The sequence below is a fragment of the Capricornis sumatraensis genome, chromosome 6 (genome assembly GCF_032405125.1).
Source record: "Capricornis sumatraensis isolate serow.1 chromosome 6, serow.2, whole genome shotgun sequence".
NCBI lineage: Eukaryota > Metazoa > Chordata > Mammalia > Artiodactyla > Bovidae > Capricornis > Capricornis sumatraensis.
Window position 1 is genome coordinate 65,238,453 of NC_091074.1, and position 72,089 is coordinate 65,310,541.

Below are 72,089 nucleotides of genomic sequence, written 5' to 3' on the forward strand. Positions count from 1 at the left end.
CGCTAATTTTGAAGTTTATCGCCTTAAATTACTTACAGCTTAGGAAACTAGGCTGTCTTTATCATTTTATGACAAGTTATGATGATTCAAGGAAATGATATTTGTTAGAATTCTTCATGGTGGAGAACCCTCTTTACATGCAGAATTCTAATTTTTAAAATCATTTTGAAAGCACTAAAAATAAGCTGATTGTTTGTTAACAAGATTATACATTGATGTAATTGAGGGTTGTTTTTTTTTTTTACTTTTTATTTGATATTGGGCTATAGCCAATTAACAATGTTGTAACAGTTTCAGGTGAACAGCAAAGGGACTCAGCCGTACATATACATGTGTCCATTCTCCCCCAAACTTCCCTCCCATCCAGACTGCCACACAACATTGAGCAGAGTTCCATGTGCAATAGAATAGGTTCTTGTTGGTTTTCCATTTTAAATTCTACATCATACACTGAAAATATCAACACCTTCCTTTTTTTTTAAATACCTAAGTCCAGTTGTGCTTCTTGAAGACATCGATAACCAACCCTATTCTTTAAACCATCCAAAAGCCCAATTTCTCAGGTCCTCAGCTGCTTCACACACTGGTCTTTTCTTGTACCACACTTCAGCCACCAACTCACACGGTCACATCCTTTTCCTTCTCATCAAATAAGCACACTACCTTCAAGACTTCCACTACCACTGCTTATCCTTCCAGTGCTTTTATGATAGATATACATATACTTATTACATTTCATTATAATTACATATACTCTCGTTTCAGAGAAGGCAATGGCAACCCACTCCAGTACTCTTGCCTGGAAAATCCATGGATGGAGGAGCCTGGTAGGCTGCAGTCCATGGGGTCTGAGCGACTTCACTTTCATGCATAGGAGAAGGAAATGGCAACCCACTCCAGTGTTCTTGCCTGGAGAATCCCAGGGATGGGGGAGCCTGGTGGGCTGCCGTCTATGGGGTCACACAGAGTCGGACACAACTGAAGTGATTTAGCAGCAGCAGCAGCAGCAGCAGCCTTATTAATACATCCAATCCAATCCATCACTTCTTATGTTGGTATCCCATTGAGAGCCTGTGATTTATCATTATAATCACTCACTTGCTACTTACTCAGCTCTGTTGTCCAGTTCCCCTCTAGTATTTCATCTGGCTAAATCCCAATCTTGGTTAAACCCAACTATCTCCCTAATCTATGCTTCTCTCCATAAAGCTGAATGGTATTGGGGAAAAATACAGAACTGCACTGTCAGGTCTAAATTTGAAAATCATAACCAGAGTTACATGGAAATCATAACCAGAGAATCAAAAAAGGTCTCTAAACAACCCAAACATACTTTCAGGTTATATTCACTCACCTACTTACCAAAATGGAGTTTTAATATCTTCTCTCTCCTTAAACCTCCAGCATTACTATTTCTCTAAGACACATATACTCTCGGCTAATGATGTTGCCACATATTTGACTGAGAAAATGAAGCAGCTAAAGAGAACTACTTCCTCTTACCTCACCAATCCATCACCTCCCTGCATCTCCTCTCATGGCTCTGGCTATCCCTCCATTATAATGGATGAAATGTGTCTTTCCTACCACTTACACTCCAGGACCCAGCCTTTGTCTACTTCTCAAGATATGCATTCATTTCCTGGTAATATACTTCTTCCTCTACAAAGTCATTCCCATCAACCTGTGCACCTTCTTAATTACATCCCAATGACATCTACTCCTATGGACCCTGTACAACCCCCATCTAGCCCGTGATCCACTTCCAGTTTCTGGAGTACCTTTCTGTTCATTTGCATGACAAAAAGTATTGAGTGGCTTACTTACAGGCTATGCCATCTCTTCTGGACTCGTTACCTTTTCCACACAATTGATTCTTCTTGTCAAGGTCATTGGGAATCATCAAAGGCCACCATGTTTCCAAATTTATATGGTATTTCTATATTTGTTCATCTTACTCAAGTTCTTGGCAAGATTAGACACCAGTGGCCATTCAGCCCTCTTTAAAATGCACCCTTAATTTTTGTGATTCCACATCTTTCTATATTTCTCCCTTATACACACTAATCACTCCCTCTTGTCTCTTTCTGTCCCCTCCCTTAAGTTCAAACTTGAGAAGCTAGAGTGTGCCAGGGTTTCTCCAAGGCTCCACTGTTCTCCAGCTCCAGTGTTTTCTTTGGCCAGTTTTTACATCTTCCTTAATTTTAAATACCACCTGTGGGAGACTATCAAATTTGTATCTCCATCACACCTCTCCATTGAGCTCTGAACTCTAAACTAATTAACTGTAATCCTATGAATGACATTTCCACTTGAATATCTAATCATCTTATTAAACCTAAAGTGGCCAAAGAGAATCTTGATTTCCTTGATTTTGTCTCCAGCATTGGCAACTTTGGCACTCTCCCACCACCAATATCTTTACCAAGCACCTGGTGCTCATATACAACATTTAGCATCATTTTGAGTCCTCTCTTCCCCTCATCCCTCCTCACTCACATGCAATCCTTTAAAATATTATGTAAGATTCATCTCCAAAATAGAGTTTAAATCCACCCACTCCTTTTAATCTCTCCTGCACCAAAACTTTCAATCACCATCACCTGCATAATTGTTTTGGTCTCCCTCAAGAGAGATAATTTCCATGACTATCAAAGCTTTGCTTTCACACACACCCAAATCTAAACTATCTTTCAAAAATACAAATCCTCTCATGTAACACAACACACACCCAACACACACACACTCTTAAAGCCCCATCACTTATTTCCCTTTGCACTTAGAACAAAATCTAAAGTCCTTATCATCACCTACAAAAAAACAATATGACATGACCCAGTTCCACCTTTCCAGCCTTAGGACCTACCACTCTCTCCCTAGCTCATTATACCCCAGCCCAAATAGCTCTGCTTTTCTTCCTCAAACTCACAAAGCTTCTCTACCTCAAAGTTCTGTATTTGCTATTAACCTCGGCAGGGGGGACTCTGCTCCTACATCTATACGCTTGGCTCCTTCTCATTGCAGCTCAAGTTCCATCTTCACCGAGGCCCCACTGGTCTGCACTGTATCACCCTGCTTTCATTTCTTCATAGCACTGATCACTCTCAAGACGGAAATTTCTGTCTTGCTCATTTTCTTGTAGTTCACTTGCTTTCTTTCATCTCTCAGCTCTCTCTGGCCCAGAGACTTTGTACATATTTTTCGTCATGATATTTAGAGCCTAGACTATCTAGAGCATGCACGCATGGATGCTAAGTCACTTCGGTCATATCTGACTCTTTACAAGTTTATGGACCATAGCCCGCCATGTTCCTCTGTCCATTCTTCTCCAGGCAAGAATACTGGAGCGGGTTTCTATGCCTTCCTCTAGGAAATCTTCCTGACCCAGGGATTGAACCTACATCTCTTATGTCTCCTGAACTGTCAGGTGGGTTCTTTACCACTAGCACCACCTGGGAAGCCCATCTAAAGCATAATGGACACTAAATAAAATCTGTGCAGAAAGTAGGAAGTTCCGAGGGAGAGATGGACAAAGGAAAGAAGGAAGGAAGAAAATAGGGTTTAATGATTTTTTTCATAAAAGTAATGATAAAACTACTTGTACAGTTTCTCTAACATCTCTTTCCAACTCCTTCAGCCAAATTTTATCTCTGCAAGTTGATGTGTAAAAACACCAATACAGTATACTAACACATATATATGGAATTTAGAAAGATGGCAATGACGACCCTGTATGCAAGACAGGAAAAAAGACACAGCTGTGTATAACGGACTTTTGGACTCAGAGAGAGAGGGAGAGGGCGGGATGATTTGGGAGAATGGCATTCTATCATGTATACTATCATGTAAGAATTGAATCGCCAGTCTATGTCTGACGCAGGATACAGCATGATTGGGGCTGGTGCATGGGGATCACCCACAGAGATGTTATGGGGAGGGAGGTGGGAGGGGGTTTCATGTTTGGGTACACATGTAAGAATTAAAGATTTTAAAATTTAATAAAAAAAAAAAATTAAAAAAAAAAAAAAAAAAAAGTACAGGGTACAGCTTAGCTCAGGCATAGCTATATTAAGTAAAACTAATCTGACAGGATCAGACCACTGGGGTTTGGTCATTCATATTCTGGATGGCTGGAACGATAATGTGCCAAACCTCCTTGGGTACTCAGTGAACCACACTCTCCACCATCTCCCTACACACTCCAGTCAATTACCCATCTGGTTTGCCTGGCTCACCCGGTTGTATTTGAATGAGGGTTTTCAGCTCAAACTGAATGGTGTGTGTCCGACCTGAAAGGCAGCCTCCAGCAGCTGTTGCATCCTGAGCCTCCCATCATCTGCAGACCCCCTCTCCAGACAGGAGTCAGAGCCTCCCCCAAAGCAGCAGGATAGTCAAAGACAGAGGAGGAAAAGGGGGCCCATGGCGGGAGGCGGGAGACCTGGGTTCTGCCTCCCGCTCACTGTGTGACTTGATACAATCCCTGCACCACTCCAGGTTTCTGTTTCTCCAGCTGCAACTGTGGGGTTCACACTAGGTAATCTCTAGGAATTCCTTCCAGTGCTAACATTCCAGACTTAAAAGCCTCCAAGTGGTAACCATTTGCTGGGTGGCAAATTCTCCAACTCATAAGCCAATCTCCAACCTGGGAAGAGTGGTGATATATTACTGCTATTTAGTTTTTTTTTAAATATTTTCCCAGAACCCCATAATTACAAGGTTACCATCACCACACCCTTTTGACATAGAATCGGTGACAAGCTCTAATTACCCTGGCTTTGCTGGAGGTGGAAGGAAGGCACAGAACAATTCCATGACTCACCCTCTGTTCACCAGAAGCAGTGGTCTGGCAGAGACTAGAAATGCATGAACATCCCAGTTGTAGACCTGAGCTCAGGACAGCAAGCCACAGGGCTCTGCCGGAGCATACAGATGCTTTGCTTTGTTGTTTTTTTTTAAATTCTGGGATAGATGAAAAACACTCATGATTGCATTCTTTCTGAACGATTCACTGCTGCTAGTGCTAACACAACTGGATTTTAAAAAGAGTTCTATTTACTTCAACAAACCATGTAAGAACATTCTGTGTGGGCAGGCAATGAGGTATGGTGCATGGGGAAAGTGTGGACTTTAACAGATACTCACCTTTGTTTTGTGAGCAAACATTTTTCTAGGTATTAAGAAAGCATAAAAAGGATAAAGGTGTGTAAGAATCAATTCCACTCGTAGCTCTGCAAGATATTTAATTCTTTGAATCTCGGTTTTCTTATGTGTAAAATGCCATTGGTAGACTTGCCCACAATACTCTTGCAAGGACGATATGTTATGAGAAATGGCAGTTATTCCCTTTTATGGTTCCTCAATTAATTAGCACCTTTCTTTTCACCCTCTAGAGGAAGCAAAGAGGCATTCCCTTTCTACATACCGTCCCATCTACGACCAAGGCCCCCTGCTACCATCATCCACAGGCTACTAACACAAGTGGTCAATTGTCTGTGGGGTTACAGGACCCCCTGGGATCTCTAGTTCCATCCTCACTAATGATATGCTGGATCGTAAGAAATGAACAACTGACCCTGCGTCTCCATCCATAATATTAAGGCTTATTAATTTGTCCCAGGGAATATTCTGGAAGAGTCTTCCAATTTATAATTAAGAAAGGGTCTGTGAAAGGTTTATACATTGTTGGACATAAAATGTAGACGAAGTGCTATGATTTTTAACGAGCAGTCTTTCATGTCACACTTAAATGTCTCTAGTTCTCTTGTTCGTCAGCTGGTCCCTGTCATGCCAGCAGCAGAGTCAACCATAGAAACCAGAGGATAAGAACAAAGAGACCAAAAATAGGGAAAGAAGGCAGTTTACCAACATGGCAAATATCTTATCTCAGTTTCTTTCCTTTTCTTCCCCTTCAGAGATTTGGAGAATAACATTTTCCAACATCAGGCTTCTGTTGTTAGCCAACATTGTTAAAAACAAGGGACCCCAAATCACAAGCAAGAAATAAGCTTACACATGGGTGGTCTGTGTCATTCTGTGATGCAGAAGGAGCTTGGGATGCTGAGATGGGAGAGGTGCTTTCAGGTCTGCCTCCACAGCCAGCGGCCTGCCTGATAATCTGCAGGAGATGGCACTCCTCAGTGAGCTGAGACTCAGTTTCCCCAGCTCTGCATAAGCCAGATAAGAATGAATTGTCCCCTATATGCTTACAGAACTAACCTCCTATGAATCCTGGAGTAATGTACATAGAGGCTAACACAGAGTATCCACACATGCTTTATATTCACAGCATTGAGGGCCCATAAGCCCAGAGATTTATTACTATCTTCACAGCTTCTGAGATGGCATTGTTCACTTCTTAGAGGTAGGAATGAGTTTTATCTCTCTGAGAAAAATATAAACTTGTATAAGAACAATGCATTTCAACACATCTGCATCGTAACAATTTTCCCAGGTACTTCAGATTAGAAAAAGATCCAAGGACCACAATTTGAGAACCTCTGGTCTATACATACATATTCTCAAACTATTAAACAGGAAGAAAGCAAAGGGCAAGAAAAGACATCTTCACTATTTGAAAGAAACCAGTAGTAAAAATGCCACTTAAACATGATTATTCTCAAAATGTAGAGGGAAATTTTTGAAAACACAGATTCCTGAACCCTGTTCCTTATCTATGAAATCAGACCTCTACAAAGCGGGTATTAATGGCCTATATACAGGTATATTTGCAAAGCCCCTAAGACGATGCTGCTGATGGCCCAGGTTTGGGAAACCACTGTTAGAAAGTAAAGCCTTGGCAGCCAAGTCTGGCAAGTATGTCAGTCCATCTCCTCAACACCCAGTGGAAGTCATCTCTCCCCTCACTTGTGAACATCTGTGATCACCATCGCAGAGAGCGGGCTTGTTTGTTAATGGGGGTGAGGGGGGGTAGTGAAGTGGGGGGAAGAAAAGCTATTTACCTAGTTTGCAAGCCAAGGGAGAGTTTAATTAACATCAGAGCAGATACCATTTCCTCCTCTCTCCTTGCCCTAGGAACTCACAGGGATGATGAGAGGATTTTTAATTAATGTTTGAAAAGCATTCTGAGATCCCTGGACAAGAGGCTGTGGAGAAGAGCACAACATGATTATTGTTGTTATTAATAGTAGTTGTATTAATAGAAATAATGAAGGTCTCCAAAGTGATTTTTTAGAAAACCTATGACAGTCATCGCCAGTGTGTTTTTGTGCCAATAGTTTTTTGAGAGAATAAAAGAAAAACGAGAAAAAAAATTTAAAATGCTTTTTCCCCAATTCTTTTCTTACCTATTGAAAGAAAGAAAGTGTTAGTCACTCAGTCATGTCCGACTCTTTGTGATCCCATGGACTGTAGCACAGCAGGCTCCTCTGTCCATGGAATTCTCCAGGCAAGAATGCTGGAGTGGGTTGCCATTTCTCCAGGGGATCTTTCCAACCCAGGGATTGAACCTGGGTCTCCCTCATTCCAGGCAGACTCTTTACCGATTGAGCCACCAGAGAAGAAATGGATAAAATTTTGAGGTTCTAGTACATGAACTCTATGTAAAGTTCTTATATATTTCCAAGTAAGTTAAAATACAAATATTAATCTCTATATTACCAGTAAAGGACTGTGGGGAGACATAGTTATGATGTAAAGGAGTCATTCTGAAACATTCTGAATTTAAGGATTATCACTTGTTAGTTACTGACTTATCACTTACTAATTTTTCAACTTTCAGCAAGTCTCATTGTCTAAATTTCTTTATGGTAAAACTGGGGGATATAGAAACATGTTCTAATGAACTCACAGACTAATGAAGATGGATGGAAATGGAAATGATAAATGTGGGAAAATTTTATGCCTGTAAGTTATACAGATGTTACTGATAGTGATGAAAATGATGATAATGGTGACAATGATTCCACTAAGAATCAAACTGTAAGAGGTAGAAATGAATCTACATTACTTAAGATGGGCTTTTTAAATATATATATTTTATGTTATGAAGTGAAATTATTCTATAAGGCTCACAATGAAAAGCAGCTCCCAGTCCTTATTCCAAGAGAAGCTCTTTTTCAAATCTTCAGCTGTTTCTTTTGATGTTTCTCTTCATACAGCCAATTAATACAGTCAAACTGTTATAACTTGCTTTACACAAATAGGAAATAATCCATTTCCTATTATAATAGATATATTAACTTTTTTTACTACCACTCTCATTTACCTTCCTTTCTATAATATAGTTAATTTACCTTTGCTGAAATTAATATTTATGACTTACATCATCACTATTGCATAAATATTGTTTATTGCTAACCAACTAGTATACTATTATGCATTTCTTCCCATGCAATTCCTTTTTTTCTTAGGGTTATTAATTGCTTAACATTTTAAAAAACTACTTAGATTTCTACCTACTTTATGTTAGTTCCTTCCATATGTTCTTAGAAGAAGTAAGCAGAAACAAATGAAATAAAGAGTAGAAAACCAACATAACAAAAATCAATGAAACTGAGCTGATTTTTTGATAAACAAAATTATTATTACAATTTTCTAGCTAAAACTTCAGCTAGACTTAATCAAGAAAAAAGAAAACAGAAGCAAATAAAATTATAAATGAAAGAGGAGACATAACAATTGACACCACAGGAATAGGATTAAAAGAGGTTACTACAAACAATTATACACAAAACTGGTGTATAACCAGTTTGGATTATAGGTGGATAACTAGGTAGATAACCTAGAAGAAAATCAATAAATGTCTAGAAATATACAACTTACTAAAAGTGGATTGGGAAGAAATAGAAAATCTGAACATATCAATAATGACTAAGGAGAATGAATCAGTAATCAAAAATATCCAACAAAGAAAAACCTGGACTAGGTGGCCCCACTTGCAAATTCTACCAGACATTTTTTTTTTCTTTTTTTTTCTACCAGACATTTAAATCAGAATTAATGCTAGTCCTTCTCAAACTCTCCCAGAAATTGAAAAGGAGGGAATAATTCCAAACCCATTTTGCAAAGCCATAATTACTCTGATACTAAAAGCCAGGTAAGGACACTACAAGAGAAGAAAACTATAGTCAACACCCACAATGAATATAGATGGAAAAGTTCTCAGCAGAATACAAACAAATCAAATTCAATATTGTATAAAAAGTATACACCATGAACAAGTAGGATTCAATACATGCAAATAAACAAGCATACACATTATAGAATGAAGGATAAAATTCATAAGATGTTCTCAGTAGATGAAGAAAACAAATAATTCCATGATTAAAACTCTCAACAAATTGGATATAACATACCTCAACATAATAAAGGCCATATATGACAAACATATATATATCATATTCAATGTGAAAAGCTAAAAGCTTTTCCTATGAGACCAGAAACAAGACAACATGTCCTCTCTCATCACTCTATTCAACATAGTAACAGAAATGTTAGCCAGAGCAGAGTAATTGGTAATTAGCAAGAAAAAGACAGGAAAATTGGGGGAAAAAAAGTAAAATTATATCTGTTTGCTAATGACATAATCCTATATATAGAAAATCCTAAAGATTTCATCTATTGTTAAAACTAATACACAAATTTAGTAAAGTTGCAGGATACAAAATCAACATACAAACAATGTTGAATTTGTAACACTAACAACAAAATACCTGAAAGAGTAATAAAGAAAATGATCTTATTTACAATAGTTTTAAAAACAATAGAATACTTAGGAATAAATTTAACCAAGGAGATGAAAGACATACATGCTGAAAACTATAATACACTGATAAAAGAAACAAAAGACTGGAATGATGATATTCCTTGTTCATAGATCAGAAGAATTAATATTGCTAAAATGTGCATATAACTCAAAGCCATCCATAGATTCAATGAAATCCCTATCAAACAATGGTTTGGCTTTTTTTTTTTTGTCACAGAAATAGTAGACAATCCTAAAATTTGTACAGAATAATTAGCCAAATGACTATTTGTACAGACCTCAAATAGCCAAAGCAATCTTGAGAAGGAAGAATAAATCTGAGAATACAACATTTCCTGAATTTAAACGATACATCAAAACTATCATAATGAAAACAATGTGGTAATGGCAAGAAAACAAACACATAGACCAATGGAACCAGACGAAAGCCCAGAAACAAATCCATGTTTATAAGGTCAGATAATAAAGGAGCCAAAAATACTCAACAGAGAAAAGTCTTTTCAATAAATGAGGTTGAGAAAACTGAATATCCACATGCAAAAGAATAAAATTGAACTTTTGTCATGCACAGCTCACAAAAATTAACTGAAATGAATTACACACTTAAGATCTGATGTAAAATGCCTAGAAGAAAACACAGAGAAAACATTCCTTGATATTAGTCTTGGGAACAGCTTTTTGAATAAGACAACAGTTTTTTTGTATATGACACAAAAAGCACAAGCAACAAAAGCAAAAACAAACAGATGGGTCTATATCAAATTAAAAAAAAAAAACTTCTGCACAGCAATACAAATCAACAAAATGAATAAGCAACCTACAGAATGGGAGAAAATATTAACAAACCATATAGCTGACAAGGGATTAATATTCAAAATGCATAGTGAACTTATAGAACAGCATACATACATACAAATACAATGCAATTTAAAGTGAGCAGAGGACCTGAAGACATACAAATGGGCAATAAGTACTTGGAAAGAGGTTCTACATCATTAATTATATGGGAATCAAAGCCATAATGATATATTACTTCACATATGTTAGAATGGGTATTATCAAAATGACAAGAGATAACAGATGATGATGTTAAGGATATGGAGAAAAGGGAAACCTGGAGCTCTGAAAGTGAGAATGTTAATTGATGTAGCCATTATAGAAAACAGTATGGAGGTCCCTCACAAAACTAGAACTGCCATATGACCCAACAATCCATATGGGGATATATTTCTGAAATGAATGGAATTACAGTCTCAAGGAGATATCTTCACTCCCCTGTTTATCACAACATTATTCACAACAGCCAAGACATGGTAACAACTTAAGTGTTTATAACAGATGAATGGATAAAGAAAATGTGATGTATATACATATACCTATAAAGGAATATTAGGAGAAGGCAATGGCACCCTACTCCAGTACTCCTGCCTGGAGAATCCCATGGATGGAGGAGCCTGGTAGGCTGCAGTCCATGGGGTTGCTAAGAGTTCGACACGACTGAGCATCTTCACTTTCACTTTTCACTTTCTTGCATTGGAGAAGGAAATGGCAACCCATTCCAGTGTTCTTGCCTGGAGAATCCCAGGGATGTGGAAGCCTGGTGGGCTACCATCTAAGGGGTCGCACAGAGTCGGACACGACTGAAGCGACTTAGCAGCAGCAGCAGCATAAAGGAATATTATTCATTCATAAGAAGGAAGGAAATCCTGGCACATGTGTCAACATGCATGGACCTTGAGTGGATTATGGTAGGTGACATAAGTCAGACAGAGAAAGGCAAATACTATATGGTTTCCCTGGTAGTTCATCTGGTAAAGAATCTGCTAAAGAAAAAGTATTTATTTATAAGAAGGAAGAAAGTCCTTCAACATGTGGCCACATGGATGAACCTTGAGTGCATTATGGTATGAGACATAAGTCAGACAGAGAGACAAATACTATACTAAATATTAAAAGCCAGATTCATAGAAACAGAGTAGAATAGTGGTTGCCAGGGACAGGCAGTTGGGGAAAGTAGGGAGATGTTGGTCAAAAGGTATAAATTTCCATTTATTAGACAAATAAGTTGTGAGGGATCTAATACAAAGCATGATGGCTATAATTAACAATACTGTATTATATACTTAAAAACTGCTAAGAGAGTAAATATTAAATGTTCTCACAACAAAAGTCAACTATAATTACATTAGGTAATAGATGTGCTAACTAACATTACTGTGGTAATTATTTTACAACATATATATGTATCATGTTATATTGTACACCTCAAACTCACATGATGTTATACATCTATTATCTCAAAAAAGCTGGGATATTTTATCATGAAGCTACAGTAGTCAAGATAAACATATCAATAGAGTTGAGAGAACACAAATAATTTCTTACATTTTTTGCAAGGGCCAATTCAATGAAGGGGAAGAGGGTGAGAATGGCACAGAAATAACTGAATATATATGCAAAGAATAAAATTGTGACCTAACTATACAGTCAGCAAAAACAAGACCAAGAGCTGACTATGGCTCAGATCATGAACTCCTTATTGCCATATTCAGGCTGAAATAGAAGAAAGTAGAGAAAACCTCTAGACCATTCAGGTATGACCTAAATCAAATCCCTTATAACTGTGCAGTGGAAGTGAGAAATAGATTTAAATGACTAAATCTATTAGACAGAGTGCCTGATCAACTATGGATGGAGGTTAGTGACATTGTACAGGAGACAGGAATCAAGACCATCCCCAAGAAAAAGAAGTGCAAAAAAAACAAAATGGCTGTCTGAAGAGGCCTTACAAATAGCTGCTACAAATAGCTGTGAAAGGAAGGGAAGCGAAAAGCAAAGGAGAGAAGGAAAAATATACCCATTTGAACTCAGAGTTCCAAAGAATAGCAAGGAGAAATATGAAAGCCTTCCCCAGTGATCAGCACAAAGAAATAGAGGAAAACAATAGAACAGGAAAGACTAGATCTCTTCACGAAAATCAGAGATACCAAGGGAACATTTTATGCAAAGATGGGCTCAATAGAGGACAGAAATGGTAGGGACCTAACAGAAGCAGAAGATATTAAGAAGACGTAGCAAAAATATACAGAAGAACTACACAAAAAAGATCTTCAAGACCCAGATAATCACGATGGTGTGATCACTCACCTAGAGCCAGATATCCTGGAACGGGAAGTCAAGTGGGCCTTAGGAAGCATCACTAGGAACAAAACTAGGGGAGGTGATGGAACTCCAGTTAAGCTATTTCAAATCCTGAAAGATGATGCTGTGAAAGTGCTGCACTCAATATGCCAGCAAATTTGGAAAACACAGCAGTGGCCACAGGACTGGAGAAGGTCAGTTTTCATTCCAACCCCAAAGAAAGGCAATGCCAAAGAATATTCAAACTACCGCACAATTGCACTCATCTCACATGCTAGTAAAGTAATGCTTAAAATTCTCCAAACCAGGCTTCAGCAGTACATGAACCGTGAACTTCCAGATGTTCAAGCTGATTTTAGAAAGGCAGAGGAGCCAGAGATCAAATTGCCAACATCTGCTGGATCATAGAAAAAGCAAGAGAATTCCAGAAAAACATCTATTTCTGCTGTATTGACTATGCCAACGCCTTTGACTGTGTGGATCACAATAAACTGTGGAAAATTCTGAGATATGGGAATACCAGACCACCTGACCTGCCTCTTGAGGAACCTGTATGCAGGTCAGGAAGCAACAGTTAGAACTGGACATGGAACAACAGACTGGGTCCAAATAGGAAAAGGAATATGTCAAGGCTGTATATTGTCACCCTGCTTATTTAACTTCTATGCATAGTGCATCATGAGAAACGCTGGACTGGAAGAAACACAAGCTGGAATCAAGATTGCTGGGAGAAATATCAATAACCTCTATGCAGATGACACCACCTTTATGTCAGAAAGTGAAGAGGAACTAAAAAGCCTCTTGATGAAAGTGAAAGAGGAGAGTGAAAAGTTGGCTTAAAGCTCAACATTCAGAAAATGAAGATCATGGCATCCGGTCCCATCACTTCATGGAAATAGATGGGGAAACAGTGGCTGACTTTATTTTTCTGGGCTCCAAAATCACTGCAGATGATGATTGCAGCCATGAAATTAAAAGACACTTACTCCTTGGAAGGAAAGTTGTGACCAACCTAGATAGCATATTGAAAAGCAGAGACATTACTTTGCCAACAAAGGTCTGTCTAGTCAAGGCTATGGTTTTTCCAGTGGTCATGTATGGGTGTGAGAGTTGGACTATAAAGAAAGCTGAGTGTCGAAGAATTGATGCTTTTGAAGTGTGGTGTTAGAGAAACTCTTGCGATTCCCTTGGACTGCAAGGAGATCCAACTAGTCCATCCTAATGGAAATCAGTCCTGAGTGTTCATTGGAAGGACTGATGTTGAAGCTGAAACTGCAATACTTTGGCCACCTGATGTGAAGAACTGACTCACTGGAGAAGACCCTGGTCCTGGGAAAGATTGATGGCAGGAGAAGGGGATGACAGAGGATGAAATGGTTGGATGGCATCACCGACTTGATGGACATGGGTTTGGGTGGACTCCAGGATTTGGTGATGGACAGGGAGGCCTGGCATGCTGTGGGTTCATGGGGTTGCAAAGAGTTGGACACGACTGAGTGACTGAACTGAACTGAACCTCACAAAATATACAAATATTAACTTAAAATGAATCATAGACCAAAATGGAAGAATCTCTCTAAAGCCATAAAACTCTTAATCAATTCTTCAGAGTAAATCTCTTTTATCTGTGATTTGGCAATGATTTCTTGGAAATGAAAACCAAAAACACAAGCAAAAAAAGAAAAATTAGACAAATCAGAGATTATCAAAATTAAAATATTTTGTTCAAAGCACTCTATCAATAGACTTACTGTGGTGATCATTTCTCAATATGTAAAAATATTATTAAATCATTATGTTGTATACCTGAAGTCAATATAATGTTATATCAGTTACATCACAATTATTTTTTAAATCACACTTTCAAGAGAGTGAAAAGACAATCCATAGAAAATGATAAAATATGTACAAATTTTATATCTGATAAATGTCTTGCATGAAGACTATATAAAGGACTTGGAAATCCACCATTAAAAGATAAATAACCCAAGCAAAGGATCTGAATAACCATTTCTCCAAGGAAGATATCCTCCCAAGGAATGTTCAACATCACTAGTTATCATGGTCCTACAAATCAAAACCATAGACAGTACTTCACATTGACTAAGATTGCTAAAAGGAAAAAAAATAATAAGTGCTGGCAAGGATTTCATAAATTGTTCATGGAATTATAAAATGACACCTCCACTTAGAAAACAGTTCGGCAGTTTCACTAAAAGTTAAACATAGTGTTTTCATATAACTCAGAATTCTATGCCTAGATACACATGCAGGAGAATTGGAAACATATATCCACACAAAAACCTGTACACTAATGCTCATAGTAACATTAGTTATAATAGCCAAGAAAATGAAAATCAACATTGGAAAAATAAATCATCCTTATACAACAGACTATTATTCAGCCATACAAAGGAATGAAATGTTGATGTTATTATTCAGTCATTAAAAAGGAATAAAGTGATGACATAAGCTATCAGTAAGTCAATTATGAACACTAAATACATTATGCTAAGTGCAAGGCTAAATACATTACGCTAAGTGCAGGGAGTCAATCACAAAGGCAAAATATTGTATGATCTCTTTTTTATAAAATGGCCAGAATAGGTAAATCCATAGGGTGAAAAAGGTTAGTAGTTGTCAGGAGCTGAGAGAAGGAGAGAATGGGGAGTTAGTGCTAATGGGAGTTTTGTTTCAAGGTGATGGAAATGTTTTAGAATCAGACAACTGTTAACAGTTATAAAACCTGTTAACACAATAATAGACCACTAAATTGTACACTTAAAAGACTCAGTTTTTCATATGCTATGACATATGTCAAAACTGCTCAGAAATTATGGAGAGATTGCAATATTGTGTTAGTAAATATAAAGAAAAAAATACTCTGTAATAAAAATTAGTTTTTTAACAGGTAAATTTGGATTATTAAAATTATTATAATAAACAATTTTTTACCCTAAAAAATACTATTGGTGCTGAGTAAATTTGCCTTATTTAATGATAGTGTGTCATTTTTGCCATCCAGACCCCTTCAGAGAACATCTTTAGAAAAAAGAATTTTCACCTTTAGCTTAACCTTCTCAATTGTCTAAAAATTACACATATGTTTGTAAGTGTGTGTACTGGCAAGAACAAAATAAGAGAAACACATTATTAGTGTCATTATTTCCATACTTTTTCAGGTGTTTACTGAACTAGCTCATTTGTTTGGAAGTTGTATGGATATACCACCGAGTTATAAAACAAAATGCAATTCTAATACATAGGAATCCATGATTTCTCTTCTCTCAAACAGTTCTACATCATAGAAGAGTACTGCTGAGGGCACAGTCTACATCTAAAGTTTGCTGCAGATATAATATATTCTAACTAAGACTTCTGGCAGTAACTTTTTTACTCTTGATTACCATCTAAATTCCAGAAACAAATCTAATCATATCAGCTTCACTCAAAACCTTTGGGAATGAATTTAAACTTATACTACCAGAAAGAAGAAAAGGAGGAAAGAAGAGAATAGGAAATTTGAGGCACTCTCAGCACTGTAATCAGCATTCTTATAAAGCTGAAACAAACTTCACCAATGAAAGTTATAAGGAGAAAGACACTAGTTATGGTTACCAAGTGGTTATCATTATCAAATGCTGGCCCACCAAATGGTATCCAGTATACACTGAGAATCTGGAGGGCTATGGGTCCTAGAGGTCTTCAAAACAATGACATCATCTCTCAAAGGACAGAAAGGAAATGCCACCCGTGGAATTACAGTCTTTATCTAATATCCTAAAGCTAACTCAATATTACTGTGGTCATTTTGTTGTGGCTACTGGTAATAACTTGCATTTTTACCATGCTGTGTTCAAAGCACTTATACATTGATTTAATTTGATTATCACAGTCATCATCTAAAGTCAAAAGAGATTAAGTATTATTAGTACCATTTTCCAGATAAATCAACTGAAATACAGATTTAACTTCTTGGCTTGACAACCTTATTTTCACAGGCCCGTATACCTTTCTCTTCTTGAGACACTTCTTTGTCAAAATACCACAAAAATATTTGGAACAAAAGCCAGTAACTAAAGCATGCAGGTACAGGAGTCATTGACTAAGACCATCCCCAAGAAAAAGAAATGCAAAAAGGCAAGATGGTTGTCTGAGGAGGCCTTACAAATAGCTGAGAAAAGAAGAGAAGCTAAAGGCAAAGCAGAAAAGGAAAGATATACCCATCTGAATGTAGAGTTCCAAACAATAGCAAGAGGAGATAAGAAAGCCTTCCTCAGTGATCAGTGCAAAGAAATAAAGGAAAGCAATAGAATGGGAAAGACTAAAGATCTCTTCAAGAAAATTAGAGATACCAAGGGAACATTTCATGCAAAGATAGGCACAATAAATGACAGAAATGGTATTGACCTAACAGAAACAGAAGATATTAAGAAAAGGTGGCAAGAATATGCAGAAGAACTGAACAAAAAAGATCTTCATGACCCAGATAACCACCATAGTGTGATCACTCAACTAGAGGCAGACACTCTGGAATGCAAAGTCAAGTGGGCCTTAGGAAGCATCACTACAAACAAAGCTAGTTGAGGTGATGGAATCCCAGTTGAGCTATTTCAAATCCTAAAAGATGATGCTGTGAAAGTGCTGCACTCAACATGTCAGCAAATTTGGAAAACTCAGCAGTGACCACAGGACTGGAAAAGTCCGTTTTCATTCCAATCCCAAAGAAAAGCAATGCCAAAGAATGTTCAAACTACTGCACAACTGTAGTCATCTCACATACTAGCAAAGTAATGCTCAAAATTTTCCAAGCCAGGCTTCAACAGTACGTGAACTGAAAACTTTCAGATGTTCAAGCTGGATTTAGAAAAGGCAGAGGAACTAGAGATCAAATTGCCAACATCCTTTGGATCATGGAAAAAGCAAGAAAGTTCCAGTAAAACATCTGTTCTTGCTTTATTGACTATGCCAAAGCCTTTGACTGTGTGGATCACAATAAACTGTGGAACATTCTTAAAGAGATGGGAATATCAGACCACTTGACCTGTCTCCTGAGAAACCTGTATGCAGGTCAGAAAGCAACAGTTAGAACGATACATGGAACAACAGACTGGCTCCAAATTGGGAAAGGAATAGGTTAAGGCTGCATATTGTTACCCTGTTTATTTAACTTATATGCAGAGTACATCATGCAAAATGCCGGGCTGGATGAATCACAAGCTAGAATCAAGATTTCCTGGAGAAATATCAATAACCTCCGATATGCAAATGACACCACCCTTCTGGAAGAAAGCAAAGAGGATCTAAAGAGCCTATTGATGAAAGTGAAAAAGGAGACTGAAAAAGCTGGCTTAAAACTCAACATTCAAAAACGAACATCATTTTCTGGTCCCATCACTTCATGGCAAATAGATGGGGAAACAATGGAAACAGTGAGAGACTTTACTTTCTTGGACTCCAAAATCACTGCAGATCGTGACTGTAGCCATGAAACTGAAAGACACTTGCTCCTTGGAAAAAAAACTAGTCAGCATATTAAAAAGCAGAGACATTATTTTGCTGACAAAGGTCCATCTATAAAAAAGCTATGGTTTTTTCAGTAGTTGTATATGAATGTGAGAGTTGGACTATAAAGAAAGCAAAGCACCGAAGAATTGATGCTTTTGAACTGTGGTGTTGGAGAAGATTCTTGAGTCCCATGGACTACAAGGAGATCCAACCAGTCCATCCTAAAGGAAATTGGTCCTGAATATTCACTGGAAGGACTGATGCTGAAGCTGAAACTCCAATACTTTGGCCACCTGATGAGAAGAATTGACTCATTGGAAAAGACCCTGCTGCTGGGAAGGATTGAAGGCGGGAAGAGAAGAGGACGATGGATGATGAGATAGTTGGTGACATCACTGACTTGATGGACTGGAGTTTGCGTAAGCTCTGTGAATTGGTGAGGGAGAGGGAAGCCTGGCGTGCTGCAGTCCATGGGGTCGCAAAGAGTCAGACACGACTGAGTGACTGAACTGAACTGAAAGTATGCATGATCTAATCTATTCTCTAATAAGCACACACATATTTTCCAAGCTAGCTCCTTAGAACAATTTATACCTTTTTATAATTAATAATTTTTATAAATAGCAAAAAGATAAACAAAACTTTTAAATCCAATTAGATGCTTCAACATACAGTGCCCTGAAGAATAAATACGTGACCTCTAAATGAAGTTCAAAACAGCCAGCCACCAACTACTGAAGCAACTTCAATTAGCATTTAAGCTTGTCTCTTAGATAACATTATCTTTGTAAGACATTTACACCAGAGATCATTTGCTCATTTCCCCATGAAAATGGGCCTAGGATATGACAAAATGGGACTGATGTCACATTTAATATATTTATTAAGCAATTACTCTAAAAACTTTGTTGAGAATGAGAGGGCACTTCAAGTATCCTTTCAGGATAATTTTACTAAAGAAACAGATCAAGAGTATTCAAGCATAGCATTTTTACATTTATTATTCAGTAAATATCATTTATTTCTATGTGTCAGGTTTATTGGTGTCACTAAAAATATAGTACACTAAACAAAACCTAGAAGGTCTTTGCCCTCAAGGAGTTTACATTATAGTAGACAGAAATGAAAAGTAAACAAATACATATGTAAGAGAATATTGGTGAGTAGAAGCTTATACAGAGAGAACTAAAACAGGGCAATGTAAGAGAATAATTGAGCAGATATGTTTGATTGCATAGTTACCTCTGCTGAAGGTGATATTTAAACTGACATTTAAGTAACCAAGAGAAACAAATTGAACAAAGATATTGAAAGATCCCACAGTGTTCTAAAATGAAATGAACTTGTAGCTTTTCTAGAAATAATCTTTGGGTTCTTTTTTTTTTTTCAATCTCTGCCACCTTTTTTAAAATGTATAAATTAATCCTTTGTTGAAAGCAATCTATGCAAAGTTGTACAATTTTCTTTGGAAAATTCAAGATGGGTATATGTATGAATAAAAAAAAGAAAAGCAAGCTTAACTTGGTAGAAAGAGAAAGAGAATCCTCCTGTGATTATAGTGGTTACCAGACGATGTCAGAGAGATAGGCCAAAGGCAGATTACATGGGGTATTTTGGTTAAACCAGAATAAGATTTTTTGTGTACTAATAGGAACAATCTAGCATGTTGGGAATGGTGGGTGAAATGGATGATGGTGGACAGAGGAGTACCATAGCTCAAGAACGTGATACTAGCTTTCACTTACCACTCTTATTTTATCCGCTATTTTGGAGGTGACTGAACTGGAGTACAAGTATACTGGCCACTCTATAAATATAACAGTGGTGAAGATTTCCAGTAAAGATAGCTTCATTAGTTCTGACTTTCATGCAACCTATTTGCTCCAAGCAATGAGCAATAATACACAAAGGTAAAAATAGTTACAGACATCTCAAAATCAAGATAAACATTTCTTTAATGAAAAGGAGTAAAAATAAAAAGCACTCAGCCAGGCTAAAGTCATGAGCTGTAGACCTCTAGTTCCGGGAAAAAAAAAAAAAAAAAAAGGGTGACTAGCATGCAGGGAGAAGGAAATGGCAACCCACTCCAGTGTTCTTGCCTGGAGAGTCCCATGGGTAGAGGAGCCTGGCAGGCCACAGTCCATGGGGTTGCAAAGAATCAGACACCACTGAAGCGACTTAGCATACATGGAGCATGCAGGGAAGTGGGCTTCCCAGTGGAAGTGGGCACTAGTGGTAAAGAACCTGCCTGCCAGTGCAGAAGACATAAGAGACAGCAGGTTCGATCCCTCAGTCAGGAAGATCCCCTGGAGAAGGAAATGGCAACCGTCTCTACTGTTCTTGCCTGGAAAATCCCACAGACAGAGGAGCCTGGTTGGCTACAGTCCATAGGGTCACAAAGAGTCAGACACAACAGAAGTGACTTAGCATACACAGCATACAGGGAAAAAGAGACTTTGGTGGGGCTATTTCCCTTTTTGGATAAAAAAATTAAAATAAATTCCCACCATTTGCCTAAAACAGTGGTTCTCTGTTGGAGGTGTTTTTGTCCCACAGGAAACACTTGGTAATGACAGGAAGTATTCTGATTGTCAGAACTGGAGATGTAAAGATGCTACTCACATCTAGTGTATAGAGGCTAGAGATTCTGTGAAACGTTCTATCACACAAACAGACACAAAAGTCCCCCACAGCAAAGAATTATCTGGTGCAAATGGTCAATATTGCTACCATGTAAACAGTGCAGTACTGAGTGCCAAGTCTCAGCTGTGAGAAATCATAGTCACTTAAGGCCTAGAGACATCAAAAATACAGGCACAGTCTCTCAACCAAAAACTAACCAAGCACTCCAATGGCTCAGTGACCACAGCTGTGAATTCTCCACTGACACTTAGAAGCAGGAGCCACAGAATGAATAATGAGACCTGCTCATGGACTGCAGTCCTAGTCAATCACTAAACCCGTAGGAAGGGAAGAGTGGGAACAGAAGAGAAATGTGAAGAAATAACAATTCAAAATTAACCTTTTGAACAAAACTCCAAAACATGTGAAGAAATGCTAAGAAAGACAACACAACGAAAAATTAGAACATGAATGTACTTAAATTATATATATAATCAGCAGAAAAACATAATCTACTAAAAATTGTCAAATTTCAAATTTAGTAAAGAATACTTTGTACAACCAACAAAAAATGTCATCAGAAAACAGCTAAAAATTTAACAGACTTCAGGCTTTTCCAAAGCAATTTTTAATATGAGGAGACTACAAAGCAATGAAGAAAAAAGTCTGAAGAAACTGGAATATATGAGACATAACAAAACTCTGGTCCAAATATAAAGACAAGCAAAAAAAAAAATTTAATAAAAAATTAAAATATATTTCAAAACTTTTCTATAGGAATTACCAAAGAATTAAACGAAAAACTGTGGCACAAGAATGAACGAGTATTGAATTTATTTTATCATAAAATTAAAATAATCTGGAAACAATACAAAAGAGAACATAAATGGACAAAAAGAATATGTAAAGAAAGTTGATAGGGAAAGGGAAGAAGAGAGGCAGCAAATACACATGGGTTTATTCATCTCATCACCTGTTAGCAAAAGATCTTCTACAGGTGTAATAAATTAAGTAATTATGGCATATTAAAGATATAAAGGTAACATTAATAAAAAATATATTCAACAGGAAAACTGCATGGCAAAATAATAGAAAGAGAGGAAAATGGAGAAATTAAAATTGTACTAGTTCCATCATTGTTTACAGAAAGGAATCAAGTATAGTTGTTGGCTCACAAACCGGTATCCATACACAGAGTGCAAAAAGAAACCAAAGAGAGAGGCAGGCCATCCCAGACTGGTAGGTTTCAGGTTAACCAAGTAAGAGAACTAACTCACTTACCAGACTTGTCTTGGGTGGCAGCACCAAGAACATGAGACAGGCTGGGGCCTGGGACCCTTTGCTGCAGTATGTGCACCTAAACAGACATCTACTCCTCCAGTAACAGATTCAAAGAAACTATAAGGGACCAAAAATAACTGCACACATACGCAGTCGGGGCAAATCAGGAATAAATAGGAAAAAGCCAAAATCCAACTGCAGGGAGGTGTGGAAGCAAAAGCAGGGTACTGAGCATGATCCCTGTGCTGAGCACTGCCAATGTTGCAAGCAGACTACCTAAGCCACTCCTTCTGGTCAACTCACCCATCCTCCACTACCCCCACCAACATGCACCATATTTAAGGAACTAGCTCGCCCCAACCCCCAGGGAACCAGCAAGGGCACCTGTGAGTTGTTTCCCTCCCTTCCTGCAGCACCACAGGCCACCATAAAGCTTTGCCTGAACTCCTTCTCTGGCCTGTTATCAATTTGTATTGATTAAAGAGTCCAAGAACCCAGGTGGGTAACAAGTAGACACTCTACACCTGCCCACTAGAATCTTAAAGTTTATGCAGAGGGCTTAAAACAAGGTTCAGTCACCTGCACAGTCCAGATCCTCTCAACAATATAGTGCTCTCCCAAGGCTACATCTTTGAGAATAGTTCCCACTGAGGGAATAGAGAGCAAGGAGTATATTACAAGGACAGGGGAGGGGGTGAGGAACCTCCTATTGCCCTGGTCCAGCTCTAGGATCAACCAGCGGTCACATCCTTTTGATGACCTTCTACAACAACAGTTCATAAAAATAAAAAAGGAAATGCTGAAACAAAAATATGTTGAAGGGCCTCACAGAAAATGGGGTTTCTCAGGTGGCTCAGTGGTAAAAGAATCCACTTATTAATGCAGGGGACACAGAGGATGGGTTTGATCCCTGGGTTTAAGAGATCTTCTGGAGGAAGAAACAGCAACCCACTCCAATATTCTTGCCTGGAAAATTCCATGGACAGAGGAGCCGGGCTGTCCATATAGGTTACAAAGAGTCAGACACGACTGAGTGCACGCAGCAGAGCCTGGGGCCTAGGGTCAGCAGCCTGCACCCCATTGCGTGGGCACCTACCTTTCCCTGCCCACCGCAGCTTTAGGGGCTGTGCACAGTGAACATCTAGATGCTGAGGACAACCATGCTCTGCTCTCCATGCGTAAATTTACAGACATAAATGGATACCAAAAGGGAACAGTGTCAGAACAGTGAGAATGAGCAATTTTGCACAAGAAACTTTGGAAGATGTTTACTGTAGTCTGCCTGAGGTTGGGACAAAGTTAAGCAAACAAGAGGAGTTTAGTGCTTTGGAAAGTGTGAAAGCTGCTGAGAACTCTATTCTCCTCTATCAGGAGAAGTAACTAAATTGAATGAAGTTCTAGCAGAAAACCCAGGACTTGTCAACAAATCTTGTTAGGAAGATGGTTGGCTGATCAAGACACTCAGTAACCTTTTAGAACTAGATGAACCATACAGTGAACACATAAATGAGAAATACACGTAACCTATTGAGGAGTGAAAATGGAACCCCTAAATAAACTAGTTTGAAACCAAAAGCTCTGAAAATATTTCTACACAGAAACATACAAATCATATGGTGAAAAAGGGAATATAGAAGTGTTGACCTGAAACAAATTGCCAGATATTTCTCTAGCAACGATGGACAGCAGATAGCTATAATTCAGAGTTTGCAACTATGAGCGAATTCCCCTCATGACAAGGGAAGAAGAATGCTTATTGAGGAGAAAAGGAAGTTGGGAGGGCTGTTGTTAATAGAGTCCATGGCTTTTCACTGGTTGAGTACTCTCTAGGAAAGAAGAGGGGTCTGTCTTCTTCCTATTGGGCTCTGCTATCAGTTCAGGCCATGAGAGCTCCCTCTGCTAGTCTCCCAACTCTATCTAGCTGAGGTTGCTATTTATTAATTTTTATAGAATGAATTAAACATAAGAGAATTAAGAAAAATATAGCTCATATAAGTAAACATACGTATGTTTTGTACATATAGTGTAGGAGTATGTTAAAAGAGGAGCGCAAAGCAAGAGTCAGTTCACTGCAAAATTCAAAAGTCATGATGTCCTAACTTAGGCTTCCCTGAAAAAGCAGCCTGAAATAGGTGGTTAATTTGGGGACGTAACTACAAGAGTCCGGAGAAGGCAATGGCAACCCACTCTAGTACTCTTGCCTGGAAAATCCCATGGATGGAGGAGCCTAGTAGGCGGCGGTCCATGAGGTCGCTAAGAGTCGGACACGACTGAGCGAATTTACTTTCTTTTTTCACTTTCATGCATTGGAGAAGGCAATGGCAACCCACAACAGCGCTCTTGCCTGGAGAATCCCAGGGATGGCAGAGCCTGGTGGGCTGCCATCTATGGGGTCGCACAGAGTCGGACATGACTGAAGCAACTTAGCAGCAGTAGCAGCAGCAACCACAAGAATCAGGAGTGGAGGGCAGAGAAAGGTGAAACAAGGAAGCGGTGTGTCATAAAGCTGATTACCCATGGGCAACCTGAGCATGATCCCACTGGGAGCTCTGTGCAGCCATGTGAATATATCTCAGAATATACCTTTCCACCCAAGAGATGGAAAAATTTCACATCACTGTCCCCTGTCCCCATTAGTCATGAATTTTTGCCCATAATAACAACTGAGCAGGTATGTAAAAATACACAACTTCATGTTACAGACAAGGTGAGGTAGTCAGATTACACATACAGAGAGCCAGCTGCTGCAACAACAGCTGGAGTGAAAAGTGGGCCACAAGAATGTGAGGCAGGGCGCAGCTGTGTCTGATAGTCATGCCTCAAAGAAGTGGCTATAAACAAAACAAGTTGGCAAAAGCCTTTCATGCAAATGCATATAGAGGAAGATTTCAGACAAGGTTGAATTCACAGAAAATATTATTTAAAGGGTACACTTCACAGAGGAGATCTGAAAATTGCATCTTTGTAATTATGTCAAGAAGCAACAGTTAGAACTGGACATGGAACAACACACTGGTTCCAAATAGGAAAAGGAGTATGTCAAGGCTATATATTGTCACCCTGCTTGTTTAACTTATATGCAGAGTACATCATGTTAAATGTCAGGCTGAATGAAGCACAGACCCTTTTCCAATGAGTCAACTCTTCGCATGAGGTGGCCAAAGTACTGGAGTTTCAGCTTTAGCATCATTCCTTCCAAAGAAATCCCAGGGTTGATCTCCTTCAGAATGGACTGGTTGGATCTCCTTGCAGTCCAAGGGGCTTTCAAGAGTCTTCTCCAACAACACAGTTCAAAAGCATCAGTTCTTGAGCACAGTTGGTCTTCTCCAACACCACAGTTCAAAAGCATCAATTCTTTGGCACTCAGCTTTCTTTATAGTCCAACTCTCACATCCATTCATGACTACAGGAGAAACCATAGCTTTTTTCCAGACTGACATTTGTCAGCAAAGTAATGTCTCTAGTTTTTAATATGCTGTCTAGGTTGGTCATACTTTTTCTTACAAGGAGAAAGCATCTTTTAATTTCATGGCTGCAGTCACCATCTGCAGTGATTTTGGAGCCCAAAAAAATAAAGTCTCTCACTGTTTTCATTGTCTCCACATCTATTTGCTATGAAGTGATGGGACCAAAAGCCATAATCTTAGTTTTCCTGAATGTTGAGTTTTAAGTCAGCTTTTTCATTCCCTCATTCACTTTCATCAAGAGTTTCTTTAGTTCTTCTTTACTTTCTGCCATAAGGGTGGTGTCATCTGCATACCTGAGGTTGTTGATATTTCTCCCAGAAATCTTGATTCCAGCTTGTACTTCATCCAGTCTGGTATTTCACCTGTTGTGAAATATATAGAAGTTAAATAAACAGGGTGACAATATACAGCCTTGATGTACTCCTTTTCCAATTTGGAACCAGTCTGTTGTTCTATGTCCAGTTCTAACTGTTGCTTCTTGACCTGCATACAGGTTTCTCAGGTGGTCTGGTATTCCCATCTCTTTAAGAATTTTCCAGTTTGTTGTGATCCACACAGTCAAAGGCTTTGGCATAGTCAATAAAGCAGAAATAGATGTTTGCTTGGATTCTCTTGTTTTACCATGATCCAATGGATGTTGGCAATTTGATCCCTGGTTCCTCTGCTCTTTCTAAATCCAACTTAAACATTTGGAAGTTCACACTTCATACTATTGAAGCCTGGCTTGGAGAACTTTGAGCATTACTTTACTAGCATGTGAGATGAGTGCAATTCTGTGGTAGTTTAAGCATTCTTTGTCATTGCCTTTCTTTGGGATTGGAATGAAAACTGACCTTTTCCTGTCCTGTGACCACTGCTGAATTTTCCAAATTTGCTGGCATATGGAGTGTAGCACTTTCACAGCATCATCTTTCAGGATTTGAAATGGCTCAACTGGAATTCCATCACCTTCCCTAGCTTTGTTCCTAGTGATGCTTCCTAAGGCCCACTTGACTTTACATTCTGGGATGTCTGGCTCTAGGTGAGTGATCACATCATTGTGATTATCTGGGTCATGAAGATCTTTTTTGTATAGTTCTTCTGTGTATTCTTGACACCTCTTCTTAATATCTTCTGCTTCTGTTAGGTCCATACTATTTCTGTCCTTTATCAAGCCCATCTTTGCATGAAATGTTCCCTTGGTATCTCTAATTTTCTTGAAGAGATCTCTAGTCTTTCCTGTTCTATTGTTTTCCTCTATTTCTTTGCACTGATCGCTGGGAAAGGCTTTCTTATCTCTCCTTGCTATTCTTTGGAACTCTGCATTCAGATGGGTATATCTTCCTTTTCTCCTTTGCTTTTCGCCTCTCTTCTTTTCACAGCTATTTGTAAGGCCTCCTCAAACAGCCATTTTGCTTTTTTGCATTTCTTTTTCTTGGGGATGGTCTTGAATCCTGTCTCCTGTACAGTGTCATGAACCTCCATCCATAGTTCATCAGGCACTTTGTCTATCAGATCTAGTCATTTAAATCTATTGCTCACTTCCACTGTATAATCATAAGGGATTTGATTTAAGTCATATCTGAATGGTCTAGAGGTTTTCCCCACTTTCTTCAATTTCAGCCTGAATTTGGCAGTAAGGAGTTCATGATCTGAGCCACAGTCAGCTCCTGGTCTTGTTTTTACTGACTGTATAGAGCTTCTCCATCTTTGGCTGCAAAGAATATAATCAATCTGATTTCAGTGTTGACCATCTGGTGATGTCCATGTGTAGAGTCTTCTCTTGTGTTGTTGGAAGAGGGTGTTTGTTATGACCGGTGCATTCTCTTGGCAGAATTCTATTAGCCTTTGCCCTGCTTCATTCTGTACTCCAAGGCCAAATTTGCCTGTTGCCCCAGGTGTTTCTTGACTTCCTATTTTTGTATTCCAGTCCCCTATAATGAAAAGGACATCTTTTTTGGGTTTTAGTTCTAGAAAGTCTTTTAGGTCTTCATAAAACTGTTCAACTTCAGCTTCTTCAGCGTTACTGGTCAGGGCATAGACTTGGATTACTGCTATATTGAATGGTTTGCCTTGGAAACGAACAGAGATCATTCTGTCGTTTTTGAGATTGCATCCAAGTACTGCATTTCAGGGGAGAAGGCAATGGCATCCCACTCCAGTATTCCTGCCTGGAAAATCCCATGGACAGAGGAGCCTGGTAGGCTGCAGTCCATGGTGTTGCTGAGGGTCGGGCACAACTGAGTGACTTCATTTTCACTTTTCACTTTCCTGCATTGGAGAAAGCAATGGCAACCCACTCCAGTGTTCTTGCCTGGAGAATCCCAGGAATGGGGGAGCCTGGTGGGCTGCCGTCTATGGGGTCGCACAGAGTCGGCCATGACTGAAGTGACTTAGCAGCAGCAGCAACTGCATTTCAGACTGTTTTGTTGATCATGATGGCTACTCCATTTCTTCTAAGGTATTCCTACACACTGTAGTAGATATAATGGTCATCTGATTTAAATTCACCCTTTCCAGTCCATCTTAGTTCACTGATTCCTAGAATGTAAATGTTTACTCTTGCCATCTCCTGTTTGACCACTTCCAATTTGCCTTGATTCATGGACCTTACATTCCAGGTTCCTATGCAATATTGCTCTTACAGCATCAAACCTTGCTTCTATCACCAGTCCCATCTGCGACTGGGTGTTGTTTTCACTTTGGCTGCTTCCCTTCATTCTTTCTGGAGTTATTTCTCCACTATCTCCAGTAGCATATTGGGCACCTACTGACCTGGGGAGTTCCTCTTTCAGTGTCCTATCTTTTTGCCTTTTCATACTGTTCATGGGCTTCAAGGAAAGAATACTGAAGTGGTTTGCCATTCCCTTCTCCAGTGGACCACATTCTGTCAGACCTCTCCACCATGACCCGTCCATCTTGGGTGGCCCCACACAGCATGGCTTAGTTTCCTTGAGTTAGACAATTCTATGGTCCGTGTGATCAGATTGGCTACCACTACTACTAAGTCATTTCAGTCATGTTCGACTCTGTGCGACTCCACAGATGGCAGCCCACCAGGCTCCCCCATCCCTGGAATTCTCCAGGCAAGAACACTGGAGTGGGTTGCCATTTCCTTCTCCAATGCATGAAAGTAAAAAGTCAAAGTGAAGTCGCTCAGTCATGTCCGACTCTTAGCGACCCCATGGACTGCACCCTACCAGGCTCCTCCATCCATGGGATTTTCCAGGCAAGAGTACTGGAGTTGGGTGCCATTGCCTTCTCCGTCAGATTGGCTAGTTGTCTTTGATTGTGGTTTCAGTGTGTCTGCCCTCTAATGGCCTCTCTCTCAGTGCCCACTGTCTTACTTGGGTTCCTCTTACCTTGGACGTGGGGTATCTCTTCACGGCTGCTCCAGCAAAGTGCAGCCGCAACTCCTGACCTTGGACGTGGGGTAGTTCCTCTTGGCCATGACCCCTGACCTTAGACGTGGTGTAGCTCCTCTCAGCTGCCACCCCTGACCTTGGACGGGGGGTAGCTCCTCTCAGCCATGTTTCTGTGCTGTCGCAGCTGCCAAAAAGGGACTACATATTGAAAAATATATTCAATATTCATTATATAAAGACCTAATTTCTGTTTCCTTAACATATTTTGAGTGCTCAAAATTCCATAAGGAAGTGGTTTTAAAAAATACAAAGAATTTAAACAGATAAGACATGAAAATAACTTCTCAATATATGAAAATTGTTTCAACCCCACTGAAGGAGATTAAAATATGCCACGTTGGTATAATGATTATTTGAGCTGAAGGCAAATGAAATACACCAAACACAGGAAGAGCTTCCCACCTTCTCCCTAGCTGCCGATAGAGTACATTTCTTATAAGAAAGGTATCCTGCCTGTACCAGGTAGAGGTGAGCCCTGCTATCACCTGAAGAAAGGAATCAATACTGAGATGAGCCTACACAAATAAATCTTACCAAAATAACCCTTACCTGTGATACATTTCCCTCATATTTCCTCATATATGTCCTAGTTTACTTCATATATTCTTTGTTTCTCTTCTACAATTTATTGGCCCTAGAAACCAAAACCCCCTTTCTTCTGTCAAGTCACTTCTCCACAATTTATCATTCTTTCTTAAAATGATATATAAGCTCCCAAATCTAACTGCTTCTTTGGCTTTTCACTTCTTTTCTGTGAAGCCTCCATGCACATAAAAATATTAAAGTCAATAAAAATCATATACCTTTTCTCTTATTATTCTGTTCTTTTATCAATTTAATTTGCAGGTCTTAGTTACTAAACCTAAGAGAGTAGAGGGAAAGTTTCTCCTTCCCTAAACTACTCACAAGAAAAAAAAAGTTAAAAAATACTATTTTTACTTATATTGACCAAGAAAAAACACACTGAATTAGTGAAAAAATACAAAGTAGGCAGATCCAAGTGTGAATAACTTCAATAAAAACAACTGGACCATCTCTTTTGAAATTAAAAGTGAACATGATACAAATGAAATTATGTACTAAACAGAAATAGAGACATAGAAAGCAAACTTATGGTTACCAAAAGCGACAGGGGTGGGGGATAAATTTGAAATATAGGATTAACAGACACACACTACTATATATAAAACAGATAAACAACAAAGACTTACTGCATAGCATGGGAAACTATATTCAATATCTTATGATAACCTATAATGGAAAAGAATCTGGAAAAAAATAGATATGTATAAATGAATCACTTTGTAGTACACCTGAAACATTTTAAATCAACTATACTTCAATTTTTTAAAATTTTGAATAAACATATTAATTTTCCCAGCAGTGCTGCTCCTAGAAATTGCTCCTATAAATAAACTTTTACATATTCAAATTAATAATTTACAAGTATTCATTGAAGTAGCGTTTGTAACATAAAAATATTTCATAGGAAGGAAGCTAAATAAATAATGGGAAAACTTTTCATACAATGGTATCAGATGCAGTCATTTTAAACAGTTATTAAGCTCAAAATTGACTGATAAGGAGTGATTCTCTGGATGCATTTTAAGTAGGAAAAAAAATCAAGGATGTGTGTAAGGAAAAAAAGACTGTATATACATGTGCTCATATATGCATAAGGATAATATATCCCTAGAAGGATCCACGAGAACTAGCAAAAGTGGTTGCTGCCATTGAGAAGACTGAGTTACCTAGGGGATATATTTTTAATTTGTAATTATATTTAGGCATTCTCAATTCAGAAAATAAAATTCAGAATATACCATATATGCTAATGTGTATTATAAATCTTTAGGTGAGGTTTCTGAAATGTACTGAACCCCAGAGCCATTTTCTAGTGAATATATGGTAGAAACTCTCACCCTGCCTCTGAATCTTCATCAGTAAGAAATGATCTTTCCTTTCTCTTTTGCAGTCATCACATGGTTTTGCATATCGTATGTGCTGTGGCAGTACTTAGAAAGTTAAGACTTGGATTATACTCACCTACATTCACGTTTGCTCCACCCCCTTTAGATCACAAGGTCCTTGAAGTCATTCCTAGTTCCTTATCCATCTTATTCATTACCAGCATTCTTCACAGTGCCAAATAGAAGAATATGTTAAAGTGACACGTCCCTTACCCTTCCATTTTGCATTGGAAGGAACACTCCTGGGAGAGGGCAAGAGGGCGCCACAAACAGGGACATATGGCACGGCTCAGTGAGGCATGGGCTGCCCACCCATCCAGAAGAAATCTGAAGGCCCAGTCCCCTTGGTTACCCTGACTGGTCACTTGACTATTCAGCAGCCCTTGTTATTGTAATCCCTCAGAAGGCCATCTGCTCTGCTCCTGTGGGAGGGCTGGCCTCAGGGAGAAGTGCTCAGCTGCCCTGCATCCTCAAATCAGGTCAATTACACCACGGCTCCTTAATTGCTCATGACGGCTTGGCCATTGTGTATGAAGCATCAGTAATTTCCAGTTCATTGTGGCTAAAGATTCTGGGCTAATGAAGGCTTCAACCTGTCCCTCAGGGTCCCTGGCACCACTCAGCTTGTACATGTTGCACAGCATGCGGGGTTCCATTTCACACCCTATCAGCCGCTGAATTTCAAGCTAAAGTCCAGGGTAAAACAAAGCCATACCACAAAGGACAGGGCAAGAAGAATACCTTTTAAAGATAGTGATTCATTTTCAATGGAAAGGAGTGGGGAGAGCATAACCCTGACAACAGCTCTAACTAGTCCTCAGAGCAGCAAGCCGCCTGAGGCGCTGAGCACTGGAGGGGGGGGGGGGGGTGTCTCTTAGGTCTCTGGGGACTGTCGTTTCATGGGATGCATGACAGGTTCCATGGTGATCGAGGTGAGTGACCTACTGGGCCGGATTTAGGGGCTTTTGTAATATTCCAGATAAGTGAAATTATCTTTTCAAACTTTTCATTTAAGAAACTTGGGTGCTCATGTTTCATCTTGCCCTGGTATAAATGAATAATCTTGCGAACTCACTACATTGTGAACAGTTGGGCTCCTTTCATCTGATGGTGAACAAAGAAAAAGTTGAAGGAAATTTCCCAAGTAGCACATTTAAAAAGACTGGATTTGTAACAAAAACAACCTCTTCTAGCTCTTAGTGATAGTTAGAAATTTAGACATTTAAAGTTTCACAATTTTTCTCATCTGCTCCTCTCTCTCTCTCTCTCTCTCTCTCTCTCTATATATATATATATATATATATATATATATATATATATATATATGATTGTATATAATACTCAGAATTAATTGCATACTAGAATAAATTTCCAAGTTAAGGATTCATTGATAAAGTCTTTGATAAAGGTACTAACAAACAGTGGCTGTCCTGTCAACTTTACTTTCTCAGTTTTCAGACAACTGTATTTAAGAGTTCAGATTTAAATAGATGCTGCTTCCAACATGGCATCACACTAAGCCAAAATGCCAGCCTTTTGCTGTCATCTCACAATATTGTAGCTAACTATCTTAAATCCAACATTCTTTCTTGGAATTATTTCAAGGAGTTATCCAACTAAAAGTAAACTTCAGGAATATCTTGCCAAAAAACCCTTCCCTTTCAGACTAAGGAATCCAGATAGGTTAGATGTATTTCCAAGCCACATGGGTAGACAGTGGTGATCACAGATCCAGCACCAGCATCCTGGGGAGGCAACTGGGGCCCTCAGGGAGCTTCCACTTGCCTAAGAGACCCCCTGAACCCTCTTTCTTTTTCTCTCTCTATACAAGCACACCAGCAGAATTTTTAGTTTTTCATCACCAAATGAAACTGTGCCACTTGAATTAAAATAATCAAAATTTGTTCCTTCTTTTCTCCTGCATGTTACTTGGAGACTGTAATAGCATGTGTAACTCTGGAAAGTATTTCATTCAAAGGAATTTTGAAAACCCACTTCCCAGGTCTTGACACATGAAATGCAATCTACGGTTAAAACATGCTTGGCAGAAATTTCAGATGATAGGTATAGGATCATTGGCTTAGAAAGGCTAAATGTCCTCCATTCAAGGTGAGGTTACATTTAAATTATTTTCTACAGAAAGGAAGTTACTATATCCTTATAGATATTCAGAAAGAAGAGCCTACAACACTTCCTGGTGACCCAGCTCTACATCTCTCATCTATTGTGGAGAGAATTCTGAGCTAGAAGTCAGAAGATTTGAGTTTTGGCCGATCTTGCTCCTCACTTGAAGGCTGGCCCTGGACACATAAGTTTTCTAGCCCTCATTTGTCAAGGAGAGCAGGTCTTCCAACTCTGCCTTTCTGATTCTTTTAGTTACATGGCCATTAATTCCTAATCTTATTTTATTAATAATGCTTTTCAGGCTTCCCTGGTGACTTAGATGGTAAAGAATCTGCCTACAATGCAGGAGACCCAGGTTCAGTCCCTGTGTTGGGAAGATTCCCTGGAGAAGGGAATGGCTACCCACTCCAGTATTCTCACCTGGAGAATTCCATGGACAGAGGAGCCTGGAGAGCTATAGTCAGTGAGATCACAAAGAGTCAGACACAACTGAGCAACTAACACAAACACTAGCACTCTCACAGAGAGAGTAGGTACATGTCCAAATAAATAAATAAAGGCTACAGGTTGTGACACTAGAGTAATAAATGGGTCAGGTATTTATTTTTTAAAAAATCATTGCAGCAGTTATCTTCAAGATCAGCATTCCTCCTTTTTAAGCAGCTATCTTAAGAAGTTATTTGGCCTAAAGTCAGTTTATATGGCACACACAAAATTTCACAACATTACCTTAGAACTTCCTTTCATTTTTTAAAAGTAATGGTTTTGCCCACATCACTCAATTTACTTGGCAGATTGGCTACAGATAACCTATGAGCATTCCTCCAGACCAGAATACCATGAAGGATGAAGGTGTGTCATCACTGGAAGTACATCAACTAGTGGCCTCAGGATTCGAATATAGTTATAAAAGGACAGAAAAAAATTCTTTAAGTCATAGTAGCAAGAGCTGAAGAGGAAAATAGACTCCCAGGGAAAGGATGCTGAAAGGAACCTCCTTCAGTCTAATGTGTGAATATTAATATGCTTTAAAAATCAATAGCTTGGAATAGAATTGAAAGTACAGGAATAAACCTTCACATATGAAGGGGTTCAGAATATGACCCCCCCAAATATGCCACTTTGGCATACTGATTACTTTGAGTGGAAGATGCTTGAGAAAGAGCAGAGGCAAGAAGTCTCTCTGACCTTCCCTATCTACCTAAAAGCAGATCTTAAATGTCCCATAAGGTGCTATGTCTCTACCAGGAAGAGAAGGATGTGCTTATCACCAGAGACTGGCAGCTGATGCTGAAATGGTTCTGTATGAACAAACTTAAGAAAATAACAATTATCTTCCATTAGTTTCCCCATATATTTCCTTGTCACTATCCCACAATTTACTGCCTGTAACTCAAATCCCTTTGTCTTATCACATTCCCACAATCTATTGTTATTTATTTTTAGAAGTATATATTTAAGCTTTTAGACCTAACAGCTTCTTTGGGTCTTCATTTTCCCATTTTATGATATGCAAAATTTAACTCAAATGGATCAAAGACCTAATGGAAGAGAAAAAACCAATACAACTCCTAAAGGAAATCACAGAGAAAAAATACAACATTAGACTTGGCAATGTTTTCTTAGATATAACACCGAAATCACAGACAATAAAGAAAAATAGAAAATTGAACTTACCCAAGTTAAAGCATCTGTGCATCCAAGAAAACCACTAAGAAAGTGAATAGGCATCCCACAGAATGGGAGAAAATATTTGCCAATCGTACATTTGATAAAGAGTTACTACCTAGATTATACAAAGAATTCTTACAATTTAACAACAAGAAAATCAAACAACGTGATTTTGGAAATTGGCAACAGACTTGAACAGACATTTCTCCAAAGAAGATATATAAATAGCCAATAGATACATGAAAAGATATTTAACATTACTAATCATTCAGTTCAGTTCAGTTCAGTTCAGTCACTCGGTCGTGTCCGACTCTTTGCGACCCCATGAATCGCAACACGCCAGGCCTCCCTGTCCATCCCCGACTCCTGGAGTTCACTCAAACTCATGTCCATCGAGTCGGTGATGCCATCCAGCCATCTCATCCTCTGTTGTCCCCTTCTCCTCCTGCCCCCAATCCCTCCCAGCATCAGAGTCTTTTCCAATGAGTCACCTCTTCTCATGAGGTGGCCAAAGTACTGGAGTTTCAGCTTTAGCATTAGGGAAATGCAAATCAAAACCACAACAGGATATCACTTCACATCCATTAAAATGGCTATTAAAAAAAAAAAAGTAAATAGCAAGTGTTAGTGAGGATGTAGAGAAATCAAAATGTTTGTGTATTGCTGGTGGGAATGTAAAATAGTGCAGCTATTGTTGCAAACAATATAGTGGTTTCTCAAAAAGTTAAACACAAAATTACCATGTATACCAACAATTTCACTTCTGGGTATATACTCAAAAAAATTAACAGCAGAGACTCAAAAAGATATTTATATACCAATAGTCACAGTGGCATTACTCAGAATAACCAAAAAAGTAGAAATACTACAAATATCCATCGACAGATGGATAAAGTGTGGTATATACATGCAATGGAATATCATTCAGCCTTGAAAAGAAATGAAATTCCAATACTTGCTGCAATATAGATACACCTTGAAGACATTATGCTAAGTGAAATAAGGACAAATATTGCATGATTTCACATACATGAGGTACACAGAGTAGTTAAATTCATAGAAACAGAAAGTAGCATAGTGATTACCAGGGTCAAGATGCGGAAAGAATGTTTAATGAGTAGAGAGTTTCAGCTTGGGAATAATGAAAAATTTCTGGAGATAGATACTGATGATGACTATACAACAATGTGAATGTACTTAAGCTACTAACTTATATAAATAAAATGGTTAAAATAGTAAGTATTATGTCTATTTTACCACAAAAATCAGTAGCATGACTTGGAGACACATATCTATCATAGAGGTGGTCCAGATCACCCACTGAGAAAGAACTTGGCTATTCAACTGCAAGGGAAGCAGGTGACTAAGAGCCTCCTCCTGTTACCACCTTCAGGACACACCTCAGCTTTCAAACTGAGACTGCATCCTTCCCAGGCAATCTCCAGCCAATGACTGAGTAAGGAGAGCCATAGGACTGGCAATTTCTGCCCAACACCAGAGTTGTTGTGGGCAATCCTAGCTCTAGAGCTCCTGTGGTGTTGGCTGAGATTTTGTGAGACCTGCAACATGGTCTGTAGGCTTTCCCTGCCCAGTCCTGCTTGGCCCCCTTTTTCCTATTTCAGTCATTAATCTCCAGTGAACCTCTTGTCTTCCTCACTCTCAGTGCCTGATTCCTGAAGGACCTGAACATCAGAGCTGTTACCAAGAGTGACCCCAGAAAGCTGGCAGTAACCTGGGATTTGGGGGAGAGATCACTCACTGCCCAGCTGACAATGAGGACTTCATCCCAGCTGGTATGCAGGACGCAAATAGTTTGTGGCATTACATGGAGGTCCACTTTTCACTGGTGGTAAGTTGAGAGAATGTTCTGGTAGAACAAAATGCTCTGATGAAATGAAACATAAATAATGATGTAAGAAGTTATTATCTCCTATTTAATAAAGATTTCAGGTTATAAGTTGAATTATCCCATAATTACTTTTTAAACTATATACATGCATATTCATAAAAGCCAGAAAAAATATACCAAAGAGTAATAACTGCTACATCTTCGTGTGATTATGAGTTAATTTTTTCTTCTACTGTAAGTTATATTATTAGTAAAATGATAAAAATACTTTCAGATTTTTAAAAAGAAACTTCATGATCTAAACCCAGCTGTTTACAGTACTTTAGAGAATAGAATGTGTGTGTTGTTCCCGTTTTCTATCCTCAAAGAGATACTTAAATGTAGTATCACATATTAGCAAAATAAAACTTTAATATTGAAGAAAAGTAAGACAGTGAATTATCAAATTTGAATACTGGGTATTGAGTGTTCAAAAGTGCTGTTTAGAACAAAAGACAAGGCTTCTTCACCTAGTAGTTATATTATTTGTCCTTATACTGATAACTTCAGATATATTTCTCAATACGACTCCTATATAAACAGAGAAAATGTCCCTAGGAGGTTACCAAAATATTTTGGTTGTGTTTCCATTTAAAAATGGCCCCTAGCAGATCTTAACATAGTTTCTTCTGAATTAAGTGCTAAAATATCCTAGTAGAAAAAGGGACTACTTAAAATACTACTTAAATATTATCTTTTATATCTTTATGGTGTTGTTTAACATGTTGCCATATCCCCTGTGTTTATAGAAAGCGAGTAATTAGGTCTTGAGGCTTGAGCGCATTCAAGTCGGATGTTTTTAGTAAGAAAAGTTGTGCTGTATACTTAATTTTCATTTCTCTTATAACTAGCAATGTTGAGCATCTTTTCATGTGCCTGTTAGCCATTTCTATGTCTTCTTTGAAAAAATATGTGTTCATGTCTATGATGAGATGCCACCTCACACCTCAGAATGGCTAACATCAAAAAGTCTACAAATGACAAATGTTGGTAAGGATGTGGAGAAAAGGGAACCCTTTTACTCTGTTGATGATATAGTAAATTGGTGCAGCACTAAGGAAAACAGTGTGGAGGTTCCTAAAAAACTAAAAATAGAACTATCATATCTAGCAATTTCACTCCTGAGTATATACCAAAAAAATACCTCAAAACACTAGCTCAAAAAAATACATGCACCCTAATATTCTTAGAAGCATTTTTTACAATAGCCAAGATGTGTAAGCAACACAAGTGGCCATTAACAAATGAATGAATAAAGAAGAGGTGAGATAGATATATAATGGAATATTCTGCTGCTGCTGCTGCTAAGTCACTCTGTGCGAACCCATAGACGGCAGCCCACCAGGCTCCCCATCCCTGGGATTCCTCAGGCAAGAACATTGGAGTGAGTTGCCATTTCCTTCTCCAATGCATGAAAGTGAAGTCACTCAGTCATTCCCAACTCTTAGTGATCCCATGGACTGCAGCCCACCAGGCTCCTCCGTCCACGGGATTTTCCAAGCAAGGGTACTGGAATACTATTCAGCCATAAAAAATGGATATAATTCTGCTCTTCGCAACTACGTAAATGGACCTGAGTACTACGTTTAGTGAAATAAGTCAGAGAAAGACAAATACTGCACACTATCTCTTATATGTGGAATCTAAAAAATAAAACAAACAGATGTATATAATGAAACAGAATCAGATACAGAAAAATAAACTAGTGGATACCAGTGGGGAGAGGCAAGAAAGGGATGTGGAATTAAGAGATGCAAACCACTATTACCTACTACAATAGGTAAGTCTCAAGTATATATTGTACAACACAGGGAAATGTAGTCATATTTTATAATAACTTTAAATGCAGAATATTTTATAAAATACTGAATCATTATGCTATACACTAATATTGTAAATCAACTATACTTCAGTTTTAAAAAGATGTGCCATAGACTCCCATCATGAGGTATGTAAAGTTTAGTTGTTGTCTCTTTTCTTAATGTTAAGATTGACTGGGGGATTAGACATGTTATCAGTCATAGTCTCCCTTACAAAGTTCTCCATCTGCTCTTTACCTGGTAGTCTGAGCAGCCATTGACAATATTACCTTTATCCATTATGTCAGGAGTTACAAGATGGCATATTTCAATTCTGGCATTCTTTCTTCTTTGATAATTCATATATAAAGAAAAACTTCACCTCATCAACTATTTGGTTCCACTTAAGCGGAGTAACAGGAAAGCCAGTACAAATGCTTGATTTTGAGGCAAGAGCACTGCCCTCCAAATTTTCAGTCAGACTTGTCCAAGAGTACAAATGAGCCAGCTCCTAAGAATTCCCAGAACACTTGAAAAGGAATGGGTCCTGGGGTAGAGGATGGGAAGGAGGGGGCTTGTCAGATGAGTAACTGGAGTTCCTGCTGAAACAGGAAACACATAGTGAAACTTAATCAACTATTGTTAAAAATGATCCAATTTCTATGCATAGGCTCAGGATGCATGGGAAAATTCAAGTTACATTAGATCTTAGCACAATGTCAAATTACTGATGAAGAGAAAGATTATGTATTAAACTAGAATGAGACAGTTAAAACTCTGTTTTAAAACAGAGTGAGGCAATTGCAAAAATACTTCAAGTTTAAAAAGTTATATCACCCTTAACTCAAATGTTACACCAAAGAATGCCTTTTGAATTAAAAAGTTAGATATAAGAAATAAAGCAAAAGGAGCATGGAATTAGTAAAATTTCTAAGGATAATTTCAAAGGAAAAACCTACACTGGGGCAAAATTGATGTATTTGATTTCACATAAATTTTAATACATTTGTCAACTCTAACATAAAGGGTAAATGACAACCTGGAAAAAAATTAACAAACAATATCCTCAATCTATAACAAGCCCTTCTTGCCAAATCAATAAGAAAATTATGAACATTAATAGTAAAAAGAAAAAATAATAAAACAGAAGATGTATATGTCATTCAAAATGGAGAAACATATGCAAATTAAAACACAATAAAATTCTACCTCTTTCCTTTAAAACTGATACCAACTTTTTCTCTAATGTTGAAATGTACCATTAAAACCAATACAGGAAAAAGAGAGCCCATGCTCTATAGAGGGAATCATATATCAGTATAATTTTTAAGAAAAGCAACTTGGTATCATAGATAAAGAGTCTTAAAAATATTTTTACCTTTTGAGCTAAAATATCCTGTATTTAAAATATACTATAAATTAAGAATTTCTTATAAACACATAAACAGAGATATACATTAAGATTTGTGTACAATGTTGTGCCTGGTAGGGTGAAAGGATTCAGAAACAATTTAATAAACAATGTACACCCATGTGGTGAAAAACTATATTGTTATTAAATATATCTCCAGAAATAACTTAAAACATGTGCAAGTCTTTCATTATATAATAATGAGAAAAAATAAAGCTCAAAATTATTTCTATAGTCAAAATCTAGTTTCATCTAGTTTCACTGATATACACAAATTTGAATATATAAACACATATTTATCTACACATAAATATGTATACATGTATTTTATGTTTGTATATACATACTTATATATTTATATGTTGTATGTATGTGTGTGTATTGTGTGTGTGCATGACAATAAGTGACTAATATGCTTCTAACAGTACTAAGTGTAGGGATTTTTTCCCTTCTTTATAAAGTTTATTTTTTAATTGAAGTATAGTCAATTTACAATGTTGTGTTAATTTCAGGTGTATAAAGTTTTTCATTATGGTTTTCCCAATGATATAATTCAAAATAATGACAAATTTGTTTATTAATCCATGTGCATGGAATCTACAAAGATGGTACTGATGAACCTATTAGAAGGGCAGCATGGAGAGGCAGACATAGAGAACAGACTTGTAGACAGTGTGGGAGGGAGAAGGTGGGCCGAACTGAGAGAGGAGCGTGGAAACATACACTACCATATGTTAAACAGCCAGCCACTGGGAACTCTCTGTGTGGCACAGGGAGCTCAACCTAGTGCTCTGTGACAACCTAGAGGGGTGGGATTGGGAGGGAGATGGGAGGGAAGTTCAAGAGGGAGGGGACATGTATATCCTTGTGGCTGACTGATGTTGAAAACAGAAAAATTAGTATTAGCTTAAAAAAAATGTCTTGTGTGATTCACTCAGCTGTTCCAACTATGTACATTTATTTCATCACTATCAAATTTACATTTTCTATTATGTGCCAGGCACTATCAGTACTAGGATCTGTGGGAAAAGCGCCTGGCAAGCATTATAATATTGAATAAGACACTGACCTTCACCTTAGGGAAGCATACCATAGTGGAAAAAAATAGGTCTTTACAGAACTAAGTATGATGCCCTATGCTCAGAGCTCAATAAAAAGTAATACATACTAAGATCAGATAGCTATTACACAATCCAAACTTCTTCCCTCAGTGTAAGTTCTTTTTTTGGGGGGTAGGGGGCAGCATCATGTGGTATCTAATCTCTCTCACCAGGGATTGAACCCATGCCAGCAGTATTGGCAGCATAGTCTTAACCACTGGACCATCAAGAAAGTTCCTACCTCAGTAAGTTCTGATTGGAGCAAATACAAGATTTGCAAGGCCAATGACCTGTGCAGTATAGATAGGTCTCCAGCAAAAAGGGAAATGTAGACAGAATGCAAAAGACTCAATGTTGTATTTAACATGAACAGTGTCATTCACTGCTACGATGCAGGACTATCATTGCTGTATGGTCCTGGTTTCCTCTTAAGTCATCCCTACATTCTTAGCACTGAGGGTTGCAATAGTTCAAGCTTTTCCCATTAAACATAAGAAACAGTCACAAGCCATGCTTGTCTTTCTCAGCCTCTCTGCCCTGTTCCACATCAGGTAGTACCAATCCAAACCAACCTTGGAGGTTTTGCTTCCTGAGTTACATGGGCAGAGTTAATGGAGCTATCACTTGCTCTTATCTGCAAACAGGGAATGATGGATGGCTATCTGCTAGTTGCTCCTTAGCATGCAAGAGAAAGAGAAAATTTAGATTCTCCATTTCTTCACTCACCTCCTGCATTCTAGGAAGTTTTCGTCTTCTCTTCCCTCCTCATGCCAGTCATTAACATAACTAACAAGTTCCTCAGTGTCAACCCACACACACAGAATTTATTAAACACAGAGCATCCATTCATTTATTCTACAAACATTTATTGAGAACCCATTAAGTGGCAAAGCTCTGTGCTAGGAGTTGGAGAGACAAAATGAATAAAACATACTGCTAGTACTTGAGCTCTAATGATATAGTAGGAGAGAGAGACATTAAAACAAATCATTGAAATAAAGGATTGGAAGTGTTCTAACAAAGAGAATATACAGAGGAACAATTATAAATCCTCTTTATTGAGAACTTGCAATATAAGTACTATGATAAATATCTTACACACATTAAAATCAGTCAATCCTTACAATATCCCTATGAGACAGTAAAAAGTTAAACCAACATACTTTCCTGGAACAATATTTTCCTGCTTGTGTGCTAAAAATATTAGGGCCAAGCTAAAGGAAGTACTCTTTTATTCCACGAAATACTTGCTACCAGAAGATAAGACTATGAGCCAATTAAAATACCTTATCAGAATTTAACTGTTCATCACGGCTTGCTTTAAGTTCTTGCCTAGCTATGTCTACCATCAAAAGTTGTTTTATCTTCATCACTGGCCCAATCCCAACTAAATCCCTGCCTTGAAAGGCTGCCCTTAAAATCATACTGCTTAGGTCTTAAAATGTCATAAACTGTCATATCCTTAGGTCATCAAATGTCATATCCTCCCCCCATTTCTCCATCTTGCTGCTGCTGCTGCTAAGTCGCTTCAGTCGTGTCCAACTCTGCATGACCCCATAGATGGCAGCCCACCAGGCTCTCTTGTCCCTGGGATTCTCCATCTTGAGACACTCCTACAAGTCAGTCCTTACTGATTTACTCTCCCTTACTTCAATAGGCCTGATGAACCCAGCTTTGTTCAATCAATAGGTTTTCCTGAGATCTATTGAGGGATCTATGATCAGCAACTGATATTAGAGTCACCATTTCACATATCTATCAAGATTTATGTGAGTCCCTGGGTCAGGAAGGTCCATCGCAGTAGGAAATGGCAACCCACTCCAGTTTTCTTGCCTGGAAAATCCCAAGGACAGAGGAGCCTGGCAGGCTACAGTCCACAAAGAGTAGGACACAACTGAACACAGAGCATGCAATCTAAGCCTCATATTTCTGTCATTTATGAGGGGTTGAAAGAAGCGATGTTTTATTGGAAAGTGACTAAAAGAAAGGCAAAGTGGAAGCACTATCTAAGCCACATTTTAAAAGACAAATAAAATATCCATTGGATCTTCAAGAAATGATATTTGTGTGCATAGTGATAGAGGCATGAATCTGTAAGATAGATTAAGAGAACTTAAAATTTTAGAAAATGGTTAGAGCTAACAATACAAGGTCGGATGAAATGCTGGGAGATGAGGCTGGAAGTATAGGTGGAGCTAGATCACAAAGGGTTCTACTGCCATCCTAAGAGTTTTTATTTTATCTTGTAGGCGATGGAAAAACATAGCATGGTTTTTTTTAACCAAGTAATGACACAGTTGGCTTTGTATCCTTATGAAGATTATCCTGGCTACAAAATGGAAGACTAAGCTGAAAGCCTTAAGACTGGAAACAACAAGACTCATTAAAATAAACTGTTTCCGTAACCTAGCAGAGATTCTGGTGACATGCAGGATGTCAGAGGGATTTATGACAGAGACTGGGCCACAGGATATTGTTAGGGAAAAAGAAGAGTTTGGGATGACTCTAGGTTTCTAGTTTAGGTTAATGGATACAAAATCACACCATTTGAAGGTGGAAAATTCAGGGAAAAAAACTTCTTTTAAAAAAATAAAACAGATGTGTTCAGCTTTAGATATATTTTTCAGACATACTGAGTTCTAAGTATCTATGAAGTATTTGGATACAAAGCTAGATAATGTTGGACTATCTGAGAGGCCCAAAGAATAGCATCCTTTCTACCCTGAGCAAGTGAAGAAATAAAATAGTGGAGCAATGCTGAGAGTAGACTAAAATATCACCTTTTCTGGTATATAGGCCAAGAGGGAAGCTGTGGCTTTAGGTTGGTTATCCAAATGGGCTTCCTAACAGGATTTGCTCAACTAGGTGGGCACATTAGCTCTATGCTTGGATTGGGATCCATGAGCCAAGCAAAGAAGCTGAGAGAGAGCAGTCATAAGTCAATCAGAAAAGGCAAGAGAAAGTGATATCACAAAATCCAAAGCAGGGAAGTAAACAGAAGGAAGGAGTATGGAGCGTTAGGTACTGTACAGGTCAAGCAAGATGAAGCCTGGAAAAGTGCAAGTCAAACTAGAAATTCAGGACTTTGCGACCTGAGAGCAGGGGACTCAGGTTGAAAAGACAAGTGTTCCAATCTGCAAGAAAGTGAAGGTATTGCAAAATTCTAGGCCTCACTCCAGGGAGCTGTGGTAGAATACCTGGAAAGACCAACGCAAGAGTCTTGGCTAATTCTTATACCTTTTTCTCATCTATTACAGCCTCCCAAGACAGAAACTTTGGAAGAAACTATAACCACCTCCTCTTTCCTTGTTTAGTGGATAAGACCAGGCAATTTATAACATTTGATACTGGGGTTTTTTAATTATTTATTTTATTTATTTATTTTTTTTAACTTTACAATATTGTATTGGTTTCGCCATACATCAACATGAATCTGCCACTAAGCTACTTTTAAAGCTCTAAGAATTTGAGTGTAATAGTGAATGAATACTACTAGAACCGTAAAGTCCCCAGAAGTGCTTCTGAAAGAGACAGGACTTGGAATCTCCTGTGAGAAAGATGCTATTTATGGCTGGTTCTAACCAAGACATTCTCTTTACTCCAAGACATGACTTCTCATTGCACTTTGGAAAATATTTTTATCCTGGCGTGCGAGTACCACCCAGATCAGACCCTTGGCTACTTCCTTCCTGCGTCCTTTCATGCATCCTACTTGCTAGTCCAGGAGTCAGCAAACTATGGCCAGTGGGCCAAACTGAACCTACACCTGTTTTTGTAAATAAAATGTTATTGGGACCATGGCCACATCCATTCATTAAGGTATTGCCTACAAGTATCTGCCATGGAGACCATACGGCCCACAAAGCCAAAATATTTGCTATCCAGGCCTTTACAGAAGGCCATGAGCCTTTACAGCCTTTACAGCTGACCCATGTGATCCAGCCTATTCTTTCTCATGAATACCATTTGATTTATCCTTTTCACTCTATTCTCACTTTGTGGAATGCCCCTCAAATACTATACAACCTTCAGGAACCAGTTTTCTGAAGTGCCATGTCTTCCAGAAAACAGTTCCCCAGTGCCCCTCCCTAGAGGGCCTTTCTGCTGTTTCTGAAACCCCATAATACATAAAGTATCTGGCATGTGTTGGGAATCAATGAGTAACTGAAAGAATTAAGGAAAGGTCTATTTTTGGATATTGTCCATTCTTTTGTTTTCATTATGCACACATCACTAGAGCCTCTATCTAGAGGGTGGATCAGTCTGCTAAACTTCTCAAAGCACGGTACCTTGACCTGTGTAGGACATGACAAGCATTTATGAAATGAAAGGCTCAGAGGCAGGAGGACAGTAGTGCATGAATTGGCAGTTAGGGGAGAGGAGCTCCCACCACTCTACATTCTGGATGCTTCTCCAAAGTGAACACAGATTCTAAAATCTTTGTAGGAACTTCACATCATTAGCTTTTAAATGAATTTCTGCAATGGAAACATTGCTTGCTTTTTATTTTTCTCTCTGAAATTTGAAATGGCTGAGCAGGAATCATGTAATAGAGAAATGAGAACTGACATCTGGGAACCTGAGGCTCACAAGTTAGCTAAATAATCCAGGGAAATATGAAATATGCCATATCCTTGTGGGTAAGGAATCTAAAAATAAAGTCAAAGGACCTTTGGTTTGGATTGAGCAAAGCCTAAAAACTAAAACTAGGACCTGAATCACTATTTTTATAATTGTAAAATTTACAAGAGATAACATTTACCTTCTCAACCATTTTTAAGTGCATAGTTTGGTGGCATCAAAGGCATCCACAGTATTGGACAACCATCACTACCACCCACCTCCAGAACTTTTTATTTTTCCCAAACTGAACAATTTAAGTTCAACACTGGATCTGCACATTTTTAATCTGGATTTTCTCAGTATTATCATGGGATAATCTATGGCCTAACTCACCAAGTGACTTGCATTATCAGTTTATTAATGCAAGTCACTTGGTGACTCTTCCCAAGTATTAATCCAAGATATAGCTGATTATTTAGAAATAATCCTTAAAAAATGACATTTTAGGAGAATTATTAAGGGTGCTATTATTAAGAAATAATTATTAAGGACTCTAAGGAGATTCAGGCAGTTACAAAAAATCCACCATTTATTTCCTGGTTGTTAGGACTGGAATTAAGTATTGAAAGGAATTATCAAGAAAAATAGTTTATGCATGCATCTGTTCCTTTTTCATACAAAAGGAAAAAGAATCTACTCCCCATTCCCTGTATCCAGCTATACTCATTTCCAACAGATGTTCCCACGTGTCCAAAACAGCCCCCAGAGGGGATTCTATATCTTCCATCCAATCGTTTCCAGAAACACAATCTTCTCAGCTAACATGGCAATCGCTGCAGGGTGTCCCACAAGGGGGCCACTCTTCACTTTGTAATGTCTAACCACAGGAGTGTCTGAACAGCAGAGATTGATTTACAACCCAAGGTGTCTGGTCCCCAGGGGTGACTTGCTTCACTCTAGCCTTCAAGAATCGTATTTCACAGTCCCAGATAACCTGCTCAGGTAACAGTCAAACTGAGCACCAGAACTGCTGAGGGAGCAGAAGGTCTGGTGGCCAGAGAGCAGGGATGGCCTGCTTTGAGGTGGGTAGGTGTCTCGGGAGGTAGCACTGACTCCAAGCCAGACTTCTTGATGGACTGACAAGCATCACTCTGGCCCTTTGTCAACACAAACTTCTTGATTGACTGACAAGCATCACTTCTGGCTCCTTGTCAACATCATCCAACAACTCTAATGTTTACCTGCACTGTAGGCTCCAGTTCTCCATCCAGGAAGGCTGTGTCTATTACTCAGAAGGCCAAATTTTAGAAGGATCTTGCTGGAGGTGCTCCATGGTTTTCAGCACTTGGGGTCACTGAACTAGGCCTGGGCCACTAGCACCAAAACAAAGGGAGAGGAAGGGCTTCCGCCCAGCACTTGCTCCTCTCCCGCTGGGGCTGACTAGACCCTGGGGCAGAGGCTGCATCAGATCAGGGCATGGTACCTCTACAGTGTGCCCCATTCTCAGCACCAGCGGAGGCCAAGCTAAGGAAGTTCCTTGGGCCCTGTGAGGGAGAGCTGGGGAGGGGGTGGAGGGGAGGGAGCCTGAGCTGGAGCCATTCTGGGTCCTAAGCCCTCTTTAACCCAAACAGCTTTTTATACACGTTAAAATGATTAAAGAAGACAATTTATGATATACAAACTTTAACACTAAATGAAGCAGGCAGTCTCTACTCTCAAGGGTCCAGAGAATTGCAAAATCAGGCAGAAGGCAAGAAGCTTTTATAGGATAAAGAAAGAGAAACAAGGAAGAGAAAAATATAAAATGAATAAGGAAAAAATAAGTAAGTAAAGAATCCAGAGCTGGCCTGGTGTTTGAGGAGCAAATAACTGGATATTCTGGGTTTCTGGCTGTGTGGAGCATTATAAAGTGGAACAGCATAAAAGTTATAAGATTTGGTTTGCAGCCATGTATCCTGGGAGAATCAGCACCATCTTAGGCCTAGAAAGGTATTTCAACAAATATGTGTGTGTGTGTGTGTGTATAAATATATATATATAACCATTTTTATATTGAGGGAATCTACATAAGATCTATATAGCTTCCTCTTTTTAAAAGAATTCTGACATTAAAAAAAAAAATTCCAATGAGAAAATAGAGATTTCTAGCACAATGGGCTTCCCTGGTAGCTTTGCTGATAAAGAATCTGCCTGCTATGCAGGAGACCTCAGTTCGATTCCTGGATTGGGAAGATACCCTGAAGAAGGGATAGGCTAACCATTGCAGTATTCTTGGGCTTCCCTGGTGGCTCAGATGGTAAAGAATCTGCCTGCAATGCAAGAGACCTGGATTCAATCCCTTGGGTCGGAAGATTCCCCTGGAGGAGGGCATAGCAACTCACTCCAATATTCTTGCCTGGAGAATCCCCAGGGATAGAGGAGCCGGTGGACTACAATCCATGGAGTTGCAAAGAGTCAGACATGACTGAGTAACTAAGCACAGCACAGCACAGCAGAGTACAAGTTCTCACAAACCAAGTGAGGTCCAGGGATTGGAATCAATGTCTTCCTAACACCCATTGCTTCCTCCACACTCCACTGCCCGTTTCACAGTGTGCCCTTTACCTTTGAAATGCAGAATGGAGAAGCCATTTAAATGCTCTGGTCTCAATTATCAATCAGTGTGAACAGCAGGAGAAAATGAAATCTGAAAGAAGTCAAAAGGATCTGCCTGTAGACATCTTGAAAAATCAATGATAAACCTAGAACAACCACAAATAAGCCTGCCTCGGGGTCCAGGGCTCTCTGCCCCTGAACTCATTCTCACCTTCCCAAGAGCCCTCCACTGCCTTTAATGTTTGCAGTTCCTCCTTATTTGAGATGTACAAGGTGAATAATGAACTCCTTATGCTAGAATTTCCCCCAAATTAGGCCTATACCTGGGCCTTGTCAAGGAGTTCTGGGATTTCAGTACCTTCCCAGCTAGTATATTTTTAAATGAAGGCTTGCTTTTTCCATGCAATTGAGAGGCTCAGCCCTTCAGAGAGAGAATGTCTCCCCCTTGATATGCTCCTTCAGAAGCCCTGAGTTAACTGTGGGTGTTCCCTGAATAATTAGTATTCAATACCATGGTCAGTTACTTGGAGCAAGGAAAATCAGATTCCTGAGAATATTGCCTTGTTTTTTTCAGAGACCCCAGTTGAACTCCTGGGTTGAGAAGATCTGCTGGAGAAGGGATAGGCTACCCACTCCAGTATTCTTGGGCTTCCTGTGTGGCTCAGCTGGTATAGAATCTGCCCACAATCCGGGAGATCTGGGTTCAATTCCTGGGTTGGGAAGATCCCCTGGAGAAGGAAAAGGCTACCCACTCCAGTATTCTGGCCTGGAGAATTCCATTGACTGTATAGTCCATGGGGTTGCAGAGAGTCGGACATGACTGAGCGACTTTCACTTCAGAAAAGGAAAGGACTTCATATATGGTAGTTCCCAAGTTCTTTGCACTACATTATTCTCACAAGACCAAGTGCTTTTTAATTTTTTTTTTCTAGATATTTGAGTGAATATGTTAGGGGAAGCACACTGACTGAAACTGCCCACCCTGGCCAGGCACCCTAGTAACAATTTGCATGAGTTGTTTTATGACAGGAAGTCCCAGTAAGGAACACAGAACTAATAAGCCACCACCAACTGGAAGAGTTCAGGAAAGGTCAAATGAGACACCACGTGTCCAATCACCTCCCAGAATCCTTCTTGCTGGCATCCATCTTGGCTGAGAAATGCATGCACCACCAGGAAGGACTCAGAGTCAGAATGATTGGCTAAAGACAACCTGGAAACTAATCCTATCACCATAAGGCCATGTGGCAGAGCAGTCTTCCTGGGTTCCCTTACCCTACTGATCTCCACCCAGGTGTCCCTCCCCAATAAAATATCTTGCTTTGTCAGCACATGTGTCTTCTTGGACAATTCATTTCCAAGTGTTGGACAAGAGCCCACTTTCAGGTCCTAGAAGGGGTCCCCCTTCTTGCAACAAATGGCAACTCTGGGGGGACCTCTTCTTCACTGCGACTGACATCCAGACCACTTGGGGTACTCAGGGACCAGAAGGGAAACTGACTCTTAGATTAATTCCCACTTCCAAAGGCCCCTGCACTGGACTGGTCTACAGAGAGGACAGCTGACCTGATCTCACCTTAAAATGACGCTCAAACAGAGGAGAAACTGCACTACACCAGGACAAGAAGCAGACTTCAGAGGTAGACAGCTTGCCCAAGATGCTGCACCTGATTCATATGATCACTCATAATGTTTTCTTGACTTCTTAGACCTTTGCATATAAATCAAATACTTTTCTATCATAGGCCTGATCCTATGCTAGTTTTAGAAATCAATCCAGTTGTTGGGTTTGTGGCCAATTACCTGTGTCTAGTTCTGGGTTACCTGGGTGAATTTCTCTACTCTGAGGCTCTAACTGGTTGGCCCTGAAAAAATTTACTTTTAAAAAAACTATAGTCATATTCAGGTCACTATTGATATTACTAAATGGGATCCCCTCACCTGGCCAATTAATAATGCCTGCTCTGACTCTGGCCATAAATTTGAGTTTTCTTCTATTACTCAAGCTCAATCAGAGCAACAAGCAAAGTTTCAGCAAAGGAAAAAAATCTCCCACAATTATGGGATGGATTTATATAAATAACACCAGGCTATGGTAATTTAAGCTTAAAGTCTCCTTTATGTTGGAAACAACTAAATCATACTAAGGATAATCAGTCTAGTAACACTAGAAACCTGGGCTATGCGCCTTATAGACAGTGCCAATATATAATTTCCCTGGAAGATGAAGATTCATACAGAGTAGACTAAGCCAGATGATCTGGCATATACTGGGCCACATCTAATGGAAGCTCTTAGCTTAAGTCTTACTTATGACTTTACTAATACTGCTGGCTATGTTATTTGAATATCATCTGTTTTACAAAATTGCTGTTTCTTACACTGCCAAATGTGTGACTGAGGCCTCTGATAAAATAATATATAGTTCCATACTACATCAATGATGGTAACCATGTAACTCTAAATAAGGGAAGAAACAAGAGGGAATGTTTTCCTGGACCAAGAGACTAATAAGACAGGTGATCTGGAGAATTTTGGATACTGTTTTATGGCCTAGTCCAGTAATAGCACATTGAGTTAACAAATTTTGTTGACAGGCCTGTCAACAAAATCTTTGCCAGAACCTGAAAATGGACATTCTCAGCACCACTGGAGTATATGGTCATGAAATGCCCCCCTTAAAATCATGGTCAAGTTTATGACCAAAAAGGGGCTCTGCCAGCTGAAAACTGACACTTGCCATCTAACTCTGCTGCTGCTGCTGCTGCTGCTGCAGCTGCTGCTAAGTCGCTTCAGTTGTGTCCGACTCTGTGCGACCCCATAGATGGCAGCCCACCAGGCTCCCCCGTCCCTGGGATTCTCTAGGCAAGAACACTGGAGTGGGTTACCATTTCCTTCTCCAATGCATGAAAGTGAAAAATGAAAGTGAAGTGGCTCAGTCGTGTCCGACTCTTTGAGACCTCATGGACTACAGCCTACCAGGCTCCTCCGTCCATGGGATTTTCCAGGCAAGAGACCTCTACAAAGATTAAATCATGGCCACTGCAGCTGCCGACCTTCAACACCCCTGAAAGGAGTTCAGGGTGAAAATCAGGAATGAGGCACTCTGTGCTCTGGGAAAGACTGGCAGAACAGGCCTTCAGATAGTTAGATCTTTTCAGGAGAAGATTTTATGAGTCCCAATTCTTGCATCTTCTCATACCTAGAAAAACACTGACATCATTAATGGTGACATCTGCTTTGGCTACTAAGGAGAACTTTACAATTAAAAGTCAAAATAGAGTAGCTATGGTTCAGACATCCTGGGAAATAACTAAGTGATACTATGGGTCTAATTTCAGACTAGACCTTGTATTGCTAAACACTTGAGTTTTCTGAGTCATGTCAGGCTTAGATGCCACCAGATATTCTATAAACAATGTCTGCTGCCAGCTAGTAACTGCAACCTTGGTTTTTATAAAACTAGGCAACTGGCTACCTGGCTGCAAGCCTCCCTGAAGTGCCAGGTCCAGACTGGGTTTCAGACCTGTTCTTCTGAAAAGAAATGAGATTTATTTTGTCTGTTAAAATTCCAGTTGTCACTCCTCCAACTACTTCTAACTGGGTCTGTTACACCAAAATGGCAGACCAAGGGACTGAGATTTTAATCACACAAGATTCACATATATGACTTGGAAATCAGGAATACTGCCAGTTCTGTGTCTATTCTCCCAGCTGAGGCAGTGCTATGCCCCATTTTGATAGGAAGTTATCACAGTAATAGTCGCCTAGTTCCCTGAACTAAAACCGTGCAGGACTCTGTGGGATTCTGGAGTACAGATCTCTTCTGTGTATTCCATTTCTTGTCTATAGGATATAGGCTTTATTCAGCCTCCTTGACCTTCCCTGAGTTCCAAAGGATAGATTCAAACAGTTACTAATCAGGGAAGGGAGAAGATATACAAACAGAGAAGGAACAACCAAATGGTGGTACAGCCTTGAGGCAGGGTCCTGGTTCCTACTCAAAAAATATGCACAACGATATCTTTGAGTTCTTCTGCAGAACTGGGGCCCCCACGAAGGTGGAAGATGGTAACTTCAGGCTGAGCACAAGATTTCTGGACCACTGCTCTGTTGCCTCACCACCAACCAATCAGAACAAAGTCACACACTCTGCAGCCCTCACCCAAATGTTGCCTTCTGTTTCTGGGGCCCAGTGATGACCATCCTTTTAGGCCACCTGTCTGGCCCTATTTCATCTCTCACAGGGGACAACAGTTTCAAGCTACATTGCTGTTTCTACAAGGGTGAATGCTGGTTTCAGGCACAGAATACCTCTACTTAGATCAGGTAAAGAGAGACTTCCGCTCTGCTAGGCAGGCCTACGCCCATGCACAGCAGGAAGAAGTTACAGAAGAAAGAGACCTCTGCCCCTATTCCCAAGAAGTATCTTGAGTATGAAGTCGCTCAGGGGGGATTTGTTAGGGGAAGTACACTGACTGAAACCACCCACCCTGGCCTGGTACCCTAGTAACCGTTTGTATGAGTTTAACGACAGGAGATCCTGGTAAGGAACACGGAACTAATAAGCCACCACCAACTGGAAGAGTTTGGGAAAAGTCAAAAGGAGACACCACGTGTCTGACCACCTCCCAGAATCCTTCTCACTGGCATCCATCTTGGCTGAGTGATGTGTGCACCACCAGGAAGGACTCTGAGTCAGAACGATTGGCTAAAGACCACCCAGAAACTAACCCCATCATCATGAAACCCAAGACTGCAAACCACACGGCAGATCAATGCTCCTGGTTTCCCTTAGCCTGCTTCTCTCTGCCCATGTGTCCCTTCCCAATAAAATCTCCTGTTTTGCCAGCACATGTGTCTCCTCAGATAATTCACTTCCAAGTGTTAGACAAGAGTCCACTTTTGGGCCCTGAAAGGGGTTCCCCTTCCCGCAACAAATGCGTTGATTGAATCAACTAGTAGGAGGCAAAATATGTTACCCAAAACACTTTTTCTTCCATTCATATAAATGATGAAAGGAACCAAAACACCAGCACACAAAGAAACAACAAAGACTGAGGCAAATGGTTAAATTTTTATAGTTAGGTAAGCGGGGGGTCACCTGGAAATTCTACGTAGTTCATGGTAGAACCCACTTTCCAGTCCTGGGTCTTGCTACCAAACTCATGACAACAGTGGGCAGGGAGACACCATATGGGACAATCTCGGATGATGTATGTTGTCCCGGTGTAGTTGCCATAGTGCCTCTGTCCCTCTCAAGTGTCCCAGAGAAGTCAGTAAGTGGCATGGGCATATCTCCTAAGGACATGCATCCACTGGGCTTCTACCTGAGATATATAAAGCCAGAGGAGGAAGTTGGAAGTATATAGAGTCTTAGCCCTTGGACAGAGCACTCAGGAAAACCCAACGGAGAGCCCAAACCTTGGGTTGCTGTTCAGGCTCCTGAAATTCTCAGAGATATCCATAATCTAAAATCCATGAACAATCACTAACCCAGTTCATGGCCCACTTCCTGGGCAACCATCTAGGAGACCACCAGCTGGGCCGTCTCCTCCTTCTCTCCTTCTCCCTGCACCAAACCTTTCCTGTGAAACTCAAAACCTTTCCAAATGAATTTGGCTCTTGTTTTAGTTTCAGTACCAATTCCCTGGGGCCTCTCACTTTGGCAAGATTCTGTTAGGTTTGTCATGTTTTAGAGTGTCATGATTAAGAATCTTCAAAGGCAGTGGAGTGGGAGGAGCAGAGAAAGGGGAGGAGGAGGGAGGGCATGCAGGGGGGAGGAGAGAGCTGAGAGGAGGAGCAGGAAGAGGAGGAAGTACTGTTACCAACAGAACCACTGGGACAATCAGCCATGGGAATGATTTCAGTTTAAGCAACAAAGACTGTTTTGTTTCCTGAGAGCTCTCAACTGAGCAGTGCTTAGCTGCAGCAGAAGAAAAGGATCCCCAGGGAAAAGCGGGGGTGTGGTGTTCAGCTGCCTCCCTATCACCACAGGCTGTCATCTCCCAGAATCCTGGCAAAGCTGGGTTCAGCCCACTCCAGGGAGGAGACCTGAGAGGCTGCAGGTGTCTGGGTGATGCCACTGGGGTCACTCTTCCCTCTGAACCCCTCCCTGGGAGGTTTAACCTCCTGGAGATCCTGCCTTCTCTCCTGAAGACACGAAATAAGACTCAGGTCGCTTGGGATATTAAAAATCCTGAGGTGACTGCAAGGGGTGAGAAAGTAGTTAGAAGAGATGGGCTTTTAACTTCAGGACCCAGCAGCTTAGCTCCCAGATTCCTTTCGAGGTGAAGCCTAGTCATGGTCCTCTCTCCCTCTGCCTCCCTTCAAAATGAAGAACAGTGCTCACATGAGAAATGTCACTGGAAGGGCTGCCATGAGGATCAGGGACACTCTCACCGCATCTCTGTGGAACACATGGCAGCTCTCATTAGCACTGTGAAAGGGGCTCTGCATTTGATCCGTGAAGAAGTCTGATGTCCTTGGAAACCAGTAAATGGCTTCCTAGAAAGAAGCCTGACCCACTCAGCCGTGGGAAGCCCGTTGTAAAAATTGTGTGCATTCAGTCAGGTCTTTGAAGGAACAGTAGACCCTGGTCTCGCTGAGAGTTCTTCCCAGCACCCTCCACCGGAAAATTAGCACATCTCAATTTACAAAATTACCTCTAGAATGAAAGTAGGAAAATGGTCACATGAGGCTGGCCTTTCCCCCACACACAAGCAGCAGTGTTGGAAGGAAAGACACGAGGTGAACAGCCCACATACAGACCCCAGAGAGGGAAAATGAGTGTCTGATCATTGTGAATGGGGAAATTCTTCCTAAAGAACCTCAGACCTGGAGGTGACAGAAGAACCTGCCTTAAACTTGAGAAACCCAGAGCATGTGAGGCAGGAGACCTCTCTCCAAAGTCAGGAAAGAAATGGACATTTTCACTTCCCTTCCCGCTCCCTGCCCTCCCTCTCACTCGGTTTTGAGACCAAATGCAGTCACACCCCAAAACTGAGAGCTGACACTGCACGCTGCCTTTCCGTACCCCTCCCCCTGGCTTCTGGCGGGCAGAAGAGATCCTGAGCTGCCCTCTCTGGAGCACCATTCGTTACTGCTCTGAACAGGCTGGGACTTGCTTTCAAAAGGCAGCTGGGCCTGGGGACCATGTTTCACTTCTTGACACCATTAATTGGGTTATGAGTCAGAGCCGTAATGAAGACAAGTTTTGGTGTCTCTTGCAACTGTCCTGGGAAATGCACTCGCACAGGCCCAAAAGCCACAGAGGGAGGGAGAGCCGGACAGATTCGCTTTGTTTATGGGGCCCGCATGGCCACAGATAAACGGTCAGTGCCATGGGACTTCTCTGTGGACAGACCGACGGTTTTTTCTGCTGCTCCCCGAGGCCCTTAGATGTCACAGTCTCTCACCCAGAGAGGCTCATTAGTAACAGGGGGAAGTAGAAGGAGGGGGAAACACGAGGAGACAGAAGTAGATTCAAAACAAGCTACAGAAGGAGGCTGAAAGGACGGAACATTTTGAAAGCCAGTGACGGTAAATAGGAGGCAAGAGCTGGTCTTGGTAGAAAACCAGGCTACTCACATCGGGTTTGAGACCAGCTCCCCCCATGAAGGCAGCACTCGGAGTCTGCATCAAGGAATACACCTTGAGGGTTTGATTCAAAATAAATGGCCTAGTCTTCTCAGTGTTGAAGAGGGCTATAATTCATGCCGTACTGACTCTGGCCTGTTAGGCTGCATAAAACGTGCAGGCTGATGAGTCCATCACAACTAATTCGAAAGGCCAATTACATTTCTAGGATTGCTGACCTCTCTAATACCTCCAGGTAACTGTATCAGACTTCATTTTGTTTCCCTTCCTTTTGGGTTGCACACATGCAGCCCCAGCTGCAGCTAGGATTTATAAATCCCCCAGACTGTCGTATTGTTTACAACTAGCCAGGCAGGAGGATCAGGCAAGGTCCTTTGGAGAGGATGCTTTATGACATCATCTAAGGAAGTCACATCCCAGGTGGCTCAGTGGTAAAGAATCCGCCTGCAATGCAGGAAATAAGGGTTCAACCCCTGGGTCGAGAAGATTCCCTGGAGAAGGGGATGGCAACCCACTACAATATTCTTGCTGGGAAATCCCATAGACAGAGGAGCCTGGTGTGCTACAGTCCATGGCGTCGCAAAAGAGTCGAACACAACTTAGCAACTAAACAATAACAACAAAGGAAGTCACAACACCACCTACAGGCTCTCCTTTAAGTCCTCCGCTCTGGAACAATTCCACAAACCCCAGTATTGAACAAATCAAACTACAGAAAGGCACGTTGTCAGATGAAGACTTTCTGAAACAAGTACTTTAGAGCCTCTTCCTGGGCCAAGAGGGGAGACTAAGTTATCTGCCCCTAGTCCTGGGGTTGTGGGAAAGCTGAGAGCTAGGGTGGGGCAGGTGGGAAGCAGAGAGAGAGAGGAAAGAATTTGTGTCTCTGAAGGCTGATAACTTGTCTGTTAATTCTAAGTCAGACTGCCTGCTTCCAATTCAGCTCCATTATTTAAGTCCTTGGGCAACCACTCTTTGTCTCTTTTTTCCTCTTTTGTAACATTGAATGAAAGTGCCTGCCTCACGGGATACTTATTAAAGAAGGTAACACAAATGACATGCAAAGAATGATGTCAGGCATAAACTAATTGCTCAATACATGTTAGCTCTGATCCAAGCGCCTAACCATGTGGACTTGTTATCTCCAAGGAAAATGGAAGGTACAGGCTCTGCCCCTCAATGGAGTGGAATGTTACCCCAGATAGCCAGGGGACTTGATAATGTGGTGGCACTGAGAGTTACCTCCACCTTCTTACTCAAGAGACCAGATAGAGGCTTTCTTGCTGGAACTTTCCAAAGACAATACCAGATGAGTCACTCTGAGCAGCCTCACATTCTGCTGCCAACCCTGGAATCAGACAGTGCGCTTGGGACTGGAACCTGGGCTCTGAACTATGGTGACTCTCATAAGTACCAGTTAGGCCCTTCCTCAATTTTAGCAAGCGTGGTTTGCAGAATCTGAATGCATTATCAGGCAACAAAAAGCTAAGGATTTCCTGTTAACCTTGGTTGCTTCTTAAGCCTCCTGTCTTGAGTGCCGCAATCTACCCTAATAACATAGTTATTTATCCTCAGCCTGTGCACCCTTATTCATTAACTGGCATAAATTTCCAGGAACGAGGCTGAGCCCCCAAGATTACTCACTCCAGTAAAACTGTGAAATTAGTGGATGGTCCCTCACCTCACCCTCACCCCATCCCACCCCAGAGGGAGGTGTGATTCAGAAGCTATTGTCACCAAATATCATGTTAATGGTGTTTGCACCTAACTTGGTCTGAATTGTGAATGTTTCTGGGCTCACTTACTCTTCAAGACAAGCCCAGCATTTCACACTGAGATTAACACTCTTTGACACAGCACACAGTGCCAGAGTGTAACATTTCAAGGGGGAAATAACTTGAATGTGAAAAAGACTAAAAAGGCATAATTACCCAAGGCAAACTGTTTTGTTCATTCAGCGATTACAGTGGTTTTAAAGCCTTATAATTTATCATAGCTCGGAACAATTTAAATCTCAGTTGAACTCCTTTGAGAAACCAAGACACTTTCCTTTCCTTATTCCTTCTGACAGGCTATTCTTTTAATATCATCTTAGTTCTGGGATGTCATAGACTGTACCTTCCCTACATCACAAGCAGAGAAAAGGGAAGCTGACAGCAACAGACTCCTACCTTTGAATTAGGCCCAAATAACCAAAGAATCCAACAGTTCCAAATGGGTGTAATTTCTTTCAGGTTCAAGCATCAGTTTGCTTGTTTTGCTGCTGCTAATCACCTCTTAAACAAACAATTGCTTTATCTATGTACTGTGCCTCATTTCACTTTCAAATTATGTGTGTGTGTTGCTCCTAACAGCTTATTATGATCTATAATTAACAATTTTGCTGAAAGCAGAGCCACGTATTGGAAAGAGCCCACATGCTATCTGAGAAGTACTTGAAATGAGAGGCCTTTGTTTTTTCCCCAAATTTGACAAACCTACTGCCATCTTTGCTGTGCATTGTCTTCTCTGGAAGTCCGCCAAGTGGTCAGCTAGAAAATTAAAGATTTCAAACTCTGGCAGAATTTCAACTTGTTACCTACAAATCTAAATAAACCAAGGGTTTTCAGATTTGGCCATAGTTTCAAATCACCTCAGAGCTTTTAAAAGAATACTCAGACTTAACCCCAGACCAATTAAGTCAAAATCTCTGGGCAGGGACCCAAGCCTGAGTACTTGTGAAAATTCCCTAGTGGTTATAAAGTGCAGTCAAGACTAAGAACTACTGTGGCAACTCATCCAGTCTTCTTTGCAGGAGCCCAAAGAAGAAGGTAACCGCCATGAGTAAGTCTTAAATGGTTAAAACCTGAGTTCACTAGACTACACTGAAACTTAGGTTATTTGCCAAATACCTGCAATATCTCCAGTTTAAGTAACTTGCACAAGATTCTTTTGACCTACCTCTCAGCTTATTCAAACTCACCAAGCAAGCAGCAAAGTCGCTTAAACATTTCACCCTTGGAAGCAAGTCTTTGAGATAATGGAATGGAAAATCGTTTGGGAACAGATTTCCTGGATGTATTCTAGAATCCAAGCAACCTGCATTTCGCTTGTGGTTCAACTGCTTTAGAACATTCTCTGTGAGGCTAGGCAAAGTTAAAGACACAGCCCCTGAATTCTTATGTTGAAAGGCCTGGGTATGGATTTCAACACAGTTTGTCGGATTGGAGGAAAACTGGCTTCTTCCATACATGTCAGAGAAGCGTGGTGTGGGCTTTACCACAGTGAGCCAGTAGAACTTTTAGGCATAGGTATATTTTCTTCCTTTGTGACACAAGTTTGGAGCTCCACCAGGACATCTTCTCTTGGACCCAACACCAAAAGGTGCCAAATGTGTCTCCTGTACTTTCCTTGACCCTCAGTATAACCCTCTCTGGAAATTGCTCTGGAAATATCTCTTCTCTATTGGACTTTGTATCAACAAGCTTCATCTCATCAACCAATACCTGCATATGTACATTCAAATTCAAAATGCTAATAAGAAATTATTAAGGGATAAACTACAACTGGGGCAACATTCTCTTCTCATATTTCTTTTCTTTATTTGAATATCATTCCTTTACAATGCTGTGTTCATTTCTGCTGTACCACATCATGAATCAGCTATACGTATACCTATATCCCCCCCGTCCCACCTCCCCATCCCATCGCTCTAGGTCATCACCTAGCTCGGTGCTCTGCTGATGCTTCAGCTTCCCATTAGCTATTTTACACACGGTAGGGTATTTATGTCAATGCTACTCTCCCAATCTGGCCCCTCCTCTTCGTCTTCCTCTGTGTTCACAAGTCAGTTCTATGTCTGCACCTCTATTCCTGCTCTGCAAATAGGTCAATTAGTATCATTTTTCTAGCTTCCATATGTATGTGTTAATATACGATACTTGTTTTTCTCTTTCTGATTTACTTAACTCTGTCAAACAGGCTCCAGCTCATCCATATCACTATCAATGACCCAATTTTCTTCCTTTTTATAGCTGAACAATATTCCATTGTATATATGTACCACACCTTTTCTTCTTGAGTGCTGCACTCAATACGCCAGCAAATTTAGAAAACTCTACAGTGGCCACAGGACTGGAAAAGGTCAGTTTTCATTCCAATCCCAAAGAAAGACAATGCCAAAGAATGTTCAAACTACTGCACAATGATACTCATCTCACCTGCTAGCAAAGTAATGCTCAAAATTCTCCAAGCCAGGCTTCAACAGTTCATGAACCGTGAACTTCCAGATGTTCAAGCTAGATTTAGAAAAGACAAAAGAACCAGAGATCAAATTGCCTACATCTTTTGGATCACTGAAACAGCAAGAGAGTTCCAGAAAAACATTTACTTCTGCTTTATTTCCTTTATTGGGCTTCCCTGGTGGCTCAGACGGTAAAGCATCTGCCTGCAATGCGGGAGATCCGGGTTTGATTCCTGGGTCAGGAAGATCCCCTGGAGAAGGAAATGGCAATCCACTCCAGCACTCTTGCCTGGAAAATCCCATGGACGGAGGAGCCTGATAGGCTATAGTCCATGGTGTTGCAGAGTCGAACACGACTGAACTACTTCACTGCTCCTTTATTGACTACGCCAAAGCCTTTGACTGTGCAGATCACAACAAACTGTGGAAAATTCTTAAAGGTCCAGAATGGGACCTTTTGGAAGTTTCCAAAGCGCTGCTGCTGATCATGTATATTTGAAATCTCTGATCCACTCCCTAACAGAATGCCAGCTCAGACAGAGCCTGTAGAGGTGCATGGGAGAGATGTTTAGAAGTAGGTAAGGATTTGGGGCACCTCTTCAAGTGGACAGTGAAGTTCTAGCTGATGCAGAAGCTTGTGTAATAGAAATGACCCTGCTCAGAACATAACTGGTCCCTGGGATTTGCAATTCATCACCACCACTTCCCAAGTAGTTCACAGAAATATCCAGATATAGAGCTATCTTTAGCCATACTTAAGATTCTCATTTTCCAAAACCTATTCTCCACAAAATAAATGAGAACACACATGCTGTGTCAGAGAGCCTGCTCCTCAAGCAGAAACTTCCAACTAGGAGTTAAGAGGGGTACAAGTGCTGGAACGGAAGGGAGAGAGAGTTGTTAAAGAAAAGGTTTGTGAGAGGGTTAAATGCACAAAAATGGAGGACAGGAGACCTTCCATTTAATAACCAGCATAATACAAAAACATTTTCTAAAATGACTGAGTAGGCAGGTGGGAGAGTGCTTTGGAGTTGTTCTCAGTATCTCTCATTGGTTGGTTTGCCTCACGGATTCTCCTCATGAAGAAAATACTGCAAGGCAAGAAATATTGTGACTTAAATTGCATTCATGAGATTCTCTGATAAAAAAAAAATCAATGTGCTGGATCAATTTTTCTTAAACAAGTTCATCATACTCTAAAGTGATCAATAGGGAATGTTTTTAGCCACTTCCCAGCCTTCCCACTTCAGTAATTGCTAGAATTTCATATCGACAGGTCATAGGATGATTTGAAGGCTGAATTGATCCATTAACCTGAGGTGCTACAAGGCTGGGTCACAACAATAATGCAGTATCCCCGAAGGGACAGGGCTGGAATCAAACAGGAGGTAAACCAGGCCATTATGCATTTGACCCTGGAGGTGCCAGACTCCTGCTTCTGTCTGTCGCCAGGGAAGGAGGAAGAGGAAGAAGAAGCAGGATGATAAGAGGACCAAGAAGAAGGGACAGCAGAGACTGGGGAGGAAGGAAACATGAAGAGGTCAGCCACCTTTAAATGTTGAAAGGTCCCTGTCAAAGAGGAAATGCTATGTGGCTGGGTGAACCACATATGCTTGGCAGCTGCAGTCAAGAGAAAAATCAACTTGAAAGGACTCCAAATGGGAAAGTAAATGGTGCTCATCAGTATCATTCTGGTCCTGAACTTTAGCTCATAGTTCTTCTTTAACATTGATGTGTGTAATTACTCATGCCTGGGGCGAAGGAGAAAGGGAGCTTCCTAGAGTGCAGCCAAGGAAAAGTGGGCAGAAAGGACAGGGAAAGTGGAGACACTCTCTTCTTTTGCCAAGAGGTAAAATTATTCATCTTGTAATCACTCCTGGACAGTGGTACTGTGCATTTACACAACCCACTAGCTCAGCAGGTTATCATAATAGGGATTATAAATAGAAAAAGCACCTTAGAGAAATCAAGGCTTGATTCACCATAGAGTAGATCTACCGTAGGGGGCCAGGTCATCCTGCGTTTTGCAGCACAGAGTCTAACTCTAGTAACAGGGAAATAAAATCTGACAGTCAGAATGTATTCCAGTAATAGGCACTGATTTGCTTGTTACAAAGTCACAGTTAATCTATTAGTCAAAGAATTGTTCATTAACTGTCCTACACATCACTGTTACATGGCCTTCTCAGAAACCTGTTGGAGAGCAATGTCTGTGGAAAGTAAATTTACACTTGAGATGGAAATTGCCCACCACATGCTAGCATGGTTAGCCTTCAATTTTTATGTGGAAATTAGGTATGCCTGATTAAAACTCAAAAGCCAGGGTTTTACTGTTCTCAAATACAAGCATATGTAGATACCAGTAGCATGAGCATAGTTCTAAGTGACAGGCTGGCACATGTGAGCTGCTGGTTTGGACCTACCAGAGGATAAACTGACATGTCCTGCAAGGTCACACATTGCTCTCTGCGTGAACTAGATATCCCGAAGGATGTGGACCTCCTTGGCAGCTCATGGGTTTTTCAGTTTCCACGAAAACCTTACATAGTGAGTCCATGTGGATATTTACTCAGTATATTTCTCAATTAGAGTCCGACATGGACCTCATGCAAGTATAGTTAATCTGTCCATGCCGAATAAAACAGCTGCAGTATCACCTATGCAATTTTTATATAAGTTAAACATGGGAGAAACAAAATTACAAAAATGATGACTGCTTCAATTATAGGTTTGTTGAGTAAGTTACTAGATAAACTCATTGACAGATAATATTATGCAGTTAGCAATATATTTATTTGAGCAAATCTATAGTAGATTATGGAAAATTAATACCTTCCTTCTAGAAACAACCACAGTGGCCCATAAAGGGCAGAGAGATGGTGGCAATATGAACCTGGCTTCCCATTTGAGTGACATGGACAAGCTTGCTACCTGAAAGTCTGCTATGAAGTCAGGGGATAATTCTCACAAAGGACAAGACAGACAGGCCACCCTCTAGGAAGGCTTCTGTGCTGCTCCTATCAAAACCACCACAGGAATGAGTGACAAAGAAGTTAACCTCACACACACCCTGTCTTGAACCAGCTTTATCCCAATAATTAGGGAGGTTCTCTAAGATAGTGATCCCTAATCTCCACCTCAAAATCTAGGGTAGGGCCTGAAATCTGGACTTTTTAAAGTTCTGCAGGTGACTCTGATGGACAGCCTAGGGTGGGAACCAGTAAGTTCCACCTGCTTCCTTAGGTGATCTAAGTCCTTACTCTGCAATGGCAAATAGATGGGGAATCAGTGAAAACAGTGTCTGACTTTGTTTTTGAGGGCTCCAAAATCACTGCAGATGGTGACTGCAGCCATGAAATAAAAAGACGCTTGCTCTTTAGAAGAAAAGCTATGACCAAACTAGACAGCATATTAAAAAGCAGAGACATTACTTTGCCAACTAAGATCCATCTAGTCAAGGCTATGGTTTTTCCAGGAGTCATGTATAGATGTGAGAGTTGGACTATAAAAAAAGCTGAGCGCTGAAGAAGTGATGCTTTTGAACTGTGGTGTTGGAGAAGACTCTTGAAAGTCCCTTGGACTGCAAGGAGATCCAACCAGTCAATCCTAAAGGAAATCAGTCTTGAATATTCATTGGAAGGACTGATGCTGAAGCTGAAACTCTGATACTTTGGCCACCTGGTGCAAAGAACTGACTCATTGGAAAAGACCCTGATGCTGGGAAAGACTGAAGGTGGGAGGAGAAGGGGGCGACAGAGGATGAGATGGTTGGATGTGGCATCATCAACTCAATGGACATGAGTTTGAGGAAACTCCAGGAGTTGGTGATGGACAGGGAGGCCTGGCGTGCTGCAGTCCATGGGGTCCCAAAGAGTCAGACATGACTGTGCATCTCAACTGAACTGAATTGATACAAAGTATGTATGGACCAGCAGCATGTTAGGATCGCAGAGTCTCCGGCTCCATCTCAGACCTATTGAACCAGAATATGCACTTTAATAAGATCTCTAGATATCTTATGTGGAGGTTATTAATAAAATTCAGTTTGTTTGCATATTTATTGAGTTACTGGAAGTCATCAGCCTAGTGCTCGCTGAATTGCCACCACCTTGTTTCAGGATGCAAAGAAATGCCCTCACTAAGTTACACCATGGGATTTTGATAAACTTTAGGAAGAATGGTTTTGTAAAACTGTTGTTTAACGTATCATACATTGCTTAAGGCTGTCAAATGTCTCTTGCTCTAAAGGCCTATGGAGGAAATTATTTTTTTAATTAAAAAATCTAGAAAGTAACACATATTTACATGCAAAAATACAGATAAGCAAAAAAAAAAAGAAAGAAAATAAAAGTGATTTATAATTCTACCCTTCAAATAAACATGAATTCTAAATCTCTTCAGCTGTGTCTGACTTTTTGCAACCCTATGGACTGTAGCCTGCCACGCTCTTCTGTCCATAGGATTTTCCAAGCAAGAACACTGGAGTGGGTTGCCATGCCTTCCTCCAGGGGATCTTTCTGACCCAAGAACCAAACCTGTATCTCTTATGTCTCCTGCATTGGCAAGAAGGGGTTCTTTACCACTACTGCCATCATACCATCGATATTTTGTTATAGAGTACATATTCAAACATTAAGTGTATTAGCATAAACATTTTCACAGAATGAAAAGTAAGCATTTTCAACATGGCTTTTTATACCATCATAAGATTCTCTTCTATGAACATATATCACTGTTATGTAATAGTCTTTTGGAATATTATAACACTATACCACTCTTCCTCAATGTTTACTTCTAGTTATTAGTACTTCTTTGCTGATATAAACAATACTGGTAACAAATACCCTGAAAATCAGCATTTGGATTTGTATGTCCCTTAAAATATTTTTAAAATATGTAATATCTAAAAAAACTGGTTCACCTGAAGAAACGTTTAACATTTTTTGAGATGAAAATTATAGTGAATTGAGTTTCTCTTTTTACTTTCATTGTCAGGAAGCTCAAAATCAAATGTAATGCTCAATTATATTAATTACACTAACCTAGATTTTATATAAATAGATGTATATGTGCATACACTTTTTTTAATAGTTTTGAAAGTGTGCATCTTTAATAAGACACCTCAAATCTTCCAGTGCAGCAGGGGACTTATCAATTTAAGCAGGTAATTAGTGGATTCAAAAGAAAAATTCCAAAGCTGGCAGAGTTCCTTTTTTTTTTTTTTTTTTCAGAGTTCCTTTTAATGCATGTCAATAAAATTATATTTAGGTTAGGAAGATAAAGCCCAACAAACACACTGTTCTTTAAATACCACAGAAATTTTTCTCACTATTTTGCTGTCAGAGACTTGTTTCTTTAGACCTTAAAGTACTCCCCTAAAAAAATGCTCAAGTCCATATTAACTGAAGGACAACATGAAATTCAAAGCAAATTGCTACGGAGGGAAGAGGTGACTATAGCAAGATTCTTCACTGCAAAAGAAGTTTAGATTCCCTCAGATTTAAATGCAAATAAGTGATGAGATTAAGAAAGGGAAAGGGGAAAAGTGACAATTACTTTATCCATCCATTTTCAGATCCAACATATGCATTTGATATACTGTCAGACAGATTTGTCTGCTCAGATTCAAAATGATAAAGGGGGAGGAATCAAGGAAAAGTAGACAACAGAGCCGTTCCCATAGCAACTCCCAGTGGTTCTTAGGTGACTTGACCCAAAGCCTGGTCTCACCGATAACTAATTTAAGCCCAGTGGATAGAAATGGAAGCCTTTTATAACATTCAGGGCCTTCATTCCTGTACTTAAAGCTAGGAAAACTTCTAACTCTTCAAGAGTGATGAAAGTAGATAACCTGAAATCACAAAATAAACGAGACAGGCTATTTGATGTGAACCTTGAGAATATGGACCTTCCAAGCCTCAGACCTCATGTTGCCTCACCACTGAGCCAGAATTCTGCTCATGGACAGAAAGCCTCTTGGAGACAGCCGTTTATTGAGCCTCTTCCTGTTAGAGAGGAGGGAATAAATAGCTTTCATTGGGAGAGCAATTTAACTCTGGAGCAAAGTATTTCTGTAATAAAGCTCAACCAATGGAAAGAATTAATATAAAAATAGGTAAGCAGTGAGTCTACTTTCAGAGAAGTGAGAACAATTCTGCTTAGCTATCTCAGAATCAGAATTTTTGAGCTGAATGAAAATGGAATAATTCTGGAGTCCAACAGTTCTCAGTGAGTGAATACTGATGTAGTTGACAGAATAATGGCCCCCAAAGATGTCTATGTGCTAACTCTAGAACCTGTGAATATTTATGTTCCATGGTAAGGGGCTATTAAAATTGTAGATGAAATTAATGTTGCTCTTCAGCTGATCTTGAAATAAAGAGATCATCCTTGATTATCTGGGTGGGCCCAATGTAATCTGGCATGCTGCGATTCATGGGGTCACAAAGGGTCGGACACGACTGAGCAACTGAACTGAACTGAATGTAATCACAAGGGACCTTTAGCTTGCAAGGAGGAGGCAGCAGAGGAGGTCAGTCGGAGATTTATAAGAACTACAGTGTTAGCTTTGAAGATGAAAGAAGGAGCCACATGCCAAAGAATGCAGAGTCTCTACAAGATAGAAAAGGCAAAGAAATGGATTCTTCTTCAGAGCTTCCACAAGGATTGTAGTTCTGCCAACACCTTGACTTAAGGCCAATGAGAAGTATTTCCAACTTCTGACCTCCAGAACTGTAAGATAATGAATGTGTTGTGTTAAGCCACCATATTTGTAGTGATTTGTTGCAGTAGCAGTAGGAAACTAATACATGTGGGAACTTGTTAGAAATGCAGATTCTCTGGCTCCACCCCAAACCTACTGAGTCAGAAACTCTGGGGGTAGAGCCCAGTAATGAGTATTTCCCAAGTCCAGGAAGAGCATATGTCTTTTTGAGCCAATATCCACTTCCCAAACATGCTCCTTGGACCTGATTAAAAACCTGCATCTACCACATGTCTGAATTCACCTCAGCAGGCTGCCTCAGCTAGAGGGCTTCTTCCATTACAAGCCTGGCTTTAAAATGTGGTTTCTCAGTCCCGTGGGCTAGTTAAGCACTGCTGGGTCTACATCAGCCCCACTCAAGTGTGACGATTAAGCTGGCAAGAAAAAAGTCAATCATGATTAATCACTAAATCCATGTAGTGACTTTCAGAGGTGCTAAATGGGTGCAAAGGGCGACGGTGATGCTTTTCACTGAGCAACCAAATGGTCAACATGAGAGAAAGCATGCACTCCTCCTACAACAAACAGCCTGGATGGGAACATCAGATGTACATGTGTTTACAGAACAAGAAAATCTAGTTAATGTGGGAATAAAGTGGTTATAATTTCCCACACATTGCACTCCTTCCCATTTTGGCTCGCTACTAGGGCCAAAGGGAGATGCTATTGCCACCTGAATGGTACCTCTGTTAGACTTTAAGATATCTCTTTTAGAGTGAATATATATTCACTTGTAAAGTGTTTTCATTGAGCAGACTTTTTTCCTTTTATTGGACTATTCCCTACAGCCCTTTGCCTTATGATGCATTGAGAGTTTATGCCTTTTCCAAATAGTCTCTACTGAAGCATTCACTGTAAAGCAGCCTAGTTTATACCAACCCCGATTTACCAAAACCATTCTCCCTTTTAAGAAAGATGGTGTAAAGCTTTCAGATTTTCATGTGGAGAACGATTAGCAGCAACATTATTATTGCTTTGTATCTTGTTACTTTGTTTTAGGTTTGTCTTCCTGTTTGTAATTCCCTTCTATTTCCTTGGCCAAGTAGGCTGACTTCTGAAGCTGTGGGAATACTTTATAGTGTCCACAATGAGAATCACTTATCAAGTAAAGAATCCTATTTTTTGTCTCATCATTAGCTTAGAAGCCACTTGTCCCTTGCCCTCTGATCAGTGTACAGCCAGGGTGTGCCTGTTTACCTAAAATGAAGCAAGCCCTGGTATTCCTTCTGGTGCAAAGCGAGTGCAGAGACTACTTTAGGTGACAACACGCCCCATGCTGCCGCTCCCACTATTCCAACAGAAGACAAGTGACAGTGCGCGGGACTCATTCACAGGCCATACTGAAGAGCTAACAGGAAACAGGGCGACAGCCTTAAGCTGATGAGGAGGCTTTCGCATTTGCCTTTGGATACTTACTCCAGTGTTCTCACTGTAAACTCAACATGTGATCTGTCCTGCCCTTGGTTTGTATTTTGGCTTTGCTGGGTCTTCATTGTGGCATGTGGGATCCTAGTTCCCTGACCAAGGATTGCACTCGGGCCCCTTGTTGTTACTGTTGTGTCGCTAAGTCACATCCAACTCTTTGCAGCCCCATGGACTGTTACGTGCCAGGCTCCTCTGTCCATGGAATTTTCCAGGCAAGAATACTGGAGTGGGTTGCCATTTCCTTCTCCAGGAGATCTTCCGGACCCCGGGATCAAACCTGCGTCTTCTTCATTGGCAGGCGGATCCTTTACTACTGAGCCACCAGGGAAGCTCACTATGAACTTTAAAAGGTTAAATATGAGGAATTTCATATATCTGTGACCTAAATGACAGATTTTCCTGGAAAAAATCATAGATACCTGTCAGGCCCTTGAGTAGGCATCACGGTTGTTCAGTCTGTGGGAGGATCTTCAATTTCCACCAAGGTAACGGTCTACAGAGAGGCAACAAAAGCTTGACTTGTGTGATAGTAGATACTTAATTCTGGCCCAGGGCACACACATGTGCTCACACACAACACACACACACACACACACATCATCCAATTCTCACCTATTACTCTATTATACTGGACTGATGTCAGAAATTTTAAACTATGTTTTGAACATACTGAGACCGCTAACACCTTAAGCTGTCAGGTATATAGTGTGAACATGTGGTTCCTAGGCCTATTTTGATAAAAAGCAGGGAAGAGAATGGTAGTGACTATCAATCTAATTGGGTGTCATAGAGTAATAGGTTAGGACTCAGATAGGAAAAGAAAAATGTTCAGATGCCCTCAGGCAAGCTGCCCAGCTGTGATCTTCTAGACTAGAAAATCATTGGCTGCTTAAACCAGACACTTACCCAAACCTGTGAAGCTGACGCTCACTCAATCACTCAGAATGGCTGTTTTAAGTTTTGTGAACAAGACGCCTCTGTGTTTCTGGCAACGCAGGTGACCCACATGAAGAGGGCCAGCTGTGTCAAAAAGCCACTTCACCATTTGAATGCATGTTCCCCATCAACAGGTTTTGCCAACAAGCTCTTCTCCCAGGGCCCAGCCTGGCACAAAGTAAGCAGATGCCAAGAGGAAGGACGTGTAGGCAGTGGGTAAGCAAAAGCAGGAGAGAGTGATTATGGACATTGGCCAGACTGGGTTTCCTGAATGAGACACCACCAAGATCCCAGCATTTCAAAGGGGGAAAGCACAGATTAAAAAAAAACAAACAAACAAACAAAAAAACCAGACACACACACACAGCCACACATAGAGTAAGAACAGTTCAGGACTGAGAAGAACTTCGACGTGTGCACAAGTGGCCAGCAGCAAAGTCAACTGAGGCCTGAGACAGGAAAGCAAAGCCTCCAGGGATATATGACCAGAAGCAAATTTCTGGCCACTGGCAGCTCCAGCTCTCAGCAAGCAAAATAACCTGTAGCAAGTCGGGGGAGAGGGTAGCACAGCTGGGAAATCCAATCATGGTTTTGGTAAAAATCAACCCTCTCAGTGCCTTCTCTGGTGAGTGCTGCAAGGTGCTGGCCACCTGCGGATGCTCAGCTAGAAACACGTGACCCTTCATACCACATTTCTCAATAAGACGCTCCTGTGACAAGATACTCAAGCTACAGTGAAACACAACCTCCTGTAAGGCAACCTGTTCCACCAGTTGGGAATCCAGCCACCCACTTTGAGAAGATAAAAGGGGAGAGGAGGTAGAGAGAGAGGATTGGTGAAAGTTTCTTTCTGAAGAAGGCTGTGCTCACAGTGAAGCCCACCACAGGGGGAACCCCACCATACAACCCGGGGGGTACCATTCTGATTGTGTTCTGTGTGTTCAACATGTTCCAGATTTCCAGAAGTTTCTGAATATACAGACTGAAATATGAATGCTGTGCCTCAGAATCATGCAAAGACACAGCCTTGTCCCACCGCACTACATGTCCCTGCGGGGAACAAGAGGAGGAAGCTGCCTCCTCTCCACATGTCTGGCAAGGGAATTTGCAAGGGTTCGCTTCAGAGAGCTTCAAAATGGATTGCCCATCACTGAGACACAGAAAGAGCTGGTGCTTGATTCATCCTTCAGAAAGACAAAGCAAACTATGGACCAAGGCCTGACTCCAGCCCACCATATAAAATGGTAAGGGAGGAGGTAACTGTTTCAACAGCAAAGGCAGGAGTACATGGCCACATGGAGGCATCTGCAGCCCAGTGTTCACTACAGCAAGTGGGAGGCGGGGACCATATGTTTCATGTGGGCCAGAAATGGGTCACTTAGTACAGCAAGCCACACAAGAATTTCTTATGGTAGCTAGGGATAGAAAAGCATCAGTCCAGGCCCAGAAAGCTCTACAAGAGAGAAAAGAACCTCCAAAATTCCTTCATAATGCCCACAACACAGCCAGTGGCAACCCTCTGCAGGGCCAGAAAGCAGAAGCTACCAACCAAGTAAGAAGTGCCCTATTCCTTATATCTTCTCGCTCCCACTCTATCCACTCTCCTTGTCCCCAGTAAAACAGAAGCTGGCTCGGGGAGAAGGTAAGCCTGGAGAAAAGAGCAGGGAAAGCCAAGAGCCCCCCGCCTCCTTCTCCACTGAAGGCCTAGCTGGGAGGGATTTTAAATTGTATGAGTTTGCTGCTATATGACAAATTACCACAATCTTAGCAACTTAAAAAAACATCCACTTATTACCTACCAGTTCCAGAGGTCAGAAGTTCAGCATGGCTCAGCTGGGTTCTCCACTAGGGTCTTGAGGCTGAAATCAAAGCCTCAGCCTGCTAGGTTCTTATCTTGAGGCTCTGGAAAGGAATCCACTGCCAAACTCATTAGGTTGTTGGCAGAATTTAGTTCCATGTGGCTATAAGTCTAAGGCCCCCGTTTCCTAGCTGTTGGCCAGGAAATGCTCTCAGCTCCTTCCAGCTCTCTGGTCCTTGCATGTGTCCCCATCTATCCTCAAATGCAACAACAGCACATGGACTCCGTCTCAGGCTTAGACTCTGTCTGACTTCCCCTCTACTTCCAGCAAGAGAAAACTCTGCCTTTAAAGGGGTCATGTGCTTAGATTTGCCCCACCAGAAAAATAGCCCTTTTGCTATAAAAAGTAACACCATCATGAGAACACAAAACTCATCATACTCCCAGATCTCACCCACACTCTAAAGAAAAAAGATTATATTAATATAAGACTGAGGGTGTGCAAGTTCAATGCATGAAGCAGGGCACCAAAAGCCGGGGCTCTGGGATAACTCAGAGGGATAGGGTGGGAAGGGAAGCAGGAGGGGGCTCAGGATTGGGGGGACACATGTATACCGGTGGTCGATTCATGTTGATGTATGGCAAAAACCATGACAATATTACAAAGCAATTATTCTCCAATTAAAATAAATTAATTTTAAAACAAGACTGAGGGTGTCAGAGGTCATTCTTAGAAATCTGCTTACCACAAACAAGTTAGGTAGGAAATTTTGATTACTCTTCAGGCCTGAAGATTCAAATTGTTAAAATCAAGGGTATGTTTGCAGCACAAAGGAATTGCAGGACTGTCTCTTCATGAAGAATGAACATAAAAGTTCATGGCTTCCATAGTTTTCATGGAGGGAGAGAAATGGTATGAAGAGATTATCACCTATGAATAAATGTTAAGGACAGGGGGATAAAACATTAAGTGTTTTGTTTGCATCGTTGAGTTATACTTGTTGGATGTACAGTTTACCCCAAGATGGTAACCCTAGAGAGAGGTAGAGGTGAATGAAGCCCAAATAAAGCATGCTAATAA